The sequence below is a fragment of the Pecten maximus genome, chromosome 13 (assembly GCF_902652985.1).
Source record: "Pecten maximus chromosome 13, xPecMax1.1, whole genome shotgun sequence".
NCBI classification, from domain to species: Eukaryota; Metazoa; Mollusca; class Bivalvia; order Pectinida; family Pectinidae; genus Pecten; species Pecten maximus.
This window is the reverse complement of record NC_047027.1, coordinates 6,271,289-6,343,377: the sequence shown is the minus strand read 5'-3', so window position 1 is coordinate 6,343,377 and position 72,089 is coordinate 6,271,289. Positions and strand designations below refer to the sequence as shown.

At 34.6% G+C, this 72,089-nt stretch overlaps 1 long non-coding RNA gene across 1 annotated transcript; it reads right to left on the bottom strand.

Annotated features, from left to right (window-relative positions):
• Positions 1–31,948: 31,948 nt before the first annotated feature.
• Positions 31,949–33,134, bottom strand: LOC117341006. The gene is made up of 3 exons (XR_004535533.1): positions 33,053–33,134; positions 32,404–32,523; positions 31,949–32,015 (listed from the first exon to the last, which is right to left on the bottom strand). It is a non-coding gene; the product is annotated as an uncharacterized LOC117341006 (long non-coding RNA).
• Positions 33,135–72,089: the final 38,955 nt, after the last annotated feature.

Below are 72,089 nucleotides of genomic sequence, written 5' to 3'. Positions count from 1 at the left end.
AAGAAACTTTCAAGTTTCGAATAACAATGTAAAAGCCAAAACTTTAGTGAATTAACATTCAATAAAAATTTAAAATATTAATATTTTGTCCGACAAAATATTTACATGAAGTACATGTACACCTGAGTCAGCCATTATTAGGCCTCTGACACAAACTGATGTGTTTTAATAGACGCATGTAAATGATTAAAATGATCGCATACAACATCAAACTTAATTTCAAAGGTAGATTCTTCACTCTACACTGTTGAAGTCTTTATATATTGAAACAATGTATTACCTGGTCATGTCCTTTGTGACAATAAGTTTAAAAAAAAAAAAAAAAAAACAGTTGTGAACTAATTATCGTGCGCTCCTCACTTCTCCTTGGGTGCAAAGGTTTACTGATTGTCACTCAACTGAAGGTTAGATCACAACACAAGTCCATTAATAAAGATTTTCAGAGTGTTATCCATTATCAAGTAAACACACAGAGTCCGCTCCATTACAGACGTGTGATATACACGTATCTGATTGCACATGTACATTGTATATTCTTAAGTATATAATTATTGATGTCTTGTTTTTAGTTTTTATCCCTCCCCTGCCAGAGTTTCCTCTGATCCGACATCAGACTTTTAAACAAATCGTCAATGCATACACACCAGTAATATGTACCAGTGATTGTTATGTACTTGACTTAATTGTCCCCCTAACCTGTTGCCATGGGTACTAACCCCTCCCCACCACCGTCAACTTCACCTGATGGCCATGGATATACACTTGATTAGGAGTCATCGGGCTCAGGTGTATAAGTCATCACCACACCTGGTCAGTTTCTCCTTTTTACAATTAGCCCTATAGGGGGTCTATTCATAGACTGGTCAATCTGTGTTCAGAAATCTTGATCTGTTTACCTGTACCTAAATTAACACTTTGATACAAGTTTTTCAATTCAATTAGTTGATTTCTTAAACCTTACGGTTTATCAGTACAAATGCAGTGAAAATATAGATAAATACATAAAAACAAAACAATAAAGTTCGGACACACAGAGACAACACATACGCGACCGCAGCGCTAGTGTAGAGAGTGATTTTATTTTAAAATTAAACGCTATCGTCTTTTGTTGTCGAGAATAATAAATTTTCCTAAATTTGAAAGATTCTTATATGACCTTAATATTTCCGGTTTCTAAAAGTTGTACAGTTTTTTTGCATACGGAGGTTTTCTATAGTAGTACAATTTGATAAAACGTTCTTCCACTTCCCGATACAACATTCACTCCATCAAACACCATTGCACTGTCGTTTCTACGTGTTCGCTTCGTCTAGGATCCGCTTTTTATAAGAACCAGATAATTTATTCAGAAACGGTCGATTATTTGTGAGCGTCAACCGTAGCATTTCCGTAGTATTACCGTAGCATTTCCGTAGCACTTCCGTAGTATTACCGTACCATTTCCGTACCATTTCCGTAGCATTACCGTACCATTTCCGTAGCACTTCCGTAGCATTACCGTACCATTTCCGTAGCACTTCCGTAGCGTTTGCGTTTAAGACGGAACAGCGAACGTACACGGGTCTGTATCTCCAAAAATGACTATTTCGTTATGAATATTATAGACATATAAGTTATATTTGCAAGTACAATATGATGATTTGTAGTTCCAATGATAACTAGTTAAGTGAAATCAGGGTATAACCATCCTCATGTATGCAGACAGTAAGATATACTTCTATAAGACATCGAAGCCGTTTGCGTTGTTTCAGGAACTGACTTATAAGCTTCATTTCCTTCTTCCGTTTCTAATTTTTTCAACATTATTCAACAAGAACCTGTGGCAGATGTACTCGACTATGAAAGGCTATCCGAAGCGCATGCAACGTTTTTACCAAGATGCTATTTCTGATCCAATTTTGTATGCTATGAAATAATACAGAATCCTTCAGACTTAATTTGATGTAAAACAAACTTACAAAATCTAGCATGCTAGTAACTCGGACAATATACATTGGTAAACACCTTTATCTGCGTACACACTTACAGAACGTTATATTCAAAACTTTAACTAATAAATTATTTGGTTGGCGTGTTACTTTGTTTAAATGGCAACATTTTGCTCTGTGTTCTAAGGATTAAATAAAAAGAGTGCTATCTACCTCCTAAACGAACATGAGATATGTACGTGTTAACTGCATCCAATAACATTCCGATTAAGGTTTGACAACCATAAAGCTTTAAACGCGTTTTATGCAAAACTGTGATTTTAAGATGTTAAAATCGTAAAACTAATCATATATCATTCTGTATAAAATGAACGACTTTTATCTTTTGGATGAAATGTGTGATTTATACAAATTATGTAATTTCTCAACCTCACAAATGATGTTGATGACACATCGTCATGCATAGTAAGGTGCGTCATGAACTTAACGCGATAATCAGTCATGTATCAATCAGAAATGAACCATATCACTCCTAAAATAGTATTGAAGATGTGTATCTTACCTCGTTAGGATCAGCACCTTTCTGTAAAAGATCTTTAACTCTATCTTTATTTCCTTCGATAACAGCACGGTACAAGTCACGGGTGATCTAGGAAAAGAAAGAAATTCATCTGCATGTTTTTGTTATTCTATATCACGATTGACCTAATAACAGCACCTAATTCAACTGCAGTTTTAGGACAGCTGAGACGAAGTCTCAAGTGATAAATTCTAATCGCCTTTTGTCCGTCGTCCGTTTGTAAACAATTTTTAACTTCTTAATAAGCCAGAGACCTAGAGATTCTGATATTGGGCATAAAGCATGCTGGGGTAAAGGGCTATTCAGATTGTTCAAATGACCTTGACCTTCATTCATTGTATATGTTTCTTTCTTGTCTTGCAATTACATTAAAATTTGTTTTCAGTGAATTTTGATAGGTTTACTTAGATTTTTGCTTGTGTTTTGTTTTTATCTTTTGGGAGTTAACATGAAGGAAAACTTTAGTGTTTTTTTCTTGTAATAGGGATTTAGTTTTTGTGGATACTTGCTTGGTCGCTGTTGGGGTGGTGGATCTTTATGTATTTATGTTGAATGCATGATTGTGAGTGAGGTGTCATTTTCTTCGCGAGTCGGATTGGCATTTTTGCGGACCTTATGCGTTGATAGTATGGCTTACCGCGATCGAATATCATTCTGTATAGTTATATTATCGGTGTTATTTAATTCATTGGCGGTGGATGTTTTTGAGCTGATTGTATATGGATTGTAAGTGTGTATATATGTGGGGATCGTTCAAATGAATTACCATGACCTTCATTCAAACTCACATGGGTAAAATGTGCCAAATTCTTGAAACACAATCTTCTGTCTATGCGAGAGGCCCAGATACCCGATATCAGGCCTTTAGCATGCTGGGACGTTGAGTTCAAATTCAAGTCATATGAATCAAATCTGCCGAAATATATCAAAACTCAGGTGACCGTTAAGGAAATGGGCCTCCAGTTAATATTCAAGTTACGAGTGACCTAAGAACAGAATTACTTTCTGTCGTTTTAATTGGTACATGTATGACCCGTGTAACTATTTATCGGAAATAGTATGCCTATTAGAAATAAACACTGTGTTCCCTTGTATGAAAGGTCTCAAATTGATTTTAAAAAAATGTTTCCCTATTTTGTGTATCTTTCCTACTATAAATAGGTGTAATAGTTAGAACTTTTAATCCACAATCACATACGTACAACTGTAAACCTACTTATTTTAGCGCACTTCAATTTTAACGCAAAAGAACAAATCAAAACATATTAGCGGAATGTTGGATTAAGTGAACCAGCAATTGCTATAGGAGCCAATGTAGATAAAATACAATTAGCGAAATCAAAGTTTAGCGGAATGCATTCCAGATTGAATACCTTCTACAATAAGATTACCGCTAACATCTGTACATATAACATATATACGTTATCTGTATTCAACTTTTCAATATGTGAACACTATGAATAACATAGGAACTAGGGACTAACTTGATAATGAACGTCCTTTGTATGTTTGTTTAAATCATATTGATGTACAAATCAGTGTTGGTTGTTACTGTTTATGCCCTATTAACACAAAACGATCATCTTTTTAATGGCTTCATTGATATTGCATCACTGAAGGCCTTTAGTTGAACGTTCGCCACTTGAAAAAACCCACTAAAATAATCATAAAGATATAAATAGGAAACTGAGGCTATAAAACAAAGCAATCTTATGTAACCAGATTAATTTCTTTTGCAAATAGAAAGAAAATATGATTATTATAAATGAAAACTTTGTGCCGTGTATAATAGCACTTAAATAGATTTAAATAAAATATGTTTCTCTGATAATATGTCCATCATCAAATACGTGTAATTGTTAGAACTGTTCATCCACACAGTCACACGCGTACTACCTTAAACGTACGCATTTTAGAGCAAAAACAGCAAAAAAAACCCCAAAAAAACAAAAACAAAACAAAAAAAAACTCAGAAATAAGTTAATCGCTAAAATATGTGTGTTTACAGTATTCAAATTTTCTATATGTAAACACTATGAAGAATATATTAAATACAATATCATATTATGTTTGGGGGGAAATAATAAGGATGTTTGAGAAATCAAATTGGTGTACAAACTATCATTATAATGTCAGAATTATTAGATGATGTTTGTTTGTCGTTACTATTTATGCACTATTAAACAACATGATCATTATCTTCCTAATGTCTCCCTTGACAGTGCTTCACTTTTGGACTTTAGCTGAGCGTTCGCCACTATAAGGAATGTTTTTGATTTTTTCTCCTGGCCGAGACACACCAGGGTCAATAAAATGGGAGTTGTTACTTCTACTTATTAATGAAACATAGGGCAATATTACAATTTATTGCAGTTTGGCCAGAGAATTATGGAAATTTATCAAACTAATAAAATTTATGTTTTCCATTTTTGACCTATCAGAGCGGATCTTTGTATTAACCTCGTTGAAACTTGCTGATTTTTCCAATCGAAGCGGAGAAAGATAAATTGGTAATTTTGCTGTATTTCTGAAATTTTCAGACTAGTTTTTGATAAAAAAAAATCACTTGACATTAGCTATTCATGCACAGATTCTAAAACTGCAGAAAACGCTTAACTTGCATTGATCAGTCCTTCGAAATTGCGCCGTCAAGTTGACGTGGAGTGACGTCGAACAGAGATGACTGCATTACTGATTCCAGCACTTTTTGACACTTTTAATTTTTAGATGTTTTTAATTTTGTGTTAATTTTTTTATTTTTTAATATTTTTTATGAAATGCAACAAAAAGAAAATTGAATGGTTTCCCGTTAAGTATACCATATATTTTACTCGTTTGACAGAATATTTCGATATTTCAAATATTGATTTTCTATCATACTCGGAAAATATATCTTATATTAAACGGGAACCCATTTAATATCCTCTATATAAACACCATGACTACAGAAAACATGTTGAGTGCGAAGCATGAGTGAAAGATATCAAAATATTAGCCACACGAGCTATATAGCAATATATATTATTAAAAGTTATATCCTTTTTAGCTCACCTGGACCGAAGGTCCGGTGAGCTTATGTTATGACGCAGCGTCCGTCGTCCGTCCGTCCGTCAACATTTACTTCAAATCGCTACTAGTTAAGAAGTTCTTATCGGATTTTGACCAAATGTGGCCAGAAAATCCTTCGCAAAATGGGATCAGATTTTGCATAAATGGTGACTCTGACCCGTAAAGTGCCGGAGGGGCGTGGCCCAATAGGGGAAATTGAGGCAATTCCCTTAAATCGCTACTTGTCATAAAGTTATGAATGGATTTGAACCCAATCCAGTCAGAAACATCCTTGGGGAAGGGGAAAAGATTTTGCATAAATGGTGACTCTGACCCCTGAGGGACCAATGGGGTGGGCCCAATAGGGGAAATAGACGTAATGTCTTTAAATCGTTACTTGTCATCAAGTTATTATGGATTTGAACCAAATTTAGTCAGGAACATCCTTGGGGGAAGGGAAACAGTTTTTGCATAAATGGTGACTCTGAACCCTGATAACATGCCGAATGTACATTAGTCTCATAATATAATAAAAAAAAGTATCGTCGTTATGCATGTATATATTTGGACCTGGACAAATGTTTTGTAAAAAAATGTTTCGGAAATAAGCTGATAACTCCTCCCTATGTTAAAAAATTGACGTCAGTGTTTAGAAAACAGTTTATACCGAAAACGATATTCTCCCCGGTTTAACTGATTAACAATGAATGAGAAAATATTTTGTTAACTATTTACGGTACTAAGCAATACACAAAATAATGCCTGCTGGTTCATCACTAGAGCAATGTTATGATGGTAACTTGGTAATACTTAAAAAAATATTAAAAATATCTGTTATGGGATATTAATCAAAAGCTCAATTTTGTAAAGACTTTGATGACACGGATTTCGTATTGATCCTTTAATTTTTCGAGTTCTTTGTTCCATATTTGATATGTCTGCCGAACATAACCATTTCTTATTGCAGAATTTACAAATGAGATTTTTTAGGCTAACAATATCTAAACATCATTTATGTTTGGCCAATCCGAGGAAACGACTTATCAAACGGTAATAGGTCAAAAGTAAGATAACGCCATAATAGAATCAATAAAGAGGCCTAGTTATACATACATAACTACTTAATTTCAAACATCAGTTTTGTTCTGCTTACTCATCTTTTTCCAGACAATCAAGGCGAAACATATATAACGACTGGTTGCTTTGAAACACTCACCTTATCAGGTTTGGTGCCTTTGTCTAGGAGTAGTCTGACTATTTCAGTATGGCCCTTAGCTGCAGCGATTTTCAGAGCATCATCCTGTATTAAAGTATAATATTTTCATTCGTTGTTATAATGTGTTTAGATATAATGAAAACTGAGCATTTAAAGTGATAAATACATTAGTATTAATGACATAATGTCAGCACCTGTAAGATTATGTTGTGTGTAGACAAAAGTGATAGAAACCGACACTATCTACAATACCAACTACAAAGTCATCAAAAATGTTAATTAGATGTAAAATTGCTGAATGAATTTCGAAGTTCGGACATAAAGTTTGCATTAGAAATGTTTTAATGATTGTGTAATATTCGTTCTAATTTCACAATATCTATATTAGTATCTCGATAACACGTCTACCATAAAACTGGGCTATAAAGCAACAACGATATACCCGATGACTTAATTGGTTAGACAGAATGAGAAATGAATATGTTTGTGATCTTCAGGTATTAGACGATACAGTACACATCAAGGTAACGCCTGCTAAATTATCACCTTTAATTGTAACTTTACAAATGACCGTTAGATACGATATAGCCAAACATCAATCAAACTGAATAATACCGGTAATGCGTCCTTCTAGGACTCGTCAGTGATACTAAGGGCCTAAGGTATTGACACCAAGAAAACGACTTATCAAACGGTAATAGGCCGAAAGTACGAAAACACCATAATAGAATCAGTAAAGAGGCCTAGTTATACATACATACCTACTCAATCTCAAACATTAGTTTTGTTCTGCTTACTCATCTATTTGCAGGCATTCAAGCCGGAACATACATGACGACTGGTTGCTTTGAAACACTCACCTTATCAGGTTTGGCGGCTTTGCCTAGGAATATTCTGACTATTTCAGTATGGCCCTTAGCTGCAGCTTTTGTCAGTGCATTATCATATATTACAGTATGGTATTTTCATTCGTTGTTATAATGTGTTTAGATATAATGACCATTGAATGATCTTCATACGTTCTATGTCAGATTGATCTTCTTCCTACTTTCCCTTCATTTTACTAATCTGTGCAAATTGAGAAACATCCCTCCAGTACTTTTCAAACAAGGGAATCCTAGCTATATAAGAAATTTGAGATTGAGCTATAATGGCTGTTTGTTTGCCAGATTGTTTTAAGGACAGACTGGTCCAAAAATGCAATACGAATGACCAAGGGGAATCTACATATAAAATATGAAAAAGATCCCTTCAGTACTTTATGGGAAATAGCGATAACAAACTTCAATTGTCAAAATCCAAGATGGCTGCCTGTGGACCATGATGTTTTCCAATCGGTCCAAAAATGCAATATGCATAACTAGGCATCAAGATAAACTTACATATGAAATTTGAGATAGATCCCTTCAGTTCTTTCTCAGAAATAGCGGTAACAAACTTCAATTATCAAAATCCAAGATGGCTGCCTTTCGGCCATGTTGTTTTCCGATCGGTCCCAAAATGCAATATGCATAACTAGGCACCAAGGGGAACCTACATATGAAATTTGAGACAGATCCCTTCGGTACCATTTCAGAAATAGCGGTAACAAACTTCAATTATCAAAATCCAAGATGGCTGCCTGTCCGCCATGTTGTTTTCTGATCAATCTCAAAATGCAATATGTATATCTAGACACCAAGGGGAACCTACATATGAAATTTTAGACAGATCCCTTGAGTACTTTTTGAAAAATAGCGGTAACAAGAATTGTTAACGGACGGAAGGAAGGAAGGACGGACGGACCACGGACGAAATGCGGAATAGCCCACTGTCTGATGATGGTAGGCTACTGATGATTGTGGACTAAAAACTAAGCATTTAAAGTGATAAAAACATTAGTATTAATGACATAATGTCAGGACCTGTAAGATTGTGTTGTGTGTAGACAAAAGCGATAGAAACCAACACTATCTATAATACCAACTACAATGTCATCAACAAGGTTAATTAGATGTAAAATTGTTGAATGGATTTGGAAGTTTTGACATCAAGTTTGCATTAGAATTTAAAGATCGTGTAGTATTCGTTCTAATTTCACAATATCTATATTAGAATCTCGAAAACTGGTCTACCATAAAACTGGACTAAAAAGCAACAATATAACCCGATGATTTAATTGGTTAGAAAGAATGAGAAATGAGTATGTTTGTGATCTTCAGGTATTAGGTAATACGTTACATATCAAGGTAACGGTAAATATATATATTATCATCGTTAAACATTCATAAATACTCATTTTCAAACCCTAACTTTGTTCTGCTATAAAATATCTATACAATCAAGGGGGCATATACACTAGACGACTTGCTGCATTGAAACACTTACGTTATCAGGTTGGGCCCCTCCGTCTAGGAGTAGTCTGACTATGTGTGTATAGCCACCAGCTGCAGCTTCTGTCAGTGCGTCATCCTGTATCAAAGTATGGGATTTTCATTCGTTGTTATTATGTGATAAATCAAATTAAATCTAAACATTTAAAGAGATAAAAAAAAACATTCGTATTAACGACAATATATCGTTCCCTGTAAGACTGTGTTGTGTGTAGACAAAAGTGATAGAAATCTACAATACCAACTATAATGTAATCAAAATGTTAACATTAATGCCAACTTGTTCAGTGAATTTTGAAGTTTGGATACAGAGTTTGAATTATAAATGAACGTGTATTATTCGTTCTAATCTCATAATATTTATATTAGTATCTCGAAAACCCGTCTACCATAAAACTGGACTATGAACCAACACCAATATACTCAATGATTCAATCGGTTAAATAAATGAGAAATAGATGTTTGTGATTTTCAGTTGTGGTGCATAATTTGTAATTCAAAACAACTGCTTATACTCTGTGAAGGAATACGATTAAAATGACATGAATTTAGTAGATGAAAATTAATTTGTTTGCGATGTATGCTTGTAAACACTCACTAAAGCTTGGTTTTGGTGGATAACTGGGAACTTAAAACATTGTATAACATGTCTTTGTGATGGGGTATGCTTCCAATACTCCTCTTTAGATATCATTTTCTGGATTTTATTTCAAATATTTATTATATCAAGTTATTTTATTTGATGGAAATCGAATTATTTCTTTAATCAACAAGCCAAAATGTATTGAACTGTAAAATAACAGTTGTTTTGTTCTTATATGACACTTAAATGATGCCAAAAAGCCTTAACTGTTTACACAAAGTATGCTGCAGACAGGAGCGGCATCTTTGGTGACAGATAGAGTGACAGTTTGGGTATTCCGGTCGATGACTTGAGCGACATATTTGGTCACTGAATGAGTTATATGTTGTATTGAAGGACAATACGGATAAAAATTATTACGTATTGTATATGATATGTTGGATACTTGATTATATTTGCTACATACACACCTCTGGATAGGTTGATACAAATATTGGTAATCAAGTTGTATTTTTGGCTGGTTCTTGTTTCAATCACTACATAATACACATAAACAAATGCGGTTGACAAATCATTACACACACATTTTGATAAATAAGAAGTAATTCAAAATATCGGATTACATCCTCTAAAATCGTTATGTTTCCAATGTTGGGCGCCTCCGTCTGACTATTTCTGTATTCCCATGTGATGAGGCTGCTTCTAGCGCACAACCTTGTTTTCAATTTGGGCAATTTAATTCGTTGTTATTATGCAATTTCAACTTGTACATGGTTGTGTTATGTAAAGAAAACGAAGGTGATTGTAATCAACAATCTACTTTATCAAATTAATGATTCTTTGTTCCCACTGGTCTCTCCAAATTAATCTTATACGATAACAATAACTTACCAATACTGGTATTAAATAAAAGAAAAACGAAATGAATTAAAATTAGTGTTTGTTGTTAATTTGTGGCTTTTGGATAAATGTAAACTGAAACTATTGCAGAGTACGATCCTTCGTGCTGTAAAAATGTTCTAAAGATCGTATATAGCTAGTTCCAATAAAACCGGTCTTTAAAGTATAATGGCGATATCACCGGCGGCAACATGAACTTGAGCGCGATAATCAATCATACATAAATCTGAAATGACGAAGGAAGACAACTTTTTGACTCGTGCCCTGACCGGGCCTTAAAGGTAAACGAAATCCAAAACCCTAAATATAATTGCCGATCGTGTCAAAATATCAGAAAAGTATCTCCAAATACGATCGTGTGCTTTTTTGTAAAAAAAAAATGTTAGTCATGTTAATTGCTTTTATTAAAAAACACCGTTGTCAAGTCAATCTTGTAAATCTCAAAGTATTAACCGATTTATCCCCCCTGACTGTGACGTCAGTGATGACAAACGTTTCCGCGCCACCTGTCAGGCGATGTAAACAAACGTCTGTCAAAATGGTGCAGTGTGCGGCCATCAACTGCAATAACAGCAGTAACCGTGGACAGAAGAATATCTGGATTATGAAACTGAAGAGAGCAAACTTTTCTCCTAGTGACCATAGTAGATTGTGAGAGAGACATTTTGAAGAAGACTGTTTTACACATGATCGTCGTCTGCTTCAATCAATCGGTTTTACGCCAGGAAGAAAATCATTAAAACAAGGTGCAATTCCGACAATTTTTGATTTTTCACCAGTCGCTCCAGGTCGATCAGTTTCAATAACTGCAAGCAAAAGTAGGACTGATTTCCAGAAACGACGCTGTTTTATTGTATGGCACGTTACAGTAGGCCTAGATATAAGTTACATGAAGTAGTGTACTGAATTTACCTGTGCAGCATCATTTACATGCAAATGAAGTAAACATATGATCGCTAAATTTTCTATGTGTCAGGATGTTTATTTATCATTGCGAGAGATTTTTCACATTATTTGAAAAAAAAAAAAAATGAAAATTAAATGTAGACTATTAATTTTATACTACTGATCAGTCTATAAATTTGTCTGTACTGATGAGTACGTACACTGTACAGTACTGTAAGTATAATGTATACAATGTGTACAGTACCATTAATGTAGACACTCAGTACACGTCTTGTAAACAAATATTAGGGATTTTTTTCTGGTGGAAATATACGTTTCATTTAATTTGTGTATGTTAATTATATATTTTCATCATTATTGTTTGTAGACATTACCAGACATTACAAGTGGTCACAGCCTGATTAGTACCAGTACTCCATATGTACCTGTATATGTACAGTACCAGCCTAACCAGGTGCATATGGAAACCCAGACATGCAGCCAGACAGCAGACAAGTGTGTAGGACCAGATGATCCTCTAGATACATTCAGTGTTGGCTGTCAAACATCTTACAACCTAACAGTAAGTAATAAATTAGTTGCTTAATTTCCTGAGTACATAATTTCATTTGCATAACCAGATGTATGATTGATTCTACATACATTCTGACAGGGAAAACACATACGAGTACATGTATTCCTGCTGAGTACCCCGACAGCAATCAAACTCTGGTTTCCAGTGAGTATACACCATGGCCCTATACATATAAGTATGCTGTCAGCTGAGTGACAGACTATTTACACTTCTGACATGACACATTGAAACATTTCTTTTACATAATCACAGAAAGGTACAATGTATATTGTCTTTCTTATTCGATCATACTGTATTTCTTTATTTTATCTAGAACAGTATCATTTGTGTTCATACAGTAAAGTTCATTTTTTTTTACAAATGAGTTCATCAAAGTTGAGAAGGAAATTTACCAAAGTGAAAATATGTCCATGTAACCCTGGTAAATACTAAAGTCGCAATATACGTACTGCACATCAAATAAGATCTCTTCATCTTGATCTGTGAGTGCAAGACTAATAATATGCCAGAAGTCCCTGGTTCAATCCATAGTGGGGGCATGCGCAGTGGATAAAATTTAATTAATCATGTATTCTGTTGCATGCATATCTGTATTTTATTTAATAGTTGTACATGTATGTTAGGTATAAGTAAGTAGTGTTGAGTGCAATTACATGTATACTATATATATCCATTAGTGTTTATTTTTATTTCCAGAAACGTCGTCATGTTAGTCTACAGACAAGAATTTCAGAAGCAAAGTCTTCAGTAAAGTCTTGTGGGGTACAGGCCACATGCCAGACTTCGTCTACATCTGCAATGCCACCGATACAACACCGCCCCAATGAAAGATTCAGAGATTGATTGTGATGATGAGAGTGACATCAACATTTCTCTACCAGATGAGGACCATGATTATGAATGGAGTCCATCAGAGGAGGACTTTTCTGATTTGGAAGATGACGCCACACCCAATTATAAATTTGACAGTGAAGAAACGGATGCAGACAAGGCACACAAGTATATTGTATTTGAACAGTCTTTGTTTGAACTTCTTGACATATGTCCTGTCTGCAAAAGGAGAAACTTACAACACAATAAAACAACAATTGGAACATGTGTTTGTATTGCCAGTAGATGTACATGTGGATTTCTCAGAAAATGGAGGAGCCAGCCATTTTCAAATGCAATGCCCTGGGGAAACCTAGTAATAGCTTGTGGGATTTTTTTTAGTGGGAACAGTCCTATGAAAACATTCAATTTCATGAGCCATACAGGAATTTTAGGTTTGAGTCTGACAGCCTATAATAAACTCCAAAGGTCCTATATTGTTCCTTCAACATTATCATGCTGGCAATACCAACAGTCTGTGTATCTGAATGAGAAAAGAAAAAGTGGTAGTCCATTGAAACTAGGTGGTGATGCTAGATGCAGTTCCCCAAGACACACTGCAAAATATGGAAGCTACACACTCATGGATGTGGAAACTGCGAAAGTTGTTGATATTCGACTTGTCCAGGTAATTAAATGTTAATTTATTATAACTTGGACAAAATGATGATAAACAATATTTTGGTGCTGTACACTTATGAGTATATATTTTTTTTAATTTACCAACATACTGGGATGTATTCATAATGTTAAAAAAAAAACATTGATCAAAAGATTCCAATTTGCATCTTTCAATTAATTGAAATTTGTTTTTATGAAGTTGACAAGTGTACATTATAATCTCATTATATGAAAAGAAATATAAATATTCTGATTTTTATCATGTTATTCCCATATATATTATACTATTACCGTCAAATGAAGTGAAAAATTCCTATGCAATGGAACTTGAAGGACTGAAGCGCTGCTTCCAATTCTTGAAAGATGAAGGCATCACTGTATCTGATTTGGTCACTGACAGACATTGCCAAGTAAAGAAGTTAATGGCATGTGAACATCAAGATATAAACCATTGGTTTGATGTTTGGCATGTGACAAAGGGTAGGCTGAGCTCATTAAAATGTTCTTCAATATGACTGAGCATTAATAGTTTTGATAGACAAAGAGAGTAATTATTTTAAAGTTGCATACATATTTTATGTACATGTCCTTCAATACAATTTCTACCCTTGGATTAATTTTTCTCCTGTATAACGGCTCTGCTTGGTAAATAATTTATAACTATATATAATTTGTTGGAAAGGGGGGATAATAAAGCATGAAATTGAAATATTATCATGTTTTTCTTTTTAATTTTTCATAGGTGTATACAAGAAGCTGGAAGCTCTTGGAAAGTCAAAAAAGTATGCAATAGCTGGAGAATGGGCCAGATCAATAAGCAACCATGCATACTGGTGTGCTGCTAGCAGTGGAGGAAATGCAGAACTTGTTCGGCAAAAATGGACGAGTATCCTAAACCATATTTCAAACATACATGAGGGTCACGGAGACCTTTTCCATTCCTGTGAGCATGGGGACATCTCAAGAAAATGGATAAAGCCAGGTTATTTTAAGATATTATTCATGACCAGTTGAATTATAATTTGAAGATTGATGTCCAAAGTTGAAGTAGTTAAACTTTATTTATCAAATAAACAGACTGAAGATGCTTCTTTTCTAATTCCAGTAGTGCAGAAATTATTTTGAAATTTCAAAATAACCCGGAGTCACTGTTGATACAACCAATGTAACAAAACATACCATAACTATAATTTTCTGTTATTGATAACCTTTCCACTGCCAGTTATTCTATTTAGATTTTTCCAGATCATTTCAATGAAAATATATATGCAGAATAATAGCAGATATGAGTTATTATGTGTTTTTTTTTTTTGTTTTTTTTTTTGTAATCATTTAAAAGTATTTTCTGGGTATTTTCCATCAAATTCATACCCTAATGTTTTATTTTAGGAAGCAAAGTATTCCATGAAATACAAAAGATTATTTGTGGGAAACTCTTGGTGAAGGATATTGGAAAGCTATCTCCAGCACAACAGACATCTTGCTTAGAGTCCTTTCACAATGTGGTGAACTATTTTGCGCCAAAGGCTAGTCACTTCTTCTACAATCAGATGAAAGCCAGGTGAGTTGCAGTAATATTAAAACATCTTAAGGGTTAAAAGAAATCATCTACCAAAGTATTTTTTAACTATACATTCATTGAACCTTATCATTTTGTTTCTCTTCAGGACAATTTACATATCTCTACCTAGCAATCACTTATTCACCTATATATTTAACAATTAAAGACTTGGTAGATTGTATTTATTGTCAATATATCAATGCAATCTGAGTGACAGATAAATAGAATGACGCCCGTTAGGGCATCATGAATATTTATCTGCCATCCAGATTGCATTAATATCGACATTAAGTACAATCTAACAAGCGTTTAATTGTTATATTTACATTAACATACGTTAAACTTCACTTTCTCTTTGCTAAATCTGGGTTTTAAGTTCAGCTATTCCCCTGTTTGTTCAATTGAAAGAACGGCACATGTGAAATCGATTTCATTGTAGTGCTTGATTTGCAATCAAATTGATGTGTAATACAAAGCCTCGGTGTGACTATGATCAACAATTCACCAAAATGACGTCATAATTACGCGATTTTTCCAAGTCGAAATTTTTGCTTGGTTTGATTCACCTGCAATGCAATGCGAAACATTTCTGTGACGCTGACGAACGTGAGTCATGTAATCTGGGCTGCATTTATACAGTGATCAATACCATCTGGTTTAACACAGGAGTAATGGGAGACTGTCTCACAGAATGTAAATATATAGTAATACATAAATATAATAAAATGCCCTTAATAGAAAATTACTTTCTAAGGTACTTTATTTTTAGAGATACATATTGTTTTAATTATATGGACTGTTAACTATAATATTTTTCAGACTCTGTCTGGCAGCCCTGCATTTCAATGCAAATACCTCAAGGCCACAGGCAACTCTGGAAGATGGGACAGCCAGGTACAGAATTGCTTTTCCAAAAGGAAGAAAAGGGGATGCTGTTCCAAAAGAGATCAAAGTTAAACAGAACTTTGGTATGTAAAAAATGAAAGCAATGTGTGAATTTATGTAGAAGCTGCCTGAAAAAAAGACTGAACACTGCTGTTGATATAGAAACAATACTTTTATTTGATATGTTCTTGGGCATGGTCATACTAATCTACATATTTGGTAGCAACAACTAAAAAAGATAGTTATGATGAAACAGCACATTCAGTCTCTATGCTATTGAATTAATACAATATTTTGTTCTTATTTACAGATTACATCACAGAGTTGATGGAGGAAGTCATAATCAGAAGACTCCAGTTCACAAACATCCAACAGGCTGAAGCAGCTCTTTGTCAGGAAATGGACGCACCCCCTCCCTCTATTGCCAGTCAACTCCGTAGTGCAATGGGAAATTTTGACAGGGACTTGATCATCCACAACCATATTCGCAGGTTTACAAGTTACATCAGAAACGTGAATACTTGAATCCAGTATACTGCTCAGATGGAAACTGTTTCCGTATGGCAGTCACTGCACATGCTGGTATAACCCGTCTGTTTTTCTTTCCAAGGACCTTCCATGTCCACCTGATAAAGCGGCGGTATGCTATCAGACGATACATCCTGAAATTAAAAGACTTTGATAATAAAATCTCTTTAATGTCAACTTGTCAAGATACTTCTTCACATACTCAAGTGTATTTTTACTGTTGCAATCGACAAAGGTCCAAATGAATTAAATTTGTAATCGCACTACTCATTTGTATACTACATTATTTAGCGATGTGGTATAAAAAGAATGTACTGCATTGCCTGCTGTATTACCTGTGAATGTCTTCTTGTGCCCCTGGGCCATATGTATCAGCATATTCGTAATATGATGTTTCCAGTACATGCAAGTTAAGACAGTTTGCTATAAATCCTTCATGATGGGTGATACAGTTTATATTGGTCATTTTTTCCTCTAAAATACTCATATCATGACAGCATTTCCTTTCCTCTTCAGTAGGCATATGCGTACACATACCACAAGGACACCTGGAAATACAGAAAAGTTCTTGCAAATGTTATCAAATGATTCAGTTGTGCACTTACATCAGATCAAATACATCCATCCATCCATAGACATTTAGGATGTCAGATTTGGTAAGACATTTTCCTTAACTAAGTAGATGCGCATTAGATTTTTCAGGAATTTGAAGGCATTAAAAGCATAAATATAATGCGAGTTCACAAAGAAAATTGTTTGCATAGATGTGTTGTATATTTATAGCTGAGGACAATAAGTATAGACCTGGTAATGTCTCTTACGCCACAGCATGTAAATATCTATGCGGATGAGTGACTAGTACATCCATGTATGTTGCACATCAACTAATCGATTGTTTGTTTATGTGAATTATGAAAATGTGTAAACGTTCAAGGAGTAGTAGTGTGCAGCCAGCCAAACCCATGCCATGACCCTCTGCTTACTGTTCCGCCGCTCTAACAACTGAACAAAAGGAAAATTTCACCTAGCTAGAAGGCAACCATACAATATGTACAGTATTTACAATTAAAACCTGGCCTGCTACACATGTATACAATGCACTTCATATGACTACCCTTCCAAATCTGTTTTTCCCCTCAGATTTTATTTTTGCATCTTTTATATATGCCGAACAACTACATGCAACATCTTTTTTTTTTAGAACTTCTAGACTTCATTGTCAAAGTTGCAATAACAAGATACTCTGTGAGTCAGGTACTATTCAGGTTGTCACTTTATGTTACATTCTACATTGAATTTTCTAAGTTCCTTTCTATTTTCTTTGGCATTATGAATCCATAGTTTAAGTAAATACATTTCAAAAAGAATTCAGATTTACCGTACGCTTAAGCTATGACTCTTTTACACTGAAATGAATTGTCTGCATATTAATAAAGAAATATACATAATGACAAGTGATTTTTTTATGCATACTAATGCTAATATATTTGTTTACTGTTTTGTTGTTTTTGTGTTTTTCATTTTAGGATACCTGTGGTCAAATTCATTATTGTCTAGGAATAAACGTTCTCGTAATGAAATGAACTTGTTCCATGTTATTTCTGTTCGATAATACATTTTATGAAATTGAATGCAGACATCTGTACTGTATGGTCTAGTACACATGTAAACTTTATTTTCCTGCTTTTCAAACTGCATGACAGCATCATACGGGGTAAAGACAATCTTGCGGTTTGTAACTTTTCGCTAATCGCGAGAAATTGGTCTAATTTTGGTATTTGATTAGCTCTTGAAAAAAAAGTAATAGGTATTTCTTAAAAGAAGTTGTGAAATAATTCTCAAGCCCAAGCGTGTCCGATACCGAAAGTACAGTTATGTCCCTGTAGGCACTAAACGATGCATATATTTCTTTAATTTTGCTGTTACGTTGGCTATTGTATGGTGTGATAATATAAGCTGCGTTAAGAAATAACGACACAAGAGTGAGATGATCGAGTGAACAGTCTGACATACAAATATAAGCAAACAAATCAAAGGAAACTAACCATTCTCCGACAGGTTGATTGGAAGCTGCGCTGTCCGTGTCACTTTCGTCACATAGTTCTGCTGGACAATCTGACGAATCTGAGTCGATGTGGTGGTCATCATTAGATGCCTCAGGCTCATACATATATGGGTGGGTATTTAATGTGAAAGAGACTTCGGGTATCTCGTCATTGTCGCTATAATCGGAGTTGTATACGTGCGCCATTGTGAAATTGCCTATGCTCGGCGATTGTCATGTATGACGTCACAACACTTTTGAATTCAAGAGCGATAACTCATGCTAGGTTTAACATGCGATTCCGAGAGGTCCTTTATTATTTACCATTTTAAAAATATAAAGCACACATGAGACGATTTAAATTAATGAAAAAATAAAATTGAATAATGAGTGAATGTTTTAATTGTGGAAACAATAAAAAACAAATCAGCATTTCGTTTACCTTTAAACTCACGATCTACGGCACCCAATCGCCTAGCCAGAAATATCCGCAGCCTATACCGCTGCGCCACATCGTCGTTCTTAGAAAAGAACGTTTCAATTGCGCAGTGATGGTCGACCCGATACCCTGACATGATAATTGTGGAAGTCGTCTACTAGATGGTATATTAATACCTGGATCGCAATGTATTTACATACATGGATACGAATTGTACATATATTATATATATTTCTCTCGGTACAACCACGACAGGAAGTTCAAATCTATATCTTCGGATCACCAACACATAGTGTATATGATACATTGTAATATCACCAACACATAGTGTATATGATACATTGTGCTAAAAGATAGATATATAGCTTAGAAACACAAATGACGAAGGAAGACAACTTTTTGACTCGTGCCCTGACCGGGCCTCGAACTCACGATCTACGGCACCCAATCGCCTAGCCAGAAATATCCGCAGCCTATACCGCTGCGCCACATCGGCGTTCTGTGTATACAGTACATGTAAATATATATATATATATATAACATAGTAACACAAATGACGAAGGAAGACACCTTTTTGACTCGTGCCTTGACCGGGCCTCGAACTCACTATCTACGGGACCCAATCACCTAGCCAGACATAGCATCAGCTTATACCGCTGCGCCACATCGGCGTTCTTAGAAAAAGAACGTTTCAATGGCGCAGTGATGGTCGGCCCGATTCCCTGACATTATCATTGTGGAAGTCGTCTATAAGATTATATGAATACCTGGATCGCGATGTATTTACATACGTGTATCCGATGCCCGTACCGTATATTGTGTATCCTGTACAGAGTTATATTTTATGCCGTGTATCCAGTACCAAGTATCTTATATCCTGTACTATGTATCGTATATCCAGCACCAAGTAGAGTGTATCCGATACCATGTAGGGACCACAGAACCAAATCAAAAATAGATTGTGGGTTTTCCCCGTTTAGGCAGAAGATTTAATAGGAAGGTGAATGCATCGGGGCCTACTGATTGGATATTTAGGTGAGAGAAGTTTCCAAATGTTTATGTGTTGGTTTGGCAATACATGCAGATGTAAAATATGTAGAAAAAAGATTATTATTTTGCTAGCCTGTTTTGTCAGGGGGAGGTTATTAAGTGTGTATTTTGTTGTAAATTTAGATGAATTTTTGATGCTGAATTCAATACAAGATGGCGGCCCCCCTATAAAAAAAGTTCAAATTGGTAGAATTTTTTATCATTCTATTTAGAGGTTTCCGAGATGACATACTTCAAAATTATGGCTACTGGACCAGTGTTGAAAACTCCATTTAAGCAGTACAGCGGTAAGCGTTAACATTACCGTCTATGGGAAATCATTTGGTTCCGTGGTCCCTGTACCGTGTATACCGAACCATTTATGTGTATCCCGTACCATGCAAATTGTATTTGGTATCGACCGAGTATTGGGTATTTCATCCTCTTTTTAGCCCACCATCATCAGATGGTGGGCTATTCAAATCGTCCTACGGACCACGGTGTACCGTGTATCACGTACCGAGTATTGGGTATTTCATCGTCTTTTTAGCCCACAATCATAACATGGTGGGCTATTCAAATCGCCCTGCGTCCGTGGTCCGTCCGTCCGTCCATCCATCCATCAGTCCGTCCGTAAACAATTTTTGTTATCGCTATTTCTCCGAAAGTAATGAAGGGATCTTTCTCAAATTTCATATATCGGTTTCCCTTGGTGCCTTGTTAGGTCTGTTGTATTTTGAGACTAATCGGAAAGCAACATGGCCGATAGGCAGCCATCTTGGATTTTGACAATTGAAGTTTGTCATCGCTATTTCTCAGAGAGTGATGAAGAGATCTTTCTTAAATTTCATATATAGGTTTCCCTTGGTGCCTAATTATGCATATTGTATTTTGAGACCAATCAGAAAACAACATGGCCGACAGGCAGCCATCTTGGATTTTGACAATTGAAGTTTGTTATCGCTGTTTCTCAGAAAGCACGAAAGGGATCTTTTTCAAATTTCATATGAAGGTTCCTCTTGGTTCCTAGCTATGCATATTTTATTTTGAGACCAATCAGAAAACAACATGGCCGACAAGCAGCCATCTTTGATTTTGACAATTGAAGTTTGTTCTTATATGACACTTAAATGATGCCAAAAAGCCTTAACTGTTGACACAAAGTATACTGCAGACAGGAGCGGCATCTTTGGTGACAGATAGAGTGACAGTCTGAGTATTCCGGTCGATGACTTGAGCGACATATTTGGTCACTGAATGAGTTATATGTTGTATTGAAGGATAATACCGATACAAATTATTACGTATTGTATATGATATGTTGGATAATTGATTATATTTGCTACATACACACCTCTGGATAGGTTGATAAAAATATTGGTAATCAAGTTGTGTTTTTGGCTGGTTCTTGTTTCAATCACTACATAATACACATAAACAAATGCGGTTGACAAATCATTACACACACATTTTGATAAATAAGAGGTAATTCAAAATATCGGATTACATCCTCTGAAATCGTTATGTTTCCAATGTTGGGCGCCTCCGTCTGACTATTTCTGTATCCCCATGTGATGAGGCTGCTTCTAGCGCACAACCTTGTTTTCAATTTGGGCAATTTAATTCGTTGTTATTATGCAATGTCAACTTTTACATGATTGTGTTATGTAAAGAAAACGAAGGTGATTGTAATCAACAATCTACTTTATCAAATTAATGATTCTTTGTTCCCACTGGTCTCTCCAAATTAATCTTATACGATATCAATAACTTACCAATACTGGTATTAAATAAAAGAAAAACGAAATGAATTAAAATTAGCGTTTGTTGTTAATTTGTGGCTTTTGGATAAATGTAATCTGAAACTATTGCAGAGTACGATCCTTCGTGCTGTAAAAATGTTCTAAAGATCGTATATAGCTAGTTCCAATAAAACGGGTCTTTAAAGTATAATGGCGATATCACCGGCGGCAACATGAACTTGAGCGCGATAATCAATCATACATCAATCTGAAATGACGAAGGAACACAACTTTTTGACTCGTGCCCTGACTGGGCCTTAAACTCACGATCTACGGCACCCAATCACCTAGCAAGAAATATCCGCAGCTTATACCGCTGTGCCACATAGGCGTTCTTAAAATGGCGCAGTGATAGTCGGCCCGATACCTGACATGATCATTGTTGAAGTGGTCTATACGATTATATGAATACATGGATCGCGATGTATTTACATAAGTGTATCCGATGCCCGTACCGTATATTGTGTATCCTGTACAGAGTTTTATTTTATCCTGTACCATTTATCCAGTACCAAGTATCTTATATCCTGTACTATGTATCGTATATCCAGTACCAAGTAGAGGGTATCCAATAACATGTACCGTGTATACCCAGCCATGTATGTGTATCCCTTACCATGCAAAATGTATCCAATATCAAGTATCATGTATCCTGCCCCATGTATCACGTACCGAGTATCGGATATCCTATACTATGAATGTGCATCAAGTACGAGTTTCGTGCATCCTTTACCATTTGTCATGGGGGTACAATGTACATGGATATATATATAATACATTAGTTTACATATACCCACTATATTTGTGTAACTGTTCCATGTTTTATGTCTATATGTGATCGTATAAAAATGTAATATACCTGTGTCTTGATAAAGTGGCAGATTACCTCGAAAATTTGACAATTTACTTGTCTGTACTGTCGTTATTACTACTTGACAATTATATATAATATATCTGTATACATATTACCTACTTACTTACATACGCAGACTGTTTACATTTTACGTGATACACGGTACGGTTGACACGATATAAAAGGTACAAGGTATGGGATACGCGCTACTAAATACAGAATACATAGAATAGGATATACGATAAATCGGTACTCGATACACGGTACGGGATATACGATACTTGGTACTGGACACATGGTATGGGATATACGATAACTCGGTACAGGATATACGATAACTCCGTACAGGATATATGATACAGGGTGCGGGATACACGATAACTTGGTACAGGATATACGATACTTGTTGCGGGATAGGTGACATGGGATATACGATACTTGGTGCGGGATAGATGACATGGGATATACGATACTTGGTGTGAGATATACGGAACTCAGTGCGGGATACACATACAGGTATGTGATACATGGTACACGGATCTAGATACACGATACCCTGTACCCAATACATCGTACAGGATACAAAATACGTGGTACTGGATGCACAATACATGATACAGGATACACTACGGTATAAATGATACACAGTGCAGGAGATACGATACTTGGTACTGGATACACAAATCTCAGAACGGGATATACATACATGGTACGGGATACACGGTATGTGGCAGCATGGGTAAACATTACTAGGTACTGCAAAAACGATACACAAAACTGTACAAGGTACACATCATGTTAAAGGTCACATGATACTCGGTACGCGATACATGGTACACAGGAAGCGCGCAGCGCCGCATAACAACACGCCAATAAAGGCCCTGGCACCACCATAATCCATCTCCCCAGGCCCCCTAAAGCACCATCAAACACTCCACTGACAACCCCCCTTCCCCCAACTGATACCAACAGATCATATAACCTCCACGCACCACAGCATCACCCACACGAAGATTGACCCTTCTGCCCCTAGCTGCACGACCCACCCACTATCACCCAAATACACCACCCCCCCCGTCCCCACTCCTCACACCCGAACAAGAACCCACTTACCAACCAGCCCAAAAAAGGCTCCACCACTTCGGCGCACCCCCAACCCCCAACGAGGCGAACCCCCCATACCCCTACCAGCCTCGGCAAGGCAGAAATCCCCTTGCACGCTTTTACCGCTGCACCTCTACACCTTATAGCCAAGCCCCTTCATCAAGCACTCTTATCCCCCCCATGATACCTGGGAATATCTTGTTTTATCATTCACAAAGGCAAGAGTACGTTTCTTTCCTCCACGGACCCGTCCCATTTAGTTAATCAGCGAAGTGGGAAGCAGCGCCACCCGGAGGCCCCCCTTTCGGTTAAGGATTGCTGGACGTTAGTTCCGCGTAAACAATCTCAAAGCAACAACGCACCCCAACTAAGCCCGCGGAAGCAAACCTAAAATACTAACCCTAAGAAGAAACAAAACAACAACACAGGACAAAGCAAATAAACACGGAAAGGCTAGGGGGGGGGTGGAGGGGGTGGGGGGGGGGAGAGGACGGGGTCTCTCCCGCGGTGACAGTAGCGAAGTTCTGGGAACGGAATGCTGGTCCGAGATCCATAAAGACGGGGCGATGGTGATACGCCGCACCCGACCAGTCTCCCCACGCCAAACCGAAACCGCCGGTGTCCCACGGGTCAACCCAACCATGACACCCTCCAGGTTCTAAACTCCATCCGATAAAACAACACAATAAGAACAACAGAAGAAATCATCCTCTAAAAACCGCAGCTGGGCCGAGCAGGATACAAATTACATGTTACGGGATACACGATACTCGGTAAATGATACACGATATATGGTATGGGATACACGATACTCGTACTTTATGCACATATATAGTATAGTTTACCCTATACTCGGTACGGGATACTTGGTAGTCGATACATGTTACGGGATACTCGATACTTGAGATTGGATACACTTTGCATAGTACGGGATATACATACATGGTTCGGTATACACGGTACATGGAACAGGATACAATATACTGAATATATCGTACCTCTGTACATGATACACTATACACGGTACGGACATCGGATACACGATAATCGGTACGGGATACACATATATTGTACAGATATTCGGTACACGTGATACACGATGCTCTGTTCGGGATACACGATAATTGATACAAGATGCACATACACGGTACATTAACCATGTATATGTATCCCTTATTATGTATCGTGTATCCATACCGGGTAATGGGTATAATTTATCGTGTATCCTATGTCATGTTATCCGTATCCCGTATCGTGTATCCCGTACCGGCCATCATGTATACTATATCTTGTATGGTATCACCCCTCACTACACTTCTTTGTTTCTGTGACACTAGTTTAGGCATCTAAATCTGTCACAAAGAGAGTAGGTTTGTGTATTGGGAAAATCTGAAAAATGACCAGGTGCTGTAAATGTCAAAAGGACAACCGATAGGTCGTACCTGATCTATTACAGAATTTGTGTTGTCCTTACAAAAAAATACAAAAAAAAAACAACAACAAAACAAACAACAACAACAAAAACCCAATCAAATAAAAAACAAACAAAATTTTTTAGTTGGTTAAAACGTATATCGACATTTTGTCATAATTAGAATGTTGCACATGTAATTTAATTGAAGGTTGGATAGGTTGTGACGTGAATAACGCAATTCTAGTTATCGCCCTCACAAGATACATCGAAGTATGCAAGTTATATATTGATTTCCAAATACATGAGAGAAATATCGTTATCCGTTTATGAATTCCTTTTTATTTATCTAAACTGAATTCAATATTTTACCCACAGCAATTTTGACTGGATATCCGGTCACAAGAGGATAAAAATCAAGACATTACTGAACATAAATACTGATCACGCATAATGACGTTAAATAACGGAAATAAACAGTGAATGATGGTGAAGAAATGACACTTGTGTTCTGAAGTATAAATGTATATTGTTCATGAGCCGTTTAAAAAAGGGGGCTTCAAGCATAGACAAAGTTCACATAGCTAATGGAATTAAGATTGGTTTTAAAATGTAACAAAATGAGGGTCATTATGCAATCGCTACATAACTTAATTATTACTTAATTGCAATTTCATAAGTTCATTACTACTTTCTTAATTTGTTATAAGAACTTTTGATAAATGTTCACCTAACTATGAATTTGTATATAGGGTGGATTATACACATGTAAGTTAAATTTAGCACTCTGGAGTGACTATTGTGTAGTGCTTGGAGGGATATGATTGCTCCTAGGAGAATTTTAATAATTGTTATCTCTGTCACCACCTATAGTGATATATGTCCGATCAAACGGCCTAAAAGTCTCGAAAGTCCATTGAAGAACTTTAACAAAGTGGGGCCCAGTTCTAATATCTATTTAATTAAAGCGGGAGATGACGTTGTAAGTTGACCCAGCGAAAGCTGGACAACGTGGCCAGGTACGACCAAATATGGTCATTCCTGGGTAGGAGGTGATATATGACGTAGTCTGTTACCTCGGTAAAAGCTACCCAGTAGAATCCAAATATAAATAGTTTTGGGGCGTGTATAGCTTTTAAAATACTGGAGCTCGCCGGGTATAGTTAGTAGGTTCATGGACCCGCAAGCCGACAACATCTTGTTCGTGTCCACTACTCCGAAGCACTACACATCACGGGTCATTTTAGTGAGTGCGGGTTTTTTTTGGCTAAGAACTGTATGTTTTTTATGTTTTTATTTAGAGACCAACCAACCAATTGTTTTCCCATAGACTTTAGTATTAACGTTTTGGAGTATTTCATTCAAATTCCTGAATTCAATATGACAACTATGGTTTATAACAAAAGTTTAGGGTCTGATATAACACCTTATAAAAAAAGTTGGGTTCTTCAGCTCAAATTTTCTCCAAGGTAGCCATTTTGAAAACAGGTAAATTTCACAGTAAAAATTCTCAAAAATCTTAAATGTTTACCTGTTTATTATTATTACGTGAACTTTTGGGCAAAAAAACTATCGGACTAAGAAATTTATATCAACATTTCTTATTGATAGTTACCTATCAGGCTATATATCTATTTTCTCACTTCATAACATACTGGCCAATCAGTGGCTGCCAGACATTTTATCCTTGGCTTAACTTTCTATACACAGGGTCTGTTTCAAAAACGTATTTTTTCAATTAGTCGGATGTTCCCTATAACAGTATATTTTAAAACCGACAATATTATGCTATTTTAAATTTTTGAAGATCATTTCTTGTGTGTAAATGTTAAAGTTACCATTTCAATCAATAAAACATTAATTATAAAGCCAAGACCGAATCTAACCGTAACGTTTTGTCAGAGTAATTATTTCTACGTTGTTCCACCATGACTAGTTAAGTGAAATCAGACAATAATTACATTTAGTATTCAACATCGTCATGAATGCAAACAGTAAGATATACCTCTGTAAGTCATCGAAGCGTTTTGCGTTCGTTTTAGGAGGTTACTTTAAAACTTCATTTCCTTCGTCCCTTTCTAATCTTTTCAACATTATTCAACAATAACCTGCTGCAAATGTACTCGACTATGAAAGGCTATCCGAAGCGCTTGCAACGTATTTACCAAGGTGTTATTTCTTATACAATTTTGTATACTATAAAATAATACAGAATCCTTTAGACTTAATTTGATGTAACACAAACTTACGAATACATGCTAGCAACTCGGACAATATGCATTTATGGCCCTGGATGCATGGTAAAATGAAAGTTTGTTTTCCCGAAGGTTTCATATTTCTCGAGGGCTTGGCCGAGAAAAATATGAGAGCCTCGGGTAAACAAACCTTCATATTACCCTGCACCCAGGGCCATAAATTGTTTATCATACCGAAAATAATCAGTAATGATGATTCTCAAAAATGCACTGAAGATATGAAAAAATCATTTTTATCACAAAGCCCTGTGATCCTGGTCGCTCAATTGATACGCCATGGTGTTATTGACAGTTTCTTTTGGAAACTCTTGTAAACAATTGGCGTGTGCATTTGTTCATATTTTCGTGTTCTGAGCAATCTTGTTTTGCAGAATTTTATCTATTTCCGCTTCTTCGACCGCATGAAAACGTTTACTTTTCTGTTCGTCTGCCATTTGTAAATAACTTGAAGGGAGACAACTCCCCGGAACAGAATGTGGGGGTCGCCATGGGGACACGCGGTCCAGGGAGATATGATATTTGTCCCCCTGGCTCACGCGCCTCAGGGAGATATGATGTTTTGTCCCTTTTCATGTGATCCGTTTCGGCTAATCATAGGCACTGTTATAAACATGAGGTATAATAATATACATTGATTAATACCTGTATCTGCGTACACACTTACAGAACGTTATATTCAAGATTTAAACTAATAAATGCATGAAAATGCAAAGGATGAAACAGTTTTAGATATGTGACAACAATAAACATAAACAGTTTTGCAAAGGTCCTAACTATAAATAAAATAGCAAACATAAAAACGTGTCATAATATACTTATTTGGTTGGCGTATTTCTTTGTTAGGATGGCGACATTTTGCTCCGTGTTCTTAGGATGAAATAAAAAGAGTGTTATATACCTCCTACACGAATATGAGACATGTACTTGTTAACTTAATCTATTCGGATTAAGGTTTCACAACCATTAGGCGTTTAACGCGTTTCATGCAAAACTATCATTTTAAGATTTAAGATCGCGTAACTAATCACATCTAAAACTGTATTGAATGAAGGTCTTCTTTCTATTGGCTGAAATGTGTGATTTATACAAATTATGTAATTTCTCAACCTCACAAATGATGTTGATGACAAATCGTCATGCATAGTAAGGTGCGTCATGAACTTGAACGCGATAATCAGTCATACATAAATCTGAAATGAACCATATCACTCCTAAAATAGTATTGAAGATGTGTATCTTACCTCGTTAGGATCAGCACCTTCCAGTAAAAGATCTTCAACTTGATATGTATCCCCTCTGATTACAGCATGTAACAACTCATAGGTGTCCTAGGAACAGAAAGACATTCAACTGAATGTTTTTGTTATTGTATATCACGATTGACCTTATAACATAATCTAATTCAACTGCAGTTTTTTAGGACACCTGCGACGAAGTCTCAAGTGACCAATTCTAATCGCCTTTTGTCCGTCGTCCGTTTGTAAACAATTTACATTTTCAACCTCTCAAAAAGCAAGAGATCTAGATATTGGACATATAGCATGCTCACCGGGTTCAATCGTACCGACCGGGCGCCGGTGCTTACACCTAGGCGTCGATGAATTTTACACCCGGGCAACGATAATTTCTATAGAAAATAAACGCCGAAGATACGATCAGAAGAACGGTTGAGCTATGTTTTCTCTTTTTTTTTTATGTGATAAAGGGGTGTCCCTTTAAAAATATATTCCAATAAGGGAATTGTTCAATTTTAATTTTTAAAAATTTGCCCCGGGTTTTGAATACCCCCCCAAAAAATAAGCCAATTTTTTAAATAAATTGTTCCCCAAATCTTTAATAAAATTTAAAAAATTTAAAATTAAAAAGAAACCTTCAAAATTTAAAAAGGGAAAAACAAAAAAAATATTTTAAAAACAAAAATTAATGATTTTTTAAAAAATTTTTAAATAAAAAGGGGGTATCAAAATTAAATTCGTTAAAAGTTTTTTTTTAAAAAAAAAAGAATATAATCCGTTTGTTTGGTTGAAAAATTTTTCCCTAAACCTCTCAAATGGTTAAAAAATTTTCATTCCCCCCGCTACACAAAAAACGAAAAAAAACCCGGGAAAAAATTTAAAAATTTTACCGCAAAATATTTGGCTAGTATTCCTTTTTTTATGAAAAAATTTTAAAAAAAAAAAAAGGGGGAAGATATTAAAGCCCCCTTGTTATCCTTTTTTTGGGGGAAAAAAAAGAATTTTTTAGTATAAAATTTAAAAAACAATCAAAACAGGCTTTTTTTACTAATTTTTAAAAAGCTTACCCCCTTTTGGGGGCCCTCCCATTTTAAAAAAAAAACCCATTTTTTTGGGGGGGGCTTTTTTTTTTCCCCGGGGATTTTTCCCCCCCCCGGGGTTTTTTAAAACCCCGATTAGGATTTAAAAAAAAAAAAATTTCTTGCCCCACCCCCCATTTTTTTTTCAGTGGGTCGATTTGGGGAATTTTGGTTTTTTTTTAAAAAACAAAGGGTAAAAAAAATGGGATTTTTATTTTAAAATCAAAAAAAAATTTTAAATTTAAGAAATTTGGGTTGGAAAATGGCAAGAAACATTCTTTGTAAAAATTAAATTAAAAAAAACCCCTTTCAGGAAGGAAGATAGAATAAAAACCCCCAGGATTTATCCCTTCAAAGGGGGGAATTTTAAAAATTTTTCAAGGACATTTCTCCCGGGGAAAAAAAAACAAAATCTTAAATTATTTCCCCAAAAAAGGCTTAAGTATTCTTCAGGGGAACAATAAATGAATTTGGCCAAAAGAAAAAAAAATTTGTTTCCCAATTTGGGAAAATAATTTTAAAACCATTTAAAAAAACCCTAAGGTTCTTGTTAAATTTAAAAACCATTTTTTGGGGTTTGGCCTTTTTAATTGGATGAACACTGTTCAATTTTTTGGTTTGGATTTTTTTTTTCCAGGTACCCTTGTTTTCCTACCCCAACTGTTCCTTAAGTTTTTTTTGGAAAAAAAACCCAAAAAATAAAAATGGGCTTTTTAAAAATTTTTTTTAAAAAAAGAAAACCCTCTTTCCCAAACAAAAAAAGGGTTAAAAAAATTTTTTTTAAAAAATTTTTTGGGGGAAAAATTTTGAAACAAGTGAAAATGTTTTATTTTCAAATTGAGTTTTTCGGAAACTTTTAAAAAATAATTTTGAAAAAATTTAAACAAGGAAAAAACCCTGTTCAAAGTGAACTAAATTTTTTTTTTTGGGGGGTTGGGAAAAAAAATTTTAAATTTTTTTGTTTTTTAAAAATTTTTCTTTAATATAACCCCCCAAATTTAAAAATTTTTAATATAAATTTTTTGTAAAACCGTTAAATTTTAATAAAGAAAAAACCCAAAAAAAATAATAAACGTAAATTATTTTTTGTTTTTAAAAATTTGGATGAAAAACCCTAATTTTAAAACATTGGGGGAAAAAGGTTTTGGGTATTTGTGTTTTGAAAAATTTTGGGTTGATAAAAATTTTTAAATTGGGTTATTACTGGTTTTTTGGGGGTTTTTTAAAACCAAAAAAAAATAAAAAAAAGGGGAAAAAAAATTTAAATTTTTTAAAAAAATGCCATTAACTCCTAATGTTGTTCCTTATTTACTTCACTTAATAAACCCCTGAAAGTTTTTGGTTTTTCCCCGGAGACTTTTTAATCAATTTTGTTGATCCTACTTTTTTTAATTATTTGAGGGGTTTTTGGTTTTTTGTCCCGGTTTGAAAACATTGTTGGATAAATGGATCATTTTGTATTTGTGATCATCCAATTTGCTGAAGGGGTTTTTTCATTTAATAAACGGAATACTTAATCATAATTTAATAAACAATTTTTTTCCAAATTGAATTTTTTTTGTTAGCAATTAAACTTTTTTCAAATTTTTTGGTATTGTATTTAAGGAAATTATTAAATTTTGTTTCAACGGTTTACCCCATTTTTTAAAAATTTTTTTTTTTTTTTTGTTTGTTTTCCCGATAAAATTCACTTTTCGGGAAATTCGACTTTGTGGAATTTGAAAGGAATTGATGCATTTCGGGGAATTTTATATAATATATATATATATATATATATATATATATATATATATATATATATTAACATACTTGATTTTATATGTGGAAAGTCCTTTGGGTTTTTGTGGGATTTTTCGGTGGGGATTTTCGTCGGGGAATATGAAAATTCCTATCCTAAGTTATTTTAACTTTGTGGCGGTTTTCTATCGAATAATCACCTTAATCTCATTTGTAAGCTGATAGGGATTATGTAATTTTTATAATCCTTACCTACGATCCTATCATACTTACAAATTTTCGTAATAACTTTTGTTATGATATCTGTTTTATGTCACCTTTTCGTGGCCTATTTTCAAATCATATAACTCTTTTCTGTATGTGGAGTGTGCATAATCGTCATTACTCACCATACGTCTGTACCGCCATTTGGGAAATACTGTCTCGTACCGACGTAGATTACCAACTGGTCCTTTCTGTGAATAATTAAAACAGGTACACAAGCAGTTGTTTTTTTGTAATACCAATAGATGTTATTTACAGTTCCATCATGTTTTAACTTTCCCTTCGATTATATTCTAATTGTCAATAGATAAATACAATATATGCTTCCAAACCCTTTGACAACATGTAGATTTTTTTTAAACATGCATGGTAATAATAACGGTATAATTTCCAAAACTCACGACCCTTAAGTTCATGGACACCTTGTAAAAACAATCAATAATTAAATGAATGTCATATCTTTAACCAATGACATAATCCTTTTTTGATGTCGACACTACTTTATTTGATAGAAAGGAAGGTACATATCAATCCTGTCTCATTCATTACAAAATGAAGTGTTGAATACATTAACCATACCGATGAAGTTGCCATAGGCTTCGTGCCTAAGATTGGTGTCTTTGAGATGTCGGTATCGAGGATTTTTAGTTGAGCCACCTCATCTCTTGATGCTGCCATTTCAAGCCCCAATTGTATTGCCTTCAATTATCAGTATATCGGTTTAAAAACATTTTCGAAACTGGAAATTATCATCATACAATAAAGGTTCATTTTGCCACATATTTCTTTAAACATATAATGCACCGAACAATAACGATGATATGTTATGGTTCGAACCACGATATCCGTGTAAAATAATAACGGTAATAATTTCCAAAATTCACAATCATATAGATCAGGGACACCTTATTAAAACACCTAGGAATAAATGAATAATTATATTACAATATGCCACGATATTGATGCAGAACCGAAATTGCACTAAATCATTAGTTTCTTGATTACTTTATACCACAAAGATAACCAGAGGAAACTGGATATAGAACAAATACTGTAACCATATGTTATTCAATTCGACGAATGATAAAAATAGCATGTAGCAGGAATCATGACACGAAACGGCATGACTTGGTTAGTTAATTCTTAAATAGAAATTGTGGCGTATTGTCTCTGCGTTAAAGTATTGAATTCTTTCTTTGTTTGATATACAAGTTACCAAATCACTCACTTCGTCTTTGTCCTCCGCCATATTCTCAATCCGTCGTTAAAAACAAATTGATCTGTGGTAAGATATCTTCATCGATTCTGCAAAAAAGGGCACAAACCTTTCAATATGAAGAAATTGTGTGTAAATAAATTATGGGAAAATGCCAGGTTTTAACTGCAACTACCAAATGTTACTGCAAAATTACGGATTCAAAGAAAATACAGTTAATACTGGAAATGTACACTGATCTGTCAGTGTTTAGAAACGTCTATATGCATGTTCCATGTAAAAAAGACGGGTTTCTTGTTCCAAACCTTCTGTTAAATGAAACATTGTAGTGCATGGGCTAAAGACAATGAAATATTAATACCGGATATACTTCTAAGGAAGACTGCTGATATCGAAATTATTTAAGATAAATACATATTTTAACATTTGCTCGTTTGTTTAAATGCCATTCCGTTGGTGATGTTTTCTATTGTCTGGCATGTGTACATTAAAAACCTTGCCTTTAACTCTCCAATAATAGCTTTGTGTATTGGACAACAACCGGTAATTTACTGTACGATTACGGGTGATTTCTTATGTTTTGTTGGATAAAGTACAAAAACATCAATATATGTCATGACATATATTTTTTTAAGGTTTATGTTGACGGACGACTTCATTACTATGCGAGATGCGTGTGGTGCCTTTGTTTGCATGTTTTGAAAGGCTACGGTATATGTTTTATTGGTTTAATACTGTCGAAGACATCCAACAGGACACCCTCACTTTGTAATGTTTACACCAAGATTCTAACCAGTCGTCCCAGTCCAGCATGAGGAAGTTAGGTGACCTCATACTCTCTCTTTTGCACTTTTGCTTAAGGGGCAAATTTTATCAATTAAAACGCGCTCATATTTTACACCAATGTTGTATCACGGGAAAAACTAATACATATTGAAGACATTATGCAAAAAATCGGAACAGTCTATTACTTTTGACATCAAACCTATTTTTTGTCAAATACCTACAAAAGCGTGTATAGATATGAAACTGGATATGGCAGTTGCTTTTTGAAAGCCTTGAAACCTGGTCATAAAAACTTCCTTCTTCGTAAACAACATGCATACACATATGCGTGTTCAGGGTTTGGCTATAGAACGAATAATAGATAGACTTTAAATATCTATCCCAAAATGGCGATAGTACTGAACAGTGTATTTCGTGTTTTAATCGGCGATGGATACATATGAACAATGGATTTGTCTTAACGAAAGGTATACTTGTCTTAAATGTAACTCAGTTATTTCCCAGATTTATTTAGATTCACAATTCAAGCTATCAATAAATTCGTCCCGCATAGAGATTCATCCTTCGTGTTAAAGGACTCGCACAAATGAACCAGCCAATCAGCTGGCGTTTCACCTGAGCCAAGTCCGTGAGGAAAATGTGTTTTCCTAGGTGTCAAAATGCGGGGATTCCCCAAGCGGGGGCTCCCGAGTGCACTGTTAATGTCAGTGTTACTGTCTTTAGAGGACCTAATGTGCTCTTATATGCCATTAAACCTATACAACAACATTTATTCGATAGAAAAAACTTGATACTTTAATTTGATATAAATTTCAAATCATTTAACCGTCAAACGAGCGAATGAAGGGATAGTGTCACTAGTGATATCATATAGTAAATATAGTAAGTTATTTAGTTGTATCAGTCCTGATCTAGCTGTCCCGGAAGCTAACATATGTAGTACAGATCAAGCATATTTGGAATGGGACGAGTGGTTCGCCCGTTGTCAGTAAAATGTGACAGGGTGAAGTGTCCTGCTGGGTGTCTTCGGCAGTATGCTTCATTGACTTAGCACTATAAATCGGCAAAAGTTCGGGCCTATCACAAGGGGACTTAACACGAACCTACCGCTGCCTCCCAAAACACACACACGCACTCGCCACACGCATGCATGTAGCACGCACGGGAGGCCGTCTTTAAATGACCTTAGATGTTAATAGGACGTTAAACAAAATAAACCAAATCAAACCAAACATCCACTAAATCTATGTTTTGCAAACCAAAGTAGTACAGATCACAGTTAAACTATTTGGAACATCTACGTATGTGACGGAAGTGAAAAACTAGCACACATGCTCATATCGGTAGTTGTATATGTCTGGCTATGTGTGATAACATAAACAATGTTTTCTATGAAAGAATGTCACATTGCTCAAAATCTAATATGGGTATTTTGACAATAATACGTTCACGATTTTATAATGAGTTGCAATAATTGAATGATGTAACACATAAAGTAAGATATGTGATCTGTTTGATTTGATATTGTTTTTATTTCCGATCAGTATATACTGTGAACAGATCCCTCTTTAAAGTAAAGAGGTTTCCCAAAGAGGGGAGATTGTTCAACAATTTATCCAACTCTCGTTAGTTAATTTTCGAATTTTGAAAAGCACGTGTCTTTTCAAAATTAGAAAATTAACTAACGAGAGTTGGATAAGCTTGTCAAGTTCATATTCTCCCAACATAGCAACTAAATTCCGTGAACCAAACCACTATGCGACGAAACATTGGTTGCTATAAATCCCAAACACAAAAAATGTAAAAAGCATTTAAGAACATTTGTCTCATGTTAGTAAACTGATGAGGTTCAGTTCTGATTCGCTACTGTAATCGACGCAATATCTGGCGTCTGTGGGTCGTCTATATTACCATCATCAAATTATATTTCGTACGTCTCAAACCCCAGATTAATCGACATTTCCATGAGGGCAGCCCTCTCAACCAGTTATGCCAGAAATATGAATTGGGTTGCAAACGACAATCTAAAAAACTTGTCCGTGTTGATCTTTTGAAGACAGACGTAAAAAAAAAGCCTATGTGAGACTAGTAAAATAGTCCGTGGTGACAGGCTACAGGTTTGCCAATCAGATTTGTTAGGGGTCACAAATGACCAATAGGAGGCTTAGAAAGTGGTTACACACTGCGATGTGTAAACAAAAACAAGAACACACTGCTACGTATTTCATCACGTGCCAAATCAGTTGTGAAACAGCATAGTTATGAGATAAATATAGTTTCTAACCCTGTTAGAAGGATGTTATAATAGAGTGGTGATCATAAGTACTACTCTGGGTGATTTCAAATTGTATTTGTTAAGGTTTGGTTTTGGCATTGCTTAATGTCCTGACAAATGTTATGGTCGTTTAAGGACGGCCTCCCCTGTGTATTGTTTAACGTCCTATCAACAGCTATGGTCATTTACGACGGCCTCCCCTGTGTATTGTTTAACATCCTATCAACAGCTATGGTCATTTAAGGACGGCCTCCTTTGTGTATAGTTTAACGTCCTATCAATAGATATGGTCATTTATTGACGGCCTCCCCTGTGTATAGTTTAACGTCCTATCAACAGCTATGGTCATTTATAATTAAGGACGGCCTCCCTTGTGTGTTGTTGAATGTACTATCAACAGCTATGGTCATTTGAGGACGGCCTCACCTGTGTACTGTTCAATGTACTATCAACAGCTATGATCGTTTAAGGACGGCCTCCCTGTGTGTTGTTTAATGTCCTATCATCAGCTATGGTCGTTTAAGGACGGCCTTCCCTGTGTGTTGTTTAATATCCTATCATCAGCTATGGTCGTTTAAGGACGGCCTTCCCTGTGTGTTGTTTAATGTCTTATCATCAGTAATGATCGTTTAAGGAGGGCCTCCCCTGTGTGTTGTTTAATGTCCTATCATCAGTAATGATCGTTTAAGGACGACCTCCCCTGTGTGTTGTTTAATGTCCTATCATCAGTAATGATCGTTTAAGGACGGCCTGTTAGCGAAATACGTGTAGTGCATTGAGAGCTGCATGGTACTTGTTAAGGCAGAATTTTCATAACGTTTTGTATTGACCAAAAAAGCTGACAATCACTCTCAAAGCAAGCCGAATATATTTATATAGATATGCTAGTTTTATCATAACAAGAAAGGATCTTTTAAAAATCAATCCAAGCGTCGTACAACTATAAAAGGCTATACGTGTTATAACTTGCACTTTAAATTTGAAAAGAATTAAATACTAGAATTCCCCAGGCGGTCCTGCTTTGGACAATTATGTACTCGTTCTGAACGATCCACTATCTACACGCCTTGCATGGGGCAGAATGGGAACATCTGACACCATATCAACAGAACTGGGGATTAAATTGAGGACGGTTTTTGCCTTCAAACTGAGTCGTTATAGAACTGATTACAGTTAGCTCTAAAGATGGCCACGACAGGTTAAATGTTAGCCTGTTGTAATTGTATATGAGCCAGCTCGGTGTCATGCTACCGTGCCTAGGTGTAGATTTTTAGTTGCTCCAAAATTAATTGAACTCGTCATAAGTTGACCTTATTGTGTTGATAAGAAACCAAACAAAACGGATAATATCTAATAAATTGAAATAACATAAACGTAATAGCAATATTTTATAAATACTTGATATTGCTTTTACTTGCCACGAAAGTGTACATACCTTAAGTAAAAATGGCCCGGAGTACATCGTGAAATATGATTATTTCTTCATGTTATACAGTTACTAACAACACAAACACATCCGATTCATAACTCTGTTGAAACGTAATCTGGTTCTGATTCACACTGACTGTTTTTATGACAGAAATGTAAATATAGCACAGACGATCATTTCATTTACATTCAGTGATTGAAGACCTGCTTTTTTATGAGTCATAGAAGTCTTCAAACCGCAAGTTGTCGAATTTTCTAACGTACGTGAGTATCCGTAATTAGAGAGTTATGTTTTTATACCAAGGTCGTTATTACCTGTACGATCCGCCCTGAAGGGTATATAACAGTTACAATAATTAGCAGCGACATGACACCTATAAAAAGATTTCCTTCCAGTGATTAAATGGATCCTTTTTTTACGACAACGTTAGGCACTACAAGACTTCTCCCTGTGACCCTAATATCCGTGCGCGAGAACCACCTCACTGTGGCACTTGTTTTTTTTTTGTAAGTACAATGTACTTGGAAAAGACCAATAATCAAACGAACTGTTCCATTGACACTTTGTGTTAAGGGAACCGGATGATATTGCTTGTAATCATGAAATAATAAATAAGTTACAGCTGATTATAAATATATACATTTATCTTTATATACAGCTGATTAATCCGAACACACACAAAAATCCCCAAGCATACACTGTATACACAATCCTCTCACACTTGCACATTGACACTATGCACCATTAGCAATTACTATATTACATTATATATATTTATTCTATATACACTACACTGTCCTATCTGTAGTTCAGCTTCCGCATGTCCTCATCTCCACAAAACATCACACAGATGTACCAGAAACACAGTCTGCCACAGGTCAAATCACATGACCTTAATATAAACCCTGGAATGGGTCGATATCACAAAGGTTTCCATAAATTACACATCAATATTCGTGTACCATACAGGTTTCTATCATTTACACATCAATATGTGTGTAAAATACAGGGTTCCATAGATTCAGGCGTTATTTTAGTGATTTTCGTTATACCAAACGCAGACAAAATTGAAAGTCATACCATCGCCGATATTCACGTGAAAAATATATTTCCAGTTTTCAAGTAAACGAAATAAATGATGGAATACCTTGCAATGTTGTGTTTTTCACTGTTTAATCGTGATTGAGTAAATATTAGCGATTGCTTATCGCCAACACAATTATTATCTTACCGATAATATTTACAGAGTGTACCTACCAGTTTTCAGCATAATATATATGCTCTTTTTATAATATATCCTACACATAGGAGGGCGTCATTACTTCCCTCGGTACAGATAAATGAACACAATGTGCTTGTCGGCATTTGTTAATTGCGGAAATACCTACAGTTTTGAGCACACAATATACATTTATATATGAGTAAACATGCAATGGATGGTCTCTAATCAAAACATATTGTTATAATCCCTGATTAATACGGGCGAATACCGAACATTATAAATAGTCAGCGTTTTTTTTTTTTTTGGAAATTAAAAAAGCAACCCCTTTTAAGGAAAATTAATTTATAAAACCAATTTATAAAAAATTTTATTTCCTTTTTAATCCCACTAAAACCCTTTTTTCCCAAAATTCGGGGGTTTAAATTTTTTTTTTAAGCCGGTTCCCCCCCATTTTTTTTTTTTTTTTTTTTTTTTTTTTTTTTTTTTTTTTTTTTTTTTTTTTTTTTTTTTTTTTTTTTTTTTTTTTTTTTTTTTTTTTTTTTTTTTTTTTTTTTTTTCCCCCCCTTTTCCACAAAAATTCCACACATTCCCAGGCCCCCACATCGCACAAAAATTACAGGGACCAATTTATTTAAACCACATTAAAAATTTACACAAAATTTTTCACAAATTAAAATTTACACCTTTACAGGTTTAAAAATTTACCACAAAAATTTTTAAAAATTTAGGGGGTTCCCAATTGGGGGTTAAAATGTTTTGAAAACCCCCAAACAAGAAAAGAAATTAAAATTTTCAAACCATCCCCAATTCATTTTAAAATTTAAACCATTTTTAAATTTTAAAAAAAATTAAATGTAAAATCCCCTTTCCAATTTTTTCCCTTTACTTTTTTCCCTTTGGTTGGGTTAAAACCCCCCCATTCCTTTGCCAAAACAAAATTAACCTTACCTTAATATTTACGGTTACCCCCCTTTTCCGTTTTATTATGTTTTTTTTAATGTTACCACACTTTAATTTCAAACTTCCTGGTTCCCAATTTAAATGTTAAAAAAAATTCCCTTTTTTGTTTTAAAACACATTTTTAAAACCAAAATTACATTTACCCAAAAAACATTTTCAAATTTTCCCTTTAACCCAAACCTTTAATTGTTAAAATTCCTTTTAAACCCAAAAATTTCCCAACTTTTTAAATGTAATACACACTACATGTTACACACGTTACATGTTACAAACATTACATGTTACACACATTACATGTTAAACACATTAAATGTTACACACATTACATGTTACACACATTACATGTTACACACATTACATGTTACACACATTACACACATTACATGTTACACACATTACACATATTATACACATTACATGTTACACACATTACATGTTATACACATTACATGTTACACACACACATTACACACATTACATGTTACACACATTACATGTTACACACGTTACATGTTACAAACATTACATGTTACACACATTACATGTTACACACATTACATGTTACACACATTACATGTTACACACATTACATGTTACACACATTACATGTTACACACATTACATGTTACACACACACATTACACACATTACATGTTACATACATTACATGTTACACACGTTACATGTTACAAACATTACATATTACACACATTACATGTTACACACATTACATGTTACACACATTACATGTTACATACATTACATGTAATACACACTACATGTTACACACATTACACACATTACATGTTACATACATTACATGTTACACACATTACATGTAACACACATTACATGTTACACACATTACATGTTACACACATTACATGTTACACACATTACATGTAACACACATTACATGTTACACACATTACATGTCATATTACATGTCACATTACATGTTACACACATTACACACATAACATGTTACACACATTACATGTTACACACATTACATGTTACACACATTACACACATTACATGTTACACACATTACACACATTACACATTACACACGTTACATGTTACACACATTACATGTTACACACATTACATGTCATATTACATGTCACATTACATGTTACACACATTACATGTTACACACATTACATGTTACACACATTACATGTTACATACATTACATGTTAAACACATTGCATGTTACACACATTACATGTTACACACAATACATGTTACACACATTACATGTTACACACATTACACACATTACATGTTACACACATTACATATCACAAACATTACATGTTACATACATTACATGTAATACACACTACATGTTACACACGTTACATGTTACAAACATTACATGTTACACACATTACATGTTAAACACATTAAATGTTACACACATTACATGTTACACACATTACATGTTACACACATTACACACATTACATGTTACACACATTACACATATTATACACATTACATGTTACACACATTACATGTTATACACATTACATGTTACACACACACATTACACACATTACATGTTACACACATTACATGTTACACACGTTACATGTTACACACATTACATGTTACACACATTACATGTTACACACATTACATGTTACACACATTACATGTTACACACATTACATGTTACACACACACATTACACACATTACATGTTACATACATTACATGTTACACACGTTACATGTTACAAACATTACATATTACACGCATTACATGTTACACACATTACATGTTACACACATTACATGTTACACACATTACATGTTACACACATTACATGTTACATACATTACATGTTACACACATTACATGTTACATACATTACATGTAATACACACTACATGTTACACACATTACATGTTACACACATTACATGTTACACACATTACATGTTACACACATTACATGTTACATACATTACATGTTAAACACATTACATGTTACACACATTACATGTTACAAACATTTCATGTAACACACATTACATGTTACATACATTACACACGTTACACACATTCTATGTTACACACATTACATGTTAAACACATTACATGTAATACACACTACATGTTACACACATTACATGTTACATACATTACATGTTACATACATTACATGTTACACACATTACATGTTACATACATTACATGTTACATACATTACGGGTTACAAACATAACATGTTACACACATTACATTTAATACACACTGCATGTTACATACATTACATGTTACACACAATACATGTTACATACATAACATGTTACACACATTACATGTTACACACATTACATGTTACACACATTACATGTTACATACATTACATGTTACACACATTACATGTTACACACATTACATGTTACACACATTACACACATTACATGTTACACACATTACATGTTACACACATTACATGTTACACACATTACACACATTACATGTTACATACATTACATGTTACACACATTACATGTTACATACATTACATGTTACACACATTACATGTAACACAAATTACATGTTACACACATTACACACATTACATGTTACATACAGTACATGTTACACACATTACATGTTACACACATTACATGTAACACACATTACATGTTACATACATTACATGTTACACACATTACATGTTACACACATTACATGTTACACACATTACATGTTACATACATTACATGTAATACACACTACATGTTACACACATTACACACATTACATGTTACATACATTACATGTAATACACACTACATGTTACACACATTACATGTTACACACATTACATGTTACACACATTACATGTTACACACATTACATGTTACATACATTACATGTTACACACATTACATGTTACACACATTACATGTTACAAACATTTCATGTAACACACATTACATGTTACATACATTACACACGTTACACACATTCTAACACACATTACATGTTAAACACATTACATGTAATACACATTACATGTTACACACATTACATGTTACACACATTACATGTCACACACATTACATACATTATATGTAACATACATTACATGTTACATACATTACATATTACACACATTACATGTTACACACATTACATGTTACACACATTACATGTTACATACATTACATGTTACACACATTACATGTTTCACACACTACATGTTTCACACATTACATGTTTCACACACTACATGTTTCACACATTACATGTAACATACATTACATGTTACACACATTACATGTTACACACATTACATGTTACACACATTACATGTTACATACATTACATGTTACACACATTACATGTTACACACATTACATGTTACACACACTACATGTTACACACATTACATGTTACACACACTACATGTAACATACATTACATGTTACATACATTACATGTTACACACACACTTTACATACATTGCATGTAGCACACATTACATGTTACACACATTACATGTTACATACATTACATGTAACACCCCTTAAGGGTTACAAAAACATTTACACCCCTTTAAACTTTTGTACAACTTTCTTTTAAAACACCTACAGGGAACCCCACATTACTTTAAACCACAAAAATTAAAATCATTTACAAACCAAAATTTACATGTTACACACCCTTTACAACTTTAGAAACAAAAATTCCATGTTACCCCATTTAAAACATCTTTAAATTACACACTTAACCCCTTTTAAACCACACTTTACACCACTTTCAGGTTACAACTTTACATGTTACACACTTACATTTTCCCCAAAACTTTAAAATTTTACACACTTACAGTTCCCAAACTTTTACATTTTAACCCACTTCCCTTTTAAACCTTTTCCCAGTTACACACTTTTCTGGTTTAACACAAAATTTCCCATGTTAAACACATTAAAAATGAAACCCAAAAATTACATTTTTAAAAAATTTACATTAAAACAACGGTTACCCCACATTCCAATGTTAAAAAAAATTACATGTTGAACAAACTTTACATGTTTACAAAATTAAAAATTTCATGTTACAAAATTTAAAAAACCCCTTGGAAACCACACTTTAAAATTTTACTACTTTAAAAATTTACACCCCTTTCTTTTTAAAACAAAAATTTAAAATTTTAAACAACATTTACATCTAATGACACACTACATTTTAAAATTACATTACCCTTTTACAAAAAAGTAATTTTTACACCCAAAAAACACATTTACCTTTTACTTTACATTAACCTTTTAAAAATTTACTTTTACCCTTTTTTACATCCATACAGGGTTCCCAACATTAAAAATGAAAAATTATTTTACAACAAAAACCCACACATTACCCTTAAAATTTAAAAAATTTAAAATGTAACAACTTTTTACTGTTCCCCCCTTACACCCCTTACATGTTACTTTAAAAAAATGTTTTACACAAAATTAAAATTTTTACATCCATTACATGTTAAAAACAAAAAAATTGGGGGTTTTACAAACATTACATGTTACACACATTACATGTAATACACACTACATGTTACATACATTACATGTTACACACATTACATGTTACACACATTACATGTTACATACATTACATGTTACACACATTACACACATTACATGTTACACACATTACATGTAACACACATTACATGTTACACACATTACATGTTACACACATTACACACATTACATGTTACACACATTACACACATTACATGTTACACACATTTCACACATTACATGTTACACACATTACACATATTACATGTTACACACATTACATGTTACACACATTACATGTTACACACATTACACACATTACAGGTTACATCCTTTTGAGCGTTGACAGATGTGGTATACATGGCTTGTATAACAAACATTTATCGGACCCTGTCATATTGATGAGTGATCAGATTATTGTTTTGTCGTAAGTACCGATCTTTGAGTTATGTAAATTATAAATAGTAAGAACGTTTCATGAAGGGTTCGAATTATCGACACTCTCCTATCACTAAATGTTAAAAGGATGTCAAGGTACTTATGACTTATTATTATGCCAGAACATACTGCGCCGGGTTCAATGTAAGGGTTTCTTATCCATATTTCTTCAAATGTAAAATCTGCATTTCTTTAACAGGGCAAACCACAATGACACGCTGCTTGTTTTGGTCAGATTTCATAGCATACGAATACTATCCCCTAATTCACCCTGAAAAGCGCATAAATAACTATTTTTTTTTCGTTATTTTGTTCCTGCATACAATTTTAAAGGAATGCAAACTACAACGAAATGAGTTTGATGATGTGGAAAAGTTGGTCTTAACTGCCGTTAATGTAGGGGTTATATAAGTATAAACAATGTTTTCAAGTGAATCTAATCAAAACCCTCGGCTTGATGGCATCAGTTAATCTATCAGTTTATCGATAAATTAAAAACAATATGGGAAACTGATTAAGTGTGTAGTCTTACCCAGTCAACGATTCTCTACCCCTGTCTTTTAACTTTATAACGCTCACAAACACTCTGCAAACAGTGTAAGCTAAGGGTAAAAAATAACCTGTTGTTGACAGGGTGATCTGAAGTTATGTTCTCGTCAACGGGGCTGATCTGTTACAGGAACATTGTCACGATAGAAAAGCTAACAATAACTCACACAGCGATACATACACTGCTATATAATTACTGTAGTTTTATCGGCTTCGAGGTGTGGTTTACAGGGTTTTTATAGTTTTTTTTATAGTTTTTCCGTATCACGAACGATTCATTTAAAATCCACGGTCAGCGTTGCTCTAACATATACCATATGTGAAATAACTTGCACTTTAATTTGTTAAGAATAAGAGATTAAATTCCCCAGTGGGTTCCACAGGGATCAACTTGTATCGCCTGAAATGATCAATATACAGTGGTTTACAGTCGGTATATTTTATTTGATCTCCTAAGCAATATGCATCTGAGAAAAAAACCCACAATCGACCTTGTACGAGAGTAGAATTGGACCACAACCTTCCTGTGGATGTTATTATTGCGACATTTTTATACTTGTGATATTATAAACGTCATTTTTAAAATAATGATATTATAAAAGTTATTTATATTATTATATCATAAACGGCATGTATGTACTTGTAATATCACAAAACTCACCTATGTTATTATGATATCATAAAATTTACTTATATTATTATGACATCATAAATTAATTATATTATTATTGCAACAGGGTCTAATTTTATTAGTTTTTATATCATTTTATATATTAAATGTGATATTTGTGTTTAGATGTCTGTTTAAATGTGCCCAGATTGTATTGTGTATGTGTTTGTCGTTTATTGGCGTTACATGTTACAGGGTGTGATGTTTTATGTTCTCTGTGTTATGTCTTGCTGTATTTTGTGTTACAGTTTACACCCTGTGATCTAAGTCCAAAGTCTATGTCCTTTTCTTGTGTTTTATTGGTCACTATTTTTATTTCCTTTGTTGGTCAGTTTTGGCGGGAATGTTAGTGTTAGGGTAGTTAGACTTCTGTCGGTCAAGCTGACCACAAGTATATTTTCCTGGTTCAAGATTTTAGACAGGTTAAAGTAAGTTTCTATTATTTCTATTATTTCTTTGATTTTTATAAGCATAGCTAATTTACATTAGTGATAATTTTGAAGTATTTGGTCAAATTAGTTATTTTCTTATTTCTATAATTTCAGTCATAGAGCTAGAGGTAAATGTGTAAAGTTGATAGTTTTGAAAATGGTTATTTTGATTCTTGAAATATATTCATCTATTTGTAATCAGAGTACATGTAGTAAATAGTTATTTATGTTATTTTATAATTTATTGAAACTATGCAGAAAACGTGGAAGTATTGTGTAGGATGGCTCTGTGCCACACACAGGTATTTGATATATTTTATTTATAAATGGTTAATGTTATGTAACATTTATGTAATTTATATTCCTCAATGATGTATATATATGATAGGCTGTAGATACGTGGAACAATATACGACAAAATGACATTGACCAACTCTCCCGCTTCCAACACTTAGCGGCCAGGAAAATACAGAATTTCCCTGCACGTACACGCTCTGATATCGCGGAGAGTATGCTTGGTCTCTTTCGTGTTTGCGCAGAAATCGACAGACGAAAACTCCAGTTTCTCTATAGACTTATAAAGCTACCAAATGAATTTCTTGCAAAAAAAGTCTTCCTGATGCGTGTATATACCTACATTAATAATGACATTCATGGACAGAAAGGTTTTATTCCCGACATGTTTGATATCCTTAAGAAATACAACCTCATGGACTTATTTGAACACTATATTACTACCAAGAATGAATTTACATCAAAATTATCATGGAAACTGTTTGTAAATTCCTCCATTAGAAATCGCGAAACAAAATTGTGGACGGACAGAATGAACCGAGACAACGATTTCGACAGGTTTAAATGTGTTCATCGGCATATCCATCCCCACGGGCTATGGGTCAACCCGAAATCTACATCCGACCTTAATTGCTCGAGATTTGTGTCGAAGCTACTTACTTACCCGCCTCAGATTAACGATCAAATATACCTCAAATGTGGGAAAAGACGAACAGATCTTATCCGACATTATGTCACACAATGTGGGGCCACTAATTCTGTGAGGGACAGGTTTCTGACAGACGTGCTTGACTTGTGTGGGATTGAAATGTTTTTAATTCTAGACAATACATCAGATGAAGGATTTGTCCAAATCATTTTTGGACAAGAACAGGAAAGTAATGAGGACTCCAAAACCTTCCAGATAATGGCCACTCGCTTTCTGAGAGCTGCGTCACATGTATTTCTCGCAGCCAACGACCAAAACTAAATCAACAGACACGCGCTCCGCGATGCGAACGCGACAAATTATTTTTTCTCTTCAATCTTGAAAACCATAGACTGTAAAAGAAAATGATTGCAATGTATTTATTAATTTGAATTTCTATGTATCTCTTTATGAGGAATTAAAGAATGAATGAATGAATGAATGAATGAATGAATGAATGATAGGCTGTAGATCATTTATATAGCTGTAATTCTTATGAATTTAACTGTAATGTTAAAATACTTCGAAAGAACTTATTATTAATATTATTTAATTGAAGTCAATGAATTTGTAAATCTTTAATATCGTAAAGGTTATATCTATTGTGATACTTTAGTAATTCTATCTAAAATGAAATTATTTATGTAAATTATAATAGCGAGTTATCTCCCTTAGTTTTGTATGTGTGTGCAAGTTCTACTGTTCGTCCTACTAAGTGTCTAGTATATTTTTATATATTTATTTCAGAGTGATTCCATTCCTTTCCTTTACGTATTCGTTCTTGTTCCCGTTCACATGTGCTGTGTATATACCTGCTCGAACTCTTCAGAATAAAGAACTCATCATCTTATACCGGCTTTATCTTGTATAAAAAGCAACACGGTTACATTATGATATCATAAGCCAACTATTTATACAAAATTGAGTCCTACTCATCAAAATGTCTTATTTGCAGAAAAGAGTTAAAATACAAAGAACGATAATTAAGAACTATTTATGTATGTCTCTGTTTGGACCCAGTCCCTCTGCTTCAAAGAAGCGGGCACTTTACATCCGCTCATTTCCTCGTGACAAATAGTTTTGTAGTCTTATAGAAAATCATGCCGGATTGGCGGCAGAAGGACGACAGACTCCTCACCATTACATCGGCTCACTGGCGCTTGTGTGAGTTAATAGCCATAACGATAGCTACTAACACATCAACTTTTTCTGCACATGTCAATCAACTTTGTAGGATTCAACCATGATCATAATCATAGCAATAATATCATATCAACTTAGCTATTTCAGTAACGTGATTTTGCTTCTAATTACAACGAAAGTTAACTTACCTTAACTCGATCTGTCCATGAAATTCGATTATATCCTCACGTTATATGCTCACAGCACAAACAAATCATTTCCTTTACTGTGTTGAAACTTGTTCTGCTTATGGTATGAACTGATATTGTACTTGTATACTAAAGCCTAACATTATTCCAAATATTTTCAGTAATTGCCGATACCTGTTTTGTCATCAAACCATTTCATATATATATATATATATATATATCTGTATACCCGTGTTCGGGTTTGTTTTGTTTAATTAGACTTTCATGACAGTTGGTAATGTGAGGGCCTTGGTTCTTTTATTGTGAATTATTAGTAAAATGTTTGCTTCAGTGTTGATTTTGTATAGGACATTTAAATGTAATAGCGCTTCCGCGACAACACGTTGAATACCTGACCTTCAATAGAGAATGTGACAAACGTATACTCAAACAAGATCATTACCTGTTGACTTGTGCAGATCAATCTTAGTCTACATAATTCTTACCCAATTACTTATCATCTAATGAATCACATGGCAAAAGAAACTTTGTGTACATCAATGAAAACAAAGTACATAACTGTCAACCTACATACAACTGTCAACCTATATACAACTGTCAACCTACATATAACTGTCAACCTACATATAACTGTCAACCTACATACAACTGTCAACCTATATACAACTGTCAACCTACATATAACTGTCAACCTACATATAACTGTCAACCTACATACAACTGTCAACCTACATATAACTGTCAACCTACATACAACTGTCAACCTACATATAACTGTAAACCTACATATAACTGTCAACCTATATACAACTGTCAACCCACATATAACTGTTAACCTACATATAACTGTCAACCTACATATAACTGTCAACCTACATATAACTGTCAACCTACATACAACTGTCAACCTACATATAACTGTCAACCTACATATAACTGTCAACCTACATATAACTGTCAACCTACATATAACTGTCAACCTACATATAACTGTCAACCTACATATAACTGTCAACCTACATATAACTGTCAACCTACATACAACTGTCAACCTACATATAACTGTCAACGTATATACAACTGTCAACCTACATATAACTGTCAACCTACCTATAACTGTCAACCTACATATAACTGCGAACCTACATATAACTGTCAACCTACATACAACTGTCAACCTACATGTAACTGTCAACCTACATATAACTGTTAACCTACATATAACTGTCAACCTACATACAACTGTCAATCTACATACAACTGTCAACCTACATATAACTGTCAACCTACATATAACTGTCAACCTACATACAACTGTCAACCTACATACAACTGTCAACCTACATACAACTGTCAACCTACATACAACTGTCAACCTACATATAACTGTCAACGTATATGCAACTGTCAACCTACATATAACTGTCAACCTATATATAACTATCAACCTACATACAACTGTCAACCTACATATAACTGTCAACCTACATATAACTGTCAACCTACATATAACTGTCAACCTACATACAACTGTCAACCTACATATAACTGTCAACCTACATATATTTGTGAACCTACATGTAACTGTCAACCTACATATAACTGTTAACCTACAAATAACTGTCAACCTACATACAACTGTCAACCTACATACAACTGTCAACCTACATATAACTGTCAACCTACATACAACTGTCAACCTACATATAACTGTCAACCTACATCTAACTGTCAACCTACATATAACTGTCAACCTACATACAACTGCCAACCTACATATAACTGTCAACCTACATATAACTGTCAACCTACATATAACTGTCAACCTACATATAACTGTCAACCTACATACAACTGTCAACCTACATATAACTGTCAACCTACATATAACTGTCAACCTACATACAACTGTCAACCTACATACAACTGTCAACGTATATACAACTGTCAACCTACATACAACTGTCAACCTACATATAACTGTCAACCTACATACAACTGTCAACCCACATATAACTGTCAACCTACATATAACTGTCAACCTGTGTACATAACTGTCAACCTACATACAACTGTCAACCTACATACAACTGTCAACTTACATATAACCGTCAACCTACATATAACTGTCAACCTACATACAACTGTCAACGTATATACAACTGTCAACCTACATATAACTGTCAACCTACATACAACTGTCAACCTACATATAACTGTCAACCTACATATAACTGTCAACCTACATATAACTGTCAACCTACATATAACTGTCAACATACATATAACTGTCAACCTACATACAACTGTCAACCTACATATAACTGTCAACCTACATATAACTGTCAACGTATATACAACTGTCAACCTACATACAACTGTCAACCTACATATAACTGTCAACCTACATATAACTGTCAACCTACATATAACTGTCAACCTACATATAACTGTCAACCTACATACAACTGTCAACCTACATATAACTGTCAACGTATATACAACTGTCAACCTACATATAACTGTCAACCTACATATAACTGTCAACCTACATACAACTGTCAACCTACATATAACTGTCAACGTATATACAACTGTCAACCTACATACAACTGTCAACCTACATATAACTGTGAACCTACATATAACTGTCAACCTACATATAACTGTCAACGTATATGCAACTGTCAACCTACATACAACTGTCAACCTACATATAACTGTCAACCTACATCTAACTGTCTACCTACATATAACTGTCAACCTACATACAACTGCCAACCTACATACAACTGTCAACCTACATATAACTGTCAACCTACATATAACTGTCAACCTACATATAACTGTCAACCTACATACAACTGTCAACCTACATATAACTGTCAACCTACATATAACTGTCAACCTACATACAACTGTCAACCTACATACAACTGTCAACGTATATACAACTGTCAACCTACATACAACTGTCAACCTACATATAACTGTCAACCTACATACAACTGTCAACCCACATATAACTGTCAACCTACATATAACTGTCAACCTGTGTACATAACTGTCAACCTACATACAACTGTCAACCTACATACAACTGTCAACTTACATATAACCGTCAACCTACATATAACTGTCAACCTACATACAACTGTCAACGTATATACAACTGTCAACCTACATATAACTGTCAACCTACATACAACTGTCAACCTACATATAACTGTCAACCTACATATAACTGTCAACCTACATATAACTGTCAACCTACATATAACTGTCAACCTACATATAACTGTCAACCTACATATAACTGTCAACATACATATAACTGTCAACCTACATACAACTGTCAACCTACATATAACTGTCAACCTACATATAACTGTCAACGTATATACAACTGTCAACCTACATACAACTGTCAACCTACATATAACTGTCAACCTACATATAACTGTCAACCTACATATAACTGTCAACCTACATATAACTGTCAACCTACATACAACTGTCAACCTACATATAACTGTCAACGTATATACAACTGTCAACCTACATATAACTGTCAACCTACATATAACTGTCAACCTACATACAACTGTCAACCTACATATAACTGTCAACGTATATACAACTGTCAACCTACATACAACTGTCAACCTACATATAACTGTGAACCTACATATAACTGTCAACCTACATATAACTGTCAACGTATATGCAACTGTCAACCTACATACAACTGTCAACCTACATACAACTGTCAACCTACATATAACTGTCAACCTACATATAACTGTCAACCTACATACAACTGTCAACGTATATACAACTGTCAACCTACATACAACTGTCAACCTACATACAACTGTCAACCTACATACAACTGTCAACCTACATATAACTGTCAACCTACATACAACTGTCAACGTATATACAACTGTCAACCTACATACAACTGTCAACCTACATACAACTGTCAACCTACATATAACTGTCAACCTACATATAACTGTCAACGTATATGCAACTGTCAACCTACATACAACTGTCAACCTACATACAACTGTCAACCTACATATAACTGTCAACCTACATATAACTGTCAACCTACATATAACTGTCAACGTATATACAACTGTCAACCTACATACAACTGTCAACCTACATATAACTGTCAACGTATATGCAACTGTCAACCTACATACAACTGTCAACCTACATACAACTGTCAACCTACATATAACTGTCAACCTACATACAACTGTCAACGTATATACAACTGTCAACCTACATACAACTGTCAACCTACATACAACTGTCAACCTACATATAAACTGTCAACCTACATATAACTGTCAACGTATATGCAATGTCAACCTACATACAACTGTCAACCTACATACAACTGTCAACCTACATATAACTGTCAACCTACATATAACTGTCAACCTACATACAACTGTCAACCTACATATAACTGTCAACCTACATACAACTGCCAACCTACATATAACTGTCAACCTACATATAACTGTCAACCTACATATAACTGTCAACCTACATATAACTGTCAACCTACATACAACTGTCAACCTACATATAACTGTCAACCTACATACAACTGTCAACGTATATACAACTGTCAACCTACATACAACTGTCAACCTACATATAACTGTCAACCTACATATAACTGTCAATCTACATATAACTGTCAACCTACATACAACTGTCAACCTACATACAACTGTCAACGTATATGCAATGTCAACCTACATACAACTGTCAACCTACATACAACTGTCAACCTACATATAACTGTCAACCTACATATAACTGTCAACCTACATATAACTGTCAACCTACATATAACTGTCAACCTACATCTAACTGTCAACCTACATATAACTGTCAACCTACATACAACTGCCAACATACATATAACTGTCAACCTACATATAACTGTCAACCTACATATAACTGTCAACCTACATATAACTGTCAACCTACATACAACTGTCAACCTACATATAACTGTCAACCTACATACAACTGTCAACGTATATACAACTGTCAACCTACATACAACTGTCAACCTACATATAACTGTCAACCTACATATAACTGTCAATCTACATATAACTGTCAACCTACATACAACTGTTAACCTACATACAACTGTCAACCTACATACAACTGTCAACTTACATATAAATGTCAACCTACATATAACTGTCAACCTACATACAACTGTCAACCTACATATAACTGTCAACCTACATATAACTGTCAACCTACATACAACTGTCAACCTATATACAACTGTCAACATACATATAACTGTCAACCTACATATAACTGTCAATCTACATATAACTGTCAACCTACATATAACTGTCAACCTACATACAACTGTCAACGTATATACAACTGTCAACCTACATATAACTGTCAACCTACATACAACTGTCAACCTAGATATAACTGTCAACCGACATACAACTGTCAACCTACATACAACTGTCAACTTATATACAACTGTCAACCTACATACAACTGTCAACCTACATATAACTGTCAACCTACATATAACTGTCAACCTACATATAGCTGTCAACCTATATATAACTGTCAACCTACATGCAACTGTCAACCTACATACAACTGTCAACCTACATATAACTGTCAACCTACATATAACTTTCAATCTACATACAACTGTCAACCTACATATAACTGTCAACCTACATATAACTGTCAACCTACATACAACTGTCAAGCCACATATAACTGTCAACCTACATATAACTGTCAACCTACATACAACTGTCAACCTACATACAACTGTCAACCTACATATAACTGTCAACCTACATATAACTGTCAACCTACATACAACTGTCAACCTACATATAACTGTCAACCTACATACAACTGTCAACCTACATATAACTGTCAACCTACATATAACTGTCAACCTACATACAACTGTCAACCTACATATAGCTGTCAATCTACATATAAGTGTCAACCTACATCTAACTGTCAACCTTCATATAACTGTCAACCTACATATAACTGTCAACCTGTGTACATAACTGTCAACACACACATATATATATAACTATATTTACATTCTGTGTGACAGTCTCCCATTACTCCTGTGTTAAACCAGATGGTATTGATCACCGTATAAATGCAGCCCAGATCACATGACGTCATTTCCGACAGCGTCAAACAAATGTTTAGCAATGCGTTGCGGGTGAATCAAACCCAGCTAGGATTTCGACTTAGAACAATCGCGTAATTATGACGTCATTTTGGCGCTTTGTCGATCATAGTCACGCCGAAGCTTTGTATCACACATCAATTTGAATGCAAACCAAGCACTACAATGACATCCATTTCACATGTGCCGTTCTTTCAATTGAACAAACAGGAGAATAACTGAACTTAAACCCCATATTTAGCAAAGAGAAAGTGAACTTTAACGTATCTTAATGTAAATATAACAATTAAACGCTTGTTAGATTGTATTTATTGTCAATATCAATGCAATCTGAGTGACAGATAAATATTCATGACGCCCTAACGGGCGTCATTCTATTTATCTGTCACCCAGATTGCATTGACCTTGCCAATAAATACAATCTACCAAGCGTTTAATTGTTAATGAACCTGTGTACAAACTGTCAATCCGTATGTATAACTATTGACCTATATAAATATAACTGTCAACAGGTGTACATAACAATTAAGTCGTGTTTATACTAATCAAATTATATATAACAACTAACACGTATACATAACTGTAATCCTCAATACATAACATTTTACCTATGTGTTTAACAACCAACCCGTATACGTAATAATGAGCATGTAAATATAACAATCTACCTGCATAAATGACATTCAAGCTATGTACACAACAGTCATACATCATACACAGTATACATAATAATCAGCCTGTGTAAATAACCGACAGTCTATATATATAGCCGCCTATCTGTGTATATAATTATCAACTTGTATATAAAACAGTCGATACCTAACATTTATACAAAATTGAGTATTATTCATTTAAATGTATTGATTGGACTTTCAGAATACCTGTTTATGTGACAGTCTTTGTGTTTTAATATGAATAAGTAATAAACTGTTCGCCTCAGTGTTGGTGTTTTTGTATAAGGACGTTTAAATGTATTAGCGCTACGGATACAACACGTAAACTAATTTACCTTCAATACTGTACAATTTCTATGCGACAAATGTTTACTCAAACAAGATCACTACCTGCTGATTTGTGCAGATCAATTTTAGTGTACATGGTTCTTAGCTAATTTCATACATTCTAATGAAGCACATGGCAAAGCAAAATCTAGTGAAAATAACCGAAAACAAATGTACATAACTGTCAACCTGTATATATAACTGTCAACCTGTGTACACAACTGTCAACCTGTGTACATAACTGTCAACCTGTATACATAACTGTCAACCTGTGTACATAACTGTTAACCTGTATACATAACTGTCAAACTGTGTACATAACTGTCAACCTGTGTACATAACTGTTAACCTGTATACATAACTGTCAACCTGAATACATCACTGTCAACCTGTATATATAACTGTCAACCTGTGTACACAACTGTCAACATGTATACATAACTGTCAACCTGAATACATCACTGTCAACCTGTATATATAACTGTCAACCTGTATACATAACTGTCAACCTGTATATATAATTGTCAACCTGTATACATAACTGTCAACCTGTATATATAACTGTCAACCTGAATACATCACTGTCAACCTGAATACATCACTGTCAACCTGTATATATAACTGTCAACCTGTAAACATAACTGTCAACCTGTATATATAACTGTCAACCTGAATACATCACTGTCAACCTGAATACATCACTGTCAACCTGTATATATAACTGTCAACCTGTATACATAACTGTCAACCTGTATATATAACTGTCAACCTGAATACATAACTGTCAACCTGAATACATAAATGTCAACCTGTATCCATAACCGTCAACATGTATACATACCTGTCAACCTGTATACATAACTGTCAACCAGAATACATAACAATCAACCTGTATACATAAATGTAAACCTGTGTATATAACTGTCAACCTGTGTAAACAACAGTCAACCTGTATACATAACTGTCAACCTGTATACATAACTGTCAACCTGTATACATAGCTGTCAACCTGTATACATAACTGTCAACCTGTATACATAACTGTCAACCTGTATACATAACTGTCAACCTGTGAACATAATAATTAACCTGTATATATAACAATCAATCTGTATACATAACTGTCAACATGTATACATTACTGTCAACATGTGTACATATATATTAACCTGTATACATACATCAACCTGTATACATAACCGTCAACCGGTATACATAACTGTCAACCTGTATACATAACTGTCAACCTGAATACATTACTGTCAACATGTGTACATATATATTAACCTGTATACATTATTGTCAACCTGTATACATAACAGTCAATTTGTATACATAACAATCAACCAGAATACAAAACTGTCAACCTGTATACAACCCGTAAAACCTGTATACATAATAATCAACCTGTATACACAACTGTTACCTGTATACATAACTGTCAAACTGTATACATAACTGACGCCTTGGCGTGTAGTGTGCCATTGGCCGTAAAGGATCCTTAAAAAATCAATCTTGGCGTCGTTTAAATGTGCGCAATGCGTTGTAGTTTCTTACACTAAGGAACAAAAGACTGTAAAATTTCAATGCGAGCGATACTTGTGTCATCTTTTAGTCGTCTTGAACAATAAATAAACAGGTAAATTTACTTTGAAGGCTTCAACCACGATCATTATAATAACAATAAAACAAAATTTATAACGATTTTAACCAATCTACTTCATAATACATTACATGATTTCCCTTTTAATTACCATGACAATTTATATACCTTAACTACATTGTGAAATATGATTACTTACGTTTTATGCTAACGCTAACAATACACACCCACACCCACCCACACCCACACACACACACACACTCACACCCACACCAACACACACACTCACACACACACACTCACACACACATATCATTCCTATTACTTTGTTGAGACTTGCTCTGTTTATGGTATAAATTGACATTTTATTTAATTATTACCGCGGCAAATTATTTAAAATATTTTCAGTAATCGTCGACGCCTGTTTCACTTTGAGTTACATGTCTTTGAAACTGCACCTTGTCGATTTTCAGTTAAATTTATAAATGAATATACGGGGATGTGTTTCTGTGTCGAGGTCGTCATAATGTGTACGTTATATGATCCAACCTGTGGGGGTTTATAACGGGTACAAATATAAACAGCGATATGTCAGTAATAAAAGTCGGTGGTAAAATATATTGACTATTTATAAAGCACAACGATAGGTATTTAGACGTCTTATTTCTAGCGAGGATACATTTTAAATGACATAACATTACTGAATGAAAACAAGCAATTGTAAAGCAGGAACCTCTCAAATGCAAATCAGTCACTCTCGTAATATTCAGACTAATGCCATTGCATATGGACTATGTGTTTGACCATACCTTCCCTGTCGAATACGTCAAATGAACATACCTTTGTGTGGATACAGTCATTGAATGGAGGTAAGAATATTTTTCTTTTGTCATAAGATAATTCGTTATAATACGGTTTCGAACTTCACAAATACTTTGGGTCTAATACTTTGAGGCGATGGGAGTGGTAATGTGGGTGTTTTGTGTTGCTGTTGCCGTTTTCTTCTTTTTGAATCACACAAAATCAGACCCGTTGTATCATAAATACATGTTAATCATCTCAGGCGGCTAAACGTTGACTGACAATGTTTCCTATTTTATCAACACTATTAAGTTATGAGTTATGTTCTTATGCTGTGATATGTCAAATTCATCTAATTGGTCGAGTCCCGGCTCCGGGCAAATTGCACATCTATTAGAAATGTGTCGGTTAATGAAGAAATAACAGACTCCAATATCAAGTTAATCCTATTAAATTAGGATGAAATAAGTATAAGTATGCCACCGTGTTGTTATCAAGAAGTAGAAACGCCGGTATTAGATAAGAGGTGACTAAAAGCTGACGGACAATGTTTCTTATTTTATTAATACCACTATTTATCCTCTGTCTATATTGATGTCCATATTTTTGTTCACATCTGTTGGATCATATGAATTTCAGTAAGCGATATCGTTACGTTATTTTGTCGGTAAATTTTATGCTGTTTGCTTTGTTCATTCACGGCTGTTTATTTCTGCTCTTTGTACGTCGTATTTTTCTCTGTGTGTATCATTCCCAACCTTGCCCTACAGTAAGGATTAGGACCCCAGTGATTACGATGAGGCAAACAATTTCCGATGTGAAATCTTCTCTTTGTTTTAAAAGTGTATTCCTCCGCGTCTCTTGATACGTATGTAAGTATTGGATAATAAGTCCCCAGTGAGGGAAGTTATGAGTTCTGTTCTTATGCTGTGATATGTCAAAGTCATGTAATTTGTCGACTCGGGGCTGCGGGTAAATCAAACACTGACTCCGGATAATAATATGTCCCGAAGTTCCACTGTGTCGTTAACCCAGGTCGGTATGTTACATATGGGAAATGTGTCGTTTAATGAAGAAATAGCACACTTCAATATCAGGTTAAATCTATTTACTTTGGATGGAAACGAGTATACGAATGCAACCTTGTTGTTTTCAAACAGTAGAAACGCGTGTATTAGTTAATGAGTTCTTTAAATCCACAGATCGCAGAAAACATGTAAATTTAAAACTCAAGTTACATGGAGGCATTTCAGCATTTGCAATTTGTAGAGAACGAATCACTCTTTAATACATATCTAAAAATATTCTCAACACTGAATGGGGCGAGCAGTGTAAATTACACACATGTATAACTATAGGAGATAACTCGCTATGATTACTTACAATAATAATTTCATAGCGCAAAAACAGTAATAATATTAAAAAAAAATAATTAAAGATCAAATATTAACTTTGCGATAACAATTTTACTTGGGGTTATTCGAGTTTTTCTAGTTAACAAGGTTCGTATTATCAGAGAATTTATTACCAAGAAAAGAACAATGTTTTTTGCCGGGACTAAAATCAAAGTTAACTCCGTCTTTGAATGATCCTAATTCGAGTTAACAATGAATGTAAACAAACTATATATCCATTGACGTAAACAGAAGATTTAGCATTATGACCAATTAACAGCTATGGTCTGACTGTATGTGGTGTCTTGCAGTTTTTAAAGGCAGTGGCGTGTTCGTTCCATGATACTGAAATCAGCCCACTGTTATTGTGGGTTTTTTTCTCATTTAGGAGTACCGTTACATGTTCCTGTATCATCCGTAGATATTCTGTTATATCTTTTTACGGAACTAAAATCATTGTATTAACGGAGACAATATCAACTGATAGAATCTTGTTTTTCTACGAGACTGATTATATTGCAATGTCTTTTCAACCATAGATATGTGATAATGTCTTCGTTAGGCAGAGATCGCTTGCTAAACTGAATGACAGGCGTGGGAAATTCATTTTTTTCATTTTAAATAGCATAATTCCTGCTTCTCCTACCTACGGTGTTTCTGATGATTCCATATTCTATAACTTATTTCCATTATTACGATTCGCGTTCCATGTATGCAGTGTAAACGGGAAACAATGACAACACAAGTTGCAAAAAGACTATCAGAAGATGTTTTGGTCAATATTATGATCTCATATTGATACATTCTGGTTTCTTGTGCGATATTAAGACAGACAGTGTTGTGTCACTTCCCTAGTCCTCACCTTTAGTAAGTGACACGGGTTCGATCTAGATTTGTATTGTAGTTCTGTGTTGTGTCACTTCTCTAGTCCTCACCTTTGGTAAGTGACACGGGTTCGATCTAGATTTGTATTGTAGGTCTGTGTTGTGTCCCTCCCCTAGTCCTCACCTTTGGTAAGTGACACGGGTTCGATCTAGATTTGTATTGTAGGTCTGTGTTGTGTCACTTCTCCAGTCCTCACCTTTAGTAAGTGACACGGGTTCGACCTAGATGTGTATTGTAGGTCTGTGTTGTGTCATTTCTCTAGTCCTCACCTTTAGTAAGAGACACGGGTTCGATCTAGATTTGTATTGTAGGTCTGTGTTTTGTCACTTCCCTATTCCTCACCTTTAGTAAGTGACACGGATGTTTACTGGTGTGTTAGAAACAGAGAATAGTTCTTAAAACAACGATGACTTAATAACATGTATTTTGCCTGTTAAAGTCTGATTCCGTCCATCGAAAATATTAATCAGGGTTTTAAGCATTACATTTTTGTATCGCAATTCACTGAATTTAATACTTAACAAAATATCATAAGGATTTAATCTTATCTACTTCCTATCCATATAACTTGTGTTTTGCTGGTGTTAATATTTACACCGGAGATGTGTGTATAATTGTAGATTATATAATTGACTTCATACCATATCTCTATGACCCATCCAGGATCAATACAGTATCATCAACATACTGAAAATCAAATTTGCCATTTTCAAAAGCAATAGGATCAACTGATCTGAATGTAAGTTGGATACTTAGAGCTTTCTAATATTTGAGAGTAGGACGACTGGTTTGCCCGTTGTCAGTTTGATGTGACCGATGGGGTGCCATGCTTGGTGTGCTCGGCAACATGCTTCAGTGAGATAACGCTATAAAGTGGGTATCATTTCCGCGCTATCACAAGGAGACGAACATTAACATACACCTCACGCATACATTTCGCACACAGGAATGTCGTCTTTAAATGACATTAACTGTCATAGGACGTTAAGCAATACTAAACCCAACTATGTAATGAATTTAAATTGTATCCTTGTCATCATTATGTAAACTCTATATTTTAAATGACCTGCTTATTTATGCAATGAATACCGTAGTCATTGCGAACGTATTAACTATCGTCGTATGTTTTGCTATTTTTATGTGCCAGGGCTGATAATTTCTCTCAAAGCTCGTAATCGTACGTACGTACATTATAATTCTTTTTTATATATCGTTAGAAACGTCGTGCATTTCTTTAATTTTTCACAAAAAGTTGCTACATAAGTGGGTTTTATTTATTCATATAAGACTAACGTCACTTAATATCGAATACAAAGTTCATATTCTTACTCACGATATTATATAGATTTGTTGTAGAACTAGCCTTACCTGTTTAATCGCATCACGTGAGTATTTTTTTGAAACATAGCTAACTTGAAGGTGATATATATAATCATGCTAGTTCACTTTATAAACAAAATAACGAATCATACTTTCCTCACCTCTTTAGGTACACCAAATAGTTTTCAGTTTATGCAAAGGCACCATATGGAGTTGATTTGCTAGGTAGTAAAATGTTATTATATACTATTGACATACACAGTGTATACACAACCTTTGTTCTCTCAAGGACAATACCCAATTATAAACAATTAAAATTTAAATACATGTATATTGTGTACTCAGAACTGTAGGTATTTCCGCAATTAACAAATTCTGACAAGCATATTGTGTTCATTTATCCGTACCGGGTATTCGGAGAATAAGTTAGGGAAGAAATGACACTCTCCTATGTGTAGGATATATCATAAAAAACACGTTCCGATGGCTTACTGCCAGAACGTCGTAACTGCACTTTTGTCAAAAATATTTTTTTTTGTATTTTTGAAAATGAAATATACATGTCTTCATCATAAATAAAGATCAAATATCAATTAAAAACAAATAAAAAAGATATTGATCAAAAACCAAATGTAGTAACTGTCATTGATATGTGGTATGCCAGTATGCCGTAACTGACATTATTTGTATGCTAGAACGCGCTATGTACAATTATAGCGTCATTTTGGCAAAATCCATACGATTATTTTTTTCAATTCCAATTTTTGATTGTGTTACTTACTTCATCAGGGCATATTTGTAAAGTGACATCTTGATTGGAAACACATACTGTATCAGCACTTACAACAGTATTTAAAATTAAAGATGTCCATTTTCAATCATTAGGACCCCTAATGCGTCCTTATTTGAAACTGCATTTGCATTGAGAAACAAAGTGTGTGATTTCTTGTGTACAAATCTTGGCCGATTGAAATGAAAGAGAATTCTTTGGACAAGTTGAAGATTTACGGACACCTTGTAACTTGTCAGATGCAATTACCCTTACAACATCTTATATGACCAGAAGAGACATAATAAGTTTCAAACTTAAAAAACACCACGCAAGCAAGCTGTTTACGGAAGGGGGAAATGTTCTGTCAAAAAGAGTGCAATTAGTCAGCTGCTCGAAATGAATATTGAAGTGCACATCGAAAAAAACAGAAGAGGAATGACAGAGACTATTTGACACATACTGGTCATTAGGAGCTATGAACGCCAGAAAGATTTCCTGTAGAAATATCAACAAATCAGAACCATAATATCTCAACATTAGAGACCTATCTATGGAAACTACCATGCGAAACACTAAATAGGAGTATTTAGTTTCCCTGACAATCGAAGTAAACATCTCATCCACAAAACAAACTGCCTGATTCTGTTCCTCAAAACGTAAAGGATCATATCGAATCGTTTCCAACAGTGGAGTCCCACTACACAAGGAAACATTCACAGCGGTTATATCTTGATCACGACTTAAACATCACCAAAATGTATGATTTATTTCAACAAGAGTGTAAAAAGGGAAGTACAGTAGCTGTCAAAATATAGAAAGATGTTTTGTGAATATTATAATTATGCCTTTCATAAACTTAACAAAGCAATGCCAAACGTGTGCTATTTACCAAGATGCGAAAGTAAAAGGGAGAGTAACGACTAAAATGGATACAGAATACCATGACCATATTCGCAGGAAATATAGAGCACGAGAAGAATGGAGAAAGAGAATTACCATACGGCAGTGTTTAATTTAGAAGCTGTTCTTACAGTACCATGTTCGTTTGTCTCTCAGGTGTATTACAAAAGAAAATTGTTCTGCTGCAATTTGAAATAGAAAGGTGTCATGCTATGTTTGGAATGAAAAAAAAATGGATACTATGGCTCATGAGAAATCTCATCGTGCATATAGATGTACCTACAATCACTTCCGGCATATGTGTCACATGTCTGTCTTTTCCACCTGGCTCTACGGCAAATTTGCAGTTGATTGAGGTCATTTCTACAGATGCTATGCTGATAACCACTTTATTCAAATATCAGAGTAAGCTAGGTATATTAATGTCAATATATTTCCTAGTTCTACATTCCAGCATACTATTGGCCTAAGATCTGGTCTTGGTGACTCTTGGCTCTAAGCATGCTACAGATAGGCCAACTATCAAGTCCCTGGTCCTCTTGGTTATGGAAAAGAAGCTGTTTGAAGATTATAGCCTATTTGACCCATGTGACCTCAAATGAAGGTCCAGGTTATTCATTTGAACAAACTTGGTAGCCCGTTACCCAAGCATGCTACATGTCCAATATCAAGTCCCTGGGCCTCTAGGTTATTGAGAAGAAGTTGTTTGAAGAGTATAGCCTATTTGACTCATGTGACCTTGAATGAAGGTCAAGGTCATTATTTGAACAAAATTGGTTGCCCGTTACCCAGGCATGCTACAGGCCCAAAATCAAGTCCCTGGGCCTCTTGGTTATTAAGAAGAAGTTGTTTGAAAAATATAGCCTATTTGACCCATGTGACCTTGAATGAATGTCAAGGTCATTCATTTGAACAAAATTGGTAGCCCTATATCCCAGCATGCTACAGGCCTGATATCAAGTACCTGAGCCTCTTGGTTATAGAGAAGAAGTTATTTGAAGAGTATAGCCAATTTGACCCATGTGACCTTGAATGAAGGTCAAGGTCATTTATTTGAACAAAATTGGTATCACTTCACCCCAGCATGCTACAGGCCCAATAGCAAGTCACTGAGCCTCTGAGTTATTGAGAAGAAATTGTTTAAAGATTATAGCCTATTTGACCAATGTTTGGTTTGGTTTCGTTTATTTTGTTTAACGTCCTATTGACAGCTAAGGTCATTTAAGGACGGGCTCCCGTGCGTGCGACATGTATGCGTGTGGTGAGTGCGTATGCGTGTTTTGGGAAGCTGTGGTATGTTCGTATTAAGTCTCCTTGTGATAGGCCGGAACTTTTGCCGATTTATAGTGCTACCTCACTGAAGCATACTGCCGAAGACACCCAACACCACACCCCACCCGGTCACATTCTACTGACAACGGGTGAACCAGTCGTTCCACTCCAAATATGCCGAGCGCTAAGCAGGAGTAGCAACTACCATTTCGAAAGACTCTGGTATGTCTCGGCCAGGGGACAGAACCCAAAGCCTTCCTCACAGGGGCGAACGCTCAACTAAAGGCCAAAAGTGATGCATTGTCAAGGGAGACATTAGGTAGAAGTTGTTAAGAAAGAAGAGAAAGGATAAGATCCCAAGTTTAGTCGCCTCTTACGATCACGCAATGGGGGCAGCAGGTACAATTTTCACGCCCTACCTGCAGGGCAGATTTGACCAATGTGACCTTGAATGGAGGTCAAGGTCATTCATTTTGACAAACTTGGTAGCCCTTCACCCCAACATGCTACAGGTCCAATACCAAGTCCCTGGGCCTCTTAGGTATTGAGAAGAAGTTGTTTAAATGAAAAGTTGACGACGGACGGACGGACGGACGGACGGACGACAGACGCCGCACCACGGCGTAAGCTCACTTGCCCTTCGGGCAGGTGAACTAACAAGTGAAACAATAAATGTTATTGACCAAATTTTCTGGAGACTGGCCATTCACAAATGGAAGTAGATTCAGTAGATGCGTCAATTGAAAGAAAAAAGTGAATTTGACACTATCTGAATGACAAGACACAAACATCCAAATACTGTGATACCAGTCAAATGTGATGACTTTGTTGACTATAAAAGCCTGTCAAATGTCAATTTTCCTGCAAGTTTACATGACAATAAGGGAAATAAAGTTCAGTGGATGAAGCTTAAATGGATCCAGTACAGGAAGAGACCTCCCGATACTATTAACTTTAAATATGACTTTGATGACGAAGTTTTGCGAAATGAAAATACAAAAACACACGACAGTCAAGTCTCTCTGTTGATCTGAAACCTTGCTGCAAAGGAAAACTCCCAAAAAGTGATGCTAAGAAGGAGGATTTGGTCTCGCTATGCAAACAAGGAATCGTACCTGAAGTATTTCATAGCAATTATGAACAAATGCTATCAAAAAAGGACACTCTATGTGAGAATGATAATGAAAGTGATATACTTATATCACAGATGAGGACTTACAGAATGAAATGAGTGAAAACAGCAGCAAATATGATAATTTGGTACGTGTTAAACAACATTGAAAATATACCTGAACATTATCAGATTGGCCAATTGACGATTTCAGGTCATTAATGTCCTAAAACAATTTTTTGAGCATAAATTCTAAATGCCAAAATGTAGCAAATTGACTTGTATCATATATGCACTGTTTTATAGCATTGTTTGTTGTATGCTATAATGCGTTAACAGCACTTACAACATTTGAGCCCAAATGTTAGACTCATATTTTGTTATGCCAAAACGGAGTAAGTGAAATATTGATGGATTGATCAATAATCAATGAAAAAACATATATACATATGGTTAAATTAAAGATATTGTTACTATGTATTTAATATGTGTAGCTTATTCCTTTACATTGTACACAAAACGTTTTATGATGAAGTGAAATAATCCTTAAATAATTAATTAAATAATAAATTAAATAATCTTCTCAAAATATATTAAAAAAAAACTGCAGTAACGACGTTCTGACAGTAAGCCATCGATTTATCATGCTGAAAAATTGGTAGGTAAATATTATCGGTAAGATGATAATTGTGTTGGCGATAGGCAATCGCCAATATCTCCTTAATCACGATTAAAACAGTGACAACACAACATTGGAAGGTTTTCTATTGTTGTTTACCTGAAAACTGAAAATTTGTGCCGAAATGGTTTGCTTCAGAAACATGCTGTGACGAAATGTTTTGTTTCGATGACATCGAAAAATTGACAATTCGCCCTGAAAGTGAAATACACATCTCAAAGGTCATCAGAACTTGACCCCCTAATGGATGTTGTTAGATGTTCATGTAACGTAGCGAAAATGACCATCTCGATTTTATTCAGATTGGGCGATAGTATGACTTAAAGTATTAAATGGAATATAATCAACTCATTTATCAATCCAGGTGAGCAAAACATCAACGACTATTAACCGTGACAGTGAAATTCACGATAATGAAATAAGCTATTTTAAGAAACATATATGTATTTTATAAACATCTTATCGAACTAACACAAACTGTGCTGTTCGTCTTTCAAATCAGCATTGTCTTTTTTCTGTAGTCCGTCGCCCGACCGTTCTTAAATTACTTCAATACACAAAAACAAAATCCGTCACATAACCTATTTAAAACTACCTATCCTCCCAAAATAATCTTGATGTAAGGCCAACTTTCATTTTTGTCTGCGTTTGGTATAACGAAAATCACTACAATAACGATCGGTATGTTATTCACAATATTTTTGTTTTGTTTTTTCCTATCTTCAACTACTTCCTATAGTAACATGCATTTCACACCGAGCTTCATATTGTCACACACCGACAACGACTGCGCATGTATACAGGTTGGAAACAGATTTCAAATACAGGTATACGTGTTTACCAGCATGAAATACAGATCACGGTAAGTTCATTAATAAGTCAACTTTACTTTAGGTTAGTTCATTGATATGTCTGTACTGTATTTATAGTACAATAAGCGATATATTGGTGTATAGCAACGCCATTATATGATTTAGGTCAGGTGTTCGGTAGCGAGTTGTTTACAGGTAAGGAATGCATGCACAGGTGAGTGAGTACTTGTATTATATCGGGTTTGCATCAATTACTTACGGCTAATTTTATACGAATGTTTTATTGAGACTATCTCTGATTAGATATTTTAAAGAGTTCAATTAGAAAACAATATTCTTAAATGTGTATGTATTGGACATGTATGTAGTGGAATTCGCGTATGTTTACACGGAGATGTACAGTTGAGTGTCAGCTAACCTTTAAACCCTAGTGCACTCCTGCACTACGTTAAAACTAGTAGTGCACTTCGTCCAGTCAGGTGTAACCACAAATCCCCCAATACAGGTAATGGACAGTGCCACTGGACACCTGTGTTAGATATCTGTATTTGTTACATATACAGACCTATGTTTACTGCCTTATATCTGTCATCCTGACTATACAAGCTATATTTAAATGTCGTTAACATTTTATCTAATATTAACTCAAAATAAAAAAAAAATTGGCTGCGGTTCTTATGTGATTTATTGCACAAGAAGAATTAAAACTCTATCAATGGGATTGTAGTGGGTTTTTGATCAATAATGTGTTTAAAAAGATTTCATTATAGTGTAAAATAAAGGTTGATCTTCCTGATGAAAAAAAGATGCTTTTTCATTTATTTCTTTAGATGTAAATAATAAACAATTTATATTTATGATTAATTATACAATAGGCCTTGATAGAAACATATATAGACTGTATATATGTCTCTGGCCTTGATGAATGTTTGAATTTTTTTTCTCTCAAGTACACTGTATATGTACATATATTTTGATATTTATAATTTTAACAGACAAAAATATTTTTAAATTCAATGTATTTTTACTTCACTATTATCTGTTAATTTAACCATGAAATCATGTCATAGTACATAATCAAGAATCAGAAGTCTCGTATATTCTCATTTATGTTCTGTAACATAATATCTAGTTGTGTACATAATATACCTGTATGTTTGATTGGTACTCTCAGGACATGCATGTTGTCATGGCCACCTGAGCACAAGGGCCCAAACCCCACCTCACCACCACCTTACAATCTAATTAAAATATAGATGTAAATAATATAAAATTTAAATTATTGCTTATCCCACCTTATGGACCTCCATAACACCTTACCTATATATGATGAGGATAAGAATTAAAGTATTAAAGTGTGCCTAATTTAACCCCTGGCTATAGTTTTGTCCCCAATTACCCCAAGGGGTCCATTTATAGCATGCTGTGCCAGGCTCCTCTACCTTACCTACCTGTAATTAGCATATAACACTAACCATATAATATCTACCTGTGGATGTTTTTAAAAAAAATTATAGTTTTTTTTTTTTTTTTTTTGCGAGTCATCAAAAAATAATTAATGTTTTTATACACTTTTCTCCACAATAAAGATATTCAATCAATATAGGTTTTATATCTATCTTCAATTACAAGACGTAAAATACCAATCAGCTATACATTTTAAGGTACAGAACAATTAATAATTTTCATAATGCAATAGCAAAACACTTAAACGCAGATCAAAATGTATTCCAAAATTTTGTTTTTAAATAATACAATCTAATTAAAATCAAGATGGTCATTCTCGCTACGTTACATGAACATGTAACAACATCCCATAGGAGGTCACATCGGGATTCCTTTTGGATTAGCCAATTAAATGACTACTTCCAGAATCTTGGAAGTGAATTGTACTTGTCCGAATTAGCATGACTAGGGTGCATAGATTGCATAATCTGTCAATTTGTTTTCAAGTCATTTCATAGCATATAGCTATATACATGCTGTGCCGAAATAGTTAGCATCAGATGCTTGCTAGGACGAAATGGCTTGCTTTAATTACATCAACAAATAGACAATTCGCCCTGAAAGTGACATACACATATTTCAAAGGTCATCAGAACGTGACCACATATGAGATGTTGTTAGATGTATATGTAACGTAGTGAGAATGACCATCTAGATTTTCATTAGATGGTAAACAATATTGCAAAAAACATGTAAGCGTGAACTTTAAAAAAAATCTTTGGCTTAAGGTTCACATGATCCACATGTGTATATACTATCTTTGTTAGCAAGGTAACTTTACAGAAGAAATTCAAGTGTTGTATGACATGTACAGCTCCAGATACATGTACATGTACGTGTGTTATATAAGCTTAAAACTGTTGTCCCCCCTCCCAATGTTTGCAAGTATATGTATTTTATAACAAAAATGACATTAATTGTTCCCTCAGGCCATTACCTCATTCTGTGGTACCTGAAACTGATACATGTACCTAGAATCAGATCCAATATGTTAGATCTTCATATCATTAGATACTTGCACACGGTTACATGTACAGAAATTTCAACTATTTCAGTAAAGGACGATGGGAGGTGTATTTCAAGTAACATATACCTTTTACAAAATTTTGAAATGTACAACTGTTAATTAATTACTAGTACATTCAAATAATCTCTTTATATGTTAATTCAATGTTTAATTGATTTCTTTTTGTGTTCAGGATTTTGGCTTTGACTGAGCATTGGATTTATACATATATTATGGGCTGAATTTGGTTTAAATAATCATCATATCACATCAAAAATGAAATTATGAATATGCTTCTTAATTCTTTTCTGAAATTAAACTGCAATATAAATCAAATGTATCAAATTGAAAACATAATTGTTTTCAAATGTTTTCTTATATACTTTCAGATGATGAAAACAAAAGTAATGGATTAAACCTGTGAAATATAAAACTGAAAAATCATTACAAAATATAGTACCAAAAGATAAATGAAAATTGGCTTTAAAAATTAAACTTAGTTAAAGAATTTATAAACCTTGTTATTAACTCTTTGAATATAACTGCTAGATAGCCTTATATATACAGTACAGGTAAAATTCACAGGTAGCCTTGCGTACTGCCAATTACCTGTATGTTTTTTTTTTGTTATACTACTAGTTTAAACGTAGTGCACTAGGTGTAAAGGTTAGCTTACACTAAACTGTATGTGCGTAGTTTTACGCTATTGAATGAAACGGTTTACATATATTGTTATATTATAACAAGACTTGTATATATATCGTTATATTACAATTAGTCATAGGATCCCATCATTATGTTGTAGTTAAGTGAGGTAGCACTATAAATCGGCAAAAGTTTCGGCCTTCCACAAGGAGACTCAACACGAACAAACCGTAGCCTCCCAAAACACACACACGCACTCACCAAATGCATGCATGTCGCACGCACGGGAGGCCGTCCTTAAATGACCTTAGCTGTTAATAGGACGTTAAACAAAATAAACCAAACCAAACCAAACATGTCTAGGATATGACGAATGCTGACGGCGTCTGAAGCTATAGAAAATCTGGATGGTACATACCCATTGTGGGGCAATGGCGCAACTATGAAAGGCAAACACCTATTGTTGGAAGATTGATGTAAACCAGCAACTTTATGGGAATTGGTATTGTTCAGGACCATTGTGGTGACATTAATGGTGACATTAGGCCGGTCATGACACGGTGTTGTCATTGATGGATATCGTATACTATTGACCCATTCTTGGGCGTATTTTGAGGTCACGTGATAAGACCTTTTGCATATTTTACATATGTGTGATGTAATATTATGTGAGGACATTAAGAAGCTGAAATACAGATCAGCTAAGGTACACTCATTATTATTCGAGACTATTGACAATTGTTATCCGAAGATATTGGACGAGGTGGCTATTGTTGGAAGAAAAAATACAGGTGACATTGTGTACAGCTGCATACTGTGATTACAAGTGTTGTTGATAGGACAGTGTAGTGTATATACTATGGATATATATAGTGTGTAATATATTACATGTACTTACTAATGGTGCATAGTTTCAATGTGCAGGAGAGGATTGTGTATTTTGTGTATGCTTGGATTAATTAAGCTGTATATAAACAAATAAATGTACATAGTTGTAATCAGCTGTAACTTATTTAAATTCCTAGTTTAATTCTGAACAACTATGGGAACCTATCAGTGAAGTTTAAGAAAATCTCTCTTATACTTTTCAAGACAGTTAAAATCGAAGATGGCCGCTTGCCGGCAATCTTATTTCCTTGATCAAACGCAAAATCAGAAGACCTATTAGTGAAGTTTGAGAGTAATCGTCCTGTTTCGTCTGATAAAAACTGCGATAACGAACGTCAATTATCAAAATTAAAAATGCCTGCAAGCGGCCATTTGTTTTCCAGGTAAGACTGATAACGAAATTGGCATAACTAGAGTCCAAATGGAACATCCATATGAAAAGAGAGAACATTTTTCTAGTACTTCTTCTAACAAGGAATTTTTACGAACGCGTTGACGGTGGACCATGGATGCAGAGCGATCTGAACATATGGAGAGCTTAAAACTAATATGACCTTTGCATATTACAAAAAAAACAACACATTTGATATTAAGACT